Source organism: Hyperoodon ampullatus, assembly GCF_949752795.1.
Source record: "Hyperoodon ampullatus genome assembly, chromosome: 3".
Lineage (NCBI taxonomy): Eukaryota > Metazoa > Chordata > Mammalia > Artiodactyla > Ziphiidae > Hyperoodon > Hyperoodon ampullatus.
In genome coordinates this window covers 147,378,236-147,450,324 of record NC_136916.1, presented here as the reverse complement: position 1 = coordinate 147,450,324, position 72,089 = coordinate 147,378,236, and the positions used below count along the sequence as shown (strand labels likewise).

Here is a 72,089-nt window from a genome sequence, read left to right as displayed (position 1 = left end):
GGCTTAAAGCCTAAGAACAACGAGGGAGCTGGCTATGCCAGGAGTGGCCAGAGAAGGCTCGCGGCTCACTCCCAGGAACTTCCACTCTCCCTCTCTTCCTGCACCTCCATTCCTGGCTCCCCGATACTCCTTCACACTTTAAACTCGGCTTCCAGTTCACAGCCCTCTTCTAATCTGCAGCAAGTCAAACCCCATGGGAACAGGGAGAGGGCCGAGAGGATGTTTACTGCAGCCCCCATGACCTGCCATTGCCACTCCTCAAAACGAGTGCCGCCCACCTCCAGCAATGCCCCAAGCCCCCAGCACCATTCCCAGGCTCTCAGTCTGAGTGGCTTTCCCGGATCCTGAAACAGAGACACCTGTGTTGAGAACAGCCTCAGGCTTTGAGCAGCTGTTAGTATCTCTGTGCTCCTCCCTTCCATTCCCCCTCCTCTCTCCCCTCCTCCTCCTCTTCCAGCTCAGACCCTCCTTCCATCACGTCACCACAGAGAAGGACAGAACATCTGGGCAGCCTGCCTCTCCCCTGCCACTCCAGGCCCGCCTACCCTGGACCAGAGCTGGCCCTCTCAGAGCGTAAGAACAGGACAGCTTGGATGAGTCCCTGCTGTGCGAGCTCCCTGGGGGTATGGGGCCACTCCTTGTTTGCCCACTTCCGACTTGAATCTGTTCACCCAGGTCCCAACATTCTGGGATCTTTAACACAGGAGGCTTTCCCTCATCAGCCTTTCCGTCCAAACATCCACAAGTGCTTTGGAAACAGTGTCTTAGTGGCAGGGACCCTCAGCCCAGAAGGGAACATGCCACCTAATCAGGCTCACCCCCAGAGAGCTCAACCAGATGGGGATCTGGGAATGGGGGAGTGGGGCTGGGGAAAACCCACAAACCCCAAGGTCTCCTCAGGCAAAGCCTGGAAATATGGTTCTTTTGCAGGGGATTTTCACTTCTTTCTGGGTAGGTAACAAGAAAGGGAATCTGGGGCAGGATGGAACTATGAGAGCACTTCCACACATACAACCGCCACTACAAACAACACACCGTATTCCTGGGGCTCAGCTGACTTGGCACAAAGATCTCAGAGTCTACTCCACACAAGCCGTTGCCCTCCTGACCCATGCGCCTGTCCAGGAGCTCCTCAACCCTGCCTCCCCAGACCCAGATCTTTCAGAATGGTCACCCTGCTCCACTCCCCCACCCTCAGCCCCTCACTCTGCTCTCCTTTCCGGCCCCCGCCGGCCAGGCTGCCCCCGGCCCAGCAGTCTGTCCTGCGAGTCGGGTCGCCCAAGAGTCTCGCCCACCATCCGCCCCCATAGGAAGACTGCGGCCCGCCTGAGCGCGCCTCTCGCGGGTTCCAGAGCCTCCCGTCTCAACAGGTGCCCCTGCCACACAGAGCCGGCTCCCGGGGCCCGGGCGGAGGCGGCGACAGGCGCGCCCCAGCCCAGGTCCCCGGAGTGCCTGGGGGGCTCCGCCGCACCTCCGCCGAGGCCCCAGCCGTGCCCCGCCGCCTTGGTTTCCCCGCTCGCATTGAGATCGCGGGGCTGACCTCGTGAGAGGCAATCTCCGAGCCTGGGCGCAGACACTGCTCGTTCGCGCGTCGTGATGGACTGGTGTTGGGGTGTGGGCCGCCTTCAGGACGAGACCTTTCCCCGACCCGGAGAACCCCGGGGGTGATAGTGGAGAGTCCTCCGTGCCCCCCCAAAAAGCAGGTTCAAGTTGACCCGGGCTGAGAAGGGAGCTCAAAGTCCAGCAAGTCCCTAGCGACCCTGCCTCACCCAGCGCACCCACTCCACGTCCTTTGCCCCCGAGGGGCTGAAGGGGGGTGCGCACGACCACCTACGCGCTTAGCAGCGAGTGGTTCCCACTGCCGGCTCGCCGCGCGCAAGGTCCAGCCGCCTTCGGGGGCGGGTGAGGCACGGACAACCCCTAGCCCTCGGCCCCCCGGCCCTCGGCCCTCGGCCCCCGGCCCAGGCTGCGCAGCGCCCAGAGAGCCGCCACGTTCCCAGTCGCGCGTGCACGCTGGGCCCACCAAACTTGCAGTACTTTCTCCCAACCCCCACCCGCTGTCACCCTCCCTCCATCCGTGCGCCCTGGCCCCTCTAGTCCGACAGAGGTTGCCATAACAACGGACAGGAATGCTCCAACGTATACAAAGCCGGCGGGGCGCGGCGGGCACGCAGCCCCCGGCCCGGCCTCTCGCCCTCTGCTGCCGCGCGGGGCTAGGACGCGCGCCGCGGCTCCCCGGCCGGCCGCCCGACTCGCAACGCGTACTCACAATGAGCGGGATGGTGCGGTCCTCCCGGAGCTGTTCCGGCCTCCCGCCGGCCCTCTGCGCGCCCCGGCCGCCGGAGGATGCTGCGTGGGCTCGGTTGTCCTGCCATAAGTAGTAGAAAGTGCCCAGGATCCAGGCTACGGTCAGAATGGCGATGGCATTGGCGCGTATCTTCCTCATGGTGGGCGGCTGGGCGCCCGGAGTAGGGGCCCGGGCCGGCGTGCTCTCGGAGCCGGAGCGGGGGCACTCGCAGCCCCAGCTGTTTGTTTTCGCTCGCGCCGGGCTCCTCAGTCCCGCAGAGCAGAAAAAGGAGAGAGGTGGGGGGTGGGGGGGTGATAGGGAGACACAGGAGCACGGAGCGATCCTCACGGTCCTAATGCCCTTCAGCCCGAGGCGCGCGCCTCCCGCGGGCGCCCATTCATTCGCGCGCAGAGCCCGCCCCCCGCTCCAGCCCCGGCCGGCTGCGGGGCCGCTGCGCCTCGGGAGAGGAGGTAGCGGGTGCAAAGCGGCGCCGGAGGAAGGCCCGGCGAGGCAGACGCCCGCGGCGGAATGGCGACGGGCCAGAGCCAGTCTCGGCTCCAACGGCTCGGCGACCGAGCTCCTGGCGGCTGCCCGCGCGCGGCCCTGATCTGTCCCGCCTACCTCCACCCACCCCCGGACCGAGCGGCTCTGAGTCACCGGTTGGAGATGCGCGACCCCGGCCCGGGCCCGCGCTGCGTAGCTGCCTTTCTGGACTGCGCTCTGAACTGCGCTCTGGAACAGGGTTTAAGGTGTGTTCGGCGAGTCTTTGGAAAGGGGCGGCTGGGCGGGAGGAGAGTCTGGAGTTTGCACCGGAATCCTCCGCAGCCTAGGATTCCGAGCCGCCGGAGGTCCCGCCCCGAGGAGGGATTAGAAGCTGGTGCACTTGACATTCGAAGAGAGCGAAGGGGAAGAGACGCTGCTTCATAGCCAGTGAAAGGAGAATGGGGGTACAACCACCCCACCTCTTCCGTTGGCCTGGGGCTCCCAGCTTTCATGATGCTTCCTTCCACTCCGCCTCGTTGTCCCCTGGACAACCCTGGGGTATTATCATCACCATTTCATCAGGAAGAAGGGAGGCGGCCAGAGAGGCTGGAAGACCAGGCGGCCGTAGACCACACGACTAATTAGTGGGCAGAGCCCAATCTAGAAACCACCTCTCCGTCTGACGCTCTAAACAAAGTGCAAAACACGGTGTTGAGAGACACGGACACAGAAATCATTGAGATTGTGCCCCAGCCCTGGTGGCATTGAGAATCTGATGTGAACTACTCTCACTCCGGGCAGAAGGCAAGGTGGGCTAAATTAGTTCTAGGAGATCAGCACAGTATCAGGGACAGAACAGACACTCAGATGTTAAATAAACAAACCAAGCAGGGATCACAGAGGAAAAATATTGTATTGCAAGGTGGTCTTAGGGGAAGACTTCTCACAGAAGGTAGATAAATCCTTTGAATAAATTCTTAAGAGGCAGGAAAGGGAGGACAGGGCAAGATGTGCTGCATGAACAGCATGAGCAAAGGTCCAGAGGATGAAAGTACTTGATGTTTTCAAGGAAGAGATCTACCTGGCGGTGCCACGGCCCGGGATACTGGGAAGTTATTGGTGGGAGTTGAAATTGGCCAGGCTGGGCGAGTCTGGACTCAGGAGGCCCTTTTATGTGAGAGACAGGGTTGTCAGGGAGTTTGCATCCTGCTGGTGCTCCTGGGCACTGGCTCATCTGAAGGACCACGTTAGGTCCTGGCCTCTGAATGAAGCTACCTCAGGAATCAGGCAGATGGTGAGGTCACAGTTCATGCTTTCCCCCAACCACCCCCATCAGCATTTCCCTGTTTCTCCAGCACTCAGGACTGAAGCACTTTTGTAATAGATGCTCAGTATACTTCGGTTGCAGTGAAGTGATTTGAAGGAAGAAAACCTGAATGGGTTTTTTTGCTGCAGAAAAGTCATTGTTTTAACTGCAATACCCTTTCCTCACTCAGAAGACTAACAACGAGGACAAGTCCAAAAATGGCCCTACCAAGAAAGTGACCCTAGAAAGAAGGGGACACGTAAAAGAGGGCCTCACAAAGAGATCTATAAGAATAGCGGGGCAGCTTCCCTGGTGGTGCAGTGGTTGAGAGTCCACCTGCCGATGCAGGGGACACGGGTTCGTGCCCCGGTCCGGGAAGATCCCACACGCCGCGGAGCGGCTGGGCCCGTGAGCCATGGCCTCTGAGCCTGCGCGTCTGGAGCCTGTGCTCCGCAACGGGAGAGGCCACAACAGTGAGAGGCCCGCTTGCCACAAAAAAAAAAAAAAAAAAAAAAAAAAGAATAGCAGGGAATCTGAGGCGTGAGCTGTGTGGCAGTCAGGAGCAGTAGGAGATGGCGTGGAGATGCAGGCCAGCCTTGCTCTCCCAGGTCTCCCTTGCCTGGGGAGTTTAATTAGACTGCAGTAGGGACCAGGATTCATTTCCATAGACCAAGATAACCACTGTCAAGCCACTGCCTTGTTTCTGCAGCTATCATGGGGCAGGCCCAGTGGTCATGTCCTCGGTGGGAAGCTAGGGAGACTTGCTCCTTAGGAATCAGGCCCCACAGCCATCTCCAGATGACGAGGAAATGTAAGGGCACTGCCCTTCTGGTGTCCCTACCCCCATACAGGCTCTCAGGTCAGCCGGGTGGGGAGACCTGGGGAATGACCCTTTGTTGATATAGGCTGCTCCTGTCATCCCAACCTGGTCTATTATGTCTAGCTGCCTTTTGTTTTGAAAGAACCAGGTGATAGGATGTGGGATCCAAAGACATCACATCAACCCATAGTGAGAGGCTCCAAAGTCACCCCTAGGCGTGGAGGATGAAGCTGGACCATGCCAAACCGAAATCAGGCTGATGGGTTACTGATGGCTCCAGAAGGAGGGCTCCATGAGGAGAGGGAGGGAAGGAGGAGCTGGAACTTGGCAGGTTTCTACAAGTCTTACCCCTTATTCCTCAGGGCTCAGTGGTGAGGATGCTCTACATCTGCACCAAATTGTCACTGCCTGGTAGCTCTGTCTCAAAGAGAAGGCTTCTCCACTCACCCCCCACCACCAAGAAAAAACCCAAAAAAACCCCTAGGAGTGTAGCCTTTCTGGGAGGTGTTAGACTTCATAGCTAGGCCTTCCTTAAATAAGCACAATAAACTTCCCTGGGGGTGGGTGGTGGAGGTAAGGTGGCAGGTGATTACCTCGCTCACTGGACTCACAGAAATTTGATATAGACAGAGGCTGAGTGATGGGTCTCAAGCCACAGGCACACTGGAAGAGCTGGGAACTTGCAGCTGCCACCTCGGCTAGAGCCCACGGTCATTCTTCCAGATTCTAATCCCAAGGAGGCACAGAGCTGAGCCTTAGCCCTCCCTGAGATGGATTTCAGCGTTCAGAGGCGGCTGTGAACACTGTTCCCTCTCTGGGCCTAGCTAGCAGAACCACAGAATCAAAGCAACACCTAAGAGACGTAGAGTTGCCTAACATCATTGAACTTCGAAACCAACAAGAGTGATAATAATAGCTACAGTTCACTGAGTACCTAGCAGGTGCCAGCTGCTGTGCTGGCATCTCACACACATTATCTCTAAAGCCCCCGCAACCTGCAGGAGAGGACGCTGAGGCTCAGTGAGGCCCTCGATGCTGAGAGTCATACAACAGGTGGGTGGAGGGACTGGGTTCGAATCCATTTTCCATGCCAGTGTTTGGGCACCAGTGCCGGGCTTCTGAGGCCACTGGTCAGTCTGCAGGGTGGTAGAAGTTCTGCATGTAGGGACCTCACTTCCCTCTCTGGACCTCCGTTTTCTTTTCAGTAAAAGAAGGGTTGCCGAGAGATGACCTCCAAGGTCCCTCCAGCTGTGCCATTTTGGACTTCCAGTTGTCTCCCTTGTCACAGTGCTCTTAGGCACGGTCCCCTTCTCTTTAAAGCTGCTGAAGCCAGCACTCAGGTAAGCTGGGCAAAGTGCCATGTGGCCCTGGCACTCCCAGAGGTCCCAGGGAACTGTCTGCCCCTGTGAATTTGATGTGCGGATTTGGGGATTGGGGTTGGTAACAGGGCAGAAAGGGTATAGGTCAGTGTGAAGCCCGAGCTCTGGAGCTGGACAGCCTGAATTCAAATGCTGATTCCATCACATATTAGAGTGGCTTGAGCAAATTCTTACTCCCTCTCTTAGCCTCGGTTTCCTCAACTGTAAAATGGGGCAGTGACAGCCCTTAACTTGCAGCATTGTTGGGAAAGGTAGGATGAAATGAAGCAAATAAAATCCAGTGCTTGGTAACCACCGGCGTCCCCTGGAGGCCCACTCTCACAGGCAGTGCTGCTGGCTGCTGGGGTGACGGGGACTCCCGAAGGGCCCGCCAGGGCACATGCGGGGGACTGCTCACCTGGGCCGCGAAGGAGAACAGACCCCAGACAGGCCTCTTCAGCCACACCCAAGTTCCGACAGGGATGACTGTCCTGCCCCACAGGCATGTGGCTGCCTCTTCCAGAGCCTCTGCTCAGTGGGGCTGGGTGGGAGGGGAGAGGCAGAATGTATGGCCCCAGCCTCTGCTGGGTGTCCATTCTCGCCGGCATACCCATTACCCTTGAGACTCTGGGTCACCTCAGGAGCCTCTTGTCCTGTCTGCATCTGCAGCAGGGGTCCAGAAGGAGGGTGAAGGGAACTGATTAGACTCCCATGTCTGCTCAAAGCAGGAAAGAGGAGCCAGGGATGGTGAACAGAATGTACGTTACCATGAAATAGACACTGTGCCAATAAACGACCTGAGAATACTCACGATGACCCTGTGAGGAAGGCTTGACCCTCTCCATCTCACAGATGAAGAGACTGATGCCTGCAGAGGTCACCCAGCCATCAGGTGGCAGGTACGCTACCCACTGCCAGCTGTCCCCACTTAATGCACCAGCGTATCTAAGGAAAAGTTTTTTATAAGTTAAGTTTCTACAAATCATTAAAGATCAAGTTGAAGACCTGGCTCTTTGAAAGGAACTCAGTTCTTTAGTAGTCATCATTCTCTTTGTCTGAGAACCGTGACTTTTTATATCAGTTTCTGCCACTGGAGTGTAAGCTCCATGAGGGCAGGGGTTCTTGTATGTTTTGTTCATCTGTCTCCCCAGTGCTTAGAACACTGCTTGGTGTATATAGTCCATGCTCATTGAGTATTTTTTTTAATGTAAGTTTATTGTTATTTTAATTTATTTATTTTTGGCTGCATTGGGTCTTTGTTGCTGCTCGTGGGCTTTCTCCAGTTGCAGCAAGCAGGGGTTACTCTTCGTTGTGGTGTGTGAGCTTCTCATTGCAGTGGCTTCTCTTGTTGCGGAGCATGGGCTCTAGGTGCATGGGCTTCAATAGTTGTGGCACATGGGCTCAGTCGTTGTGGCTCGCGGGCTCTAGAGCGCAGGCTCAGTAGTTGTGGCGCACGGGCTTAGTTGCTCTGCGGCATGTGGGATCTTCCCGGACGAGGGCTCGAACCCGTGTCGCCTGCATTGGCAGGCGGATTCTAAACCACTGCGCCACCAGGGAAGTCCCTCATTGAGTATTTGTTGGTGGAAGGAAGGAGGGAAGAAGATGGGCAGGGTACTCAGTGCAGCGTGCATTTCTGTCTTAAGTCAAGCACCTGAGAGATGGTGCAGGACTAGAACCCAGAGAAAGGGCGCAACTCATCTGGGTCAGTGTGGGCCGGTGTAGTGAGTAACCCAGGTTCCCTCTCAGCGCTTCCGCAGGAGCAGCTGGCTGCCCCCCCCCCAACCATGGGGCCAGGAGCCAAACCCCGCTGCCCCAGATGAGGGGGTGAGAAAATCCTCTGTGGTTCCACCAGAAGTCAGGGAAGGAATGACCCCGATTTGGTGAATAATTGCAGGAACTACAAAAGTTATTACTGATCGTGAGATGACCCAGCTGCTACATTTGGGAATAATAGGATTGCAGAGTTTGAGGGCTAATTAGAAATGTGTCACCTGCTTTTTCTTAACAGCAAGGAATTCCTACAAAGGAGAAATGCATAAATAAAGCCTGCTGGTCAGCAGAGCTGGTCCCGGAGGCAGAGCCCTTTGCAAGGCCTGCCTGACCTCCCTATCTCACTGCCTGTCTCCTTCGCCCCTTCCCCTTCTCCACAGCCTCTGTGGAGCTGAGTGGCAAAGATCCTCAGAGCAGACCAGCTGGCCCCAAATGTCAGGCCACTGCCTGTTACATGCCTGTCTCTCGCCCTCGAATGGGAGTTCCTCTGGGCCTGGCGGCCTTCTTTTGTGTATCGCCAGATTCTAGCACAGCATGGGCCGTCATGGCAGCTCTCACTAAGTATCTGTGCGATGAGTAAATGAATGAATAAGTATCTAGGGCAGCAGGCTGCTGCTACTCCCCATTCTGTCCCACTGAAATGCCACCTAGCCCACTCAGATGGTAAGCCAATGCCTGTTTGCCCATTAGGGTGGTATTTCCAGCCCCTTTCTTCCCTTTCCTTCTCGAATGCCTACCATGCCAGGCACTTCTAGTTTCCAGGAATACAAAAACGAGCAAAACCTGATTCCACCGCCTGAGGAGCCCAGTAACTGATAATGGGGAAATAGGCACAAACGGTCACGAAAGGGTATAAAAGAGCTCTAGTCAAACACAAAGGGGACTTCATCACAAGGAAGAAGTCATCTGAGAGCTGAGTATTAAGGATAAGCAGGTGGACAAATGTGGAAGGGCATTCTGCACAGAGGAAGAGCAAACAAAGGAACTAATGTGTGGAAGTGTATGGGAGAGAGCCCAGGAAATGGTCAGCGGTTTGGTGTGTACTGGGTAGGGAGTGGTGATGGTAAAGAGATTAGAGAGGTAGATGGGCCAGTTAACAGATGTCTTGTATGCTTTTTTTTTTTTTTTTTTTTTTGCGGTACGCGGGCCTCTCACTGTTATGGCCTCTCCCGTTGCTGAGCACAGGCTCTGGACGCACAGGCTCAGCGGCCACGACTCACGGGCCCAGCCGCTCCGCGGCATGTGGGATCCTCCCGGACTGGGGCACGAGCCCGTGTCCCCTGCATCGGCAGGCGGACTCTCAACCACTGCGCCACCAGGGAAGCCCTCTTGTATGCTTTTGTAAGAAGTTTGGACTTATTCTGGTAAGCCATGGAGAGCCACCCAAGATTTTGTAATAGGGAATGACATGATCAGTTATAAATTTTAGTGAAGAGGCTGGAGACTAGTGGTGGGGGATTACAGTGACTTTGCAACAGTCCCAGCAAGCAATGCTGTGGGCCTGGGTTAGGGCAGAAACACTGGAGCAGAAGAGAAAGAGGGTTAGACTCAAAGGATTTGGGGGATCAGTTGGAGGCGGAGGCGAGAGAAAGGATTTGAGAAGAACATGTACATTTCTCACGTAGGAGACAAGTGCTTTGGTGTAAGGTAACCACTAAGTGAAATGGGGACACAGGACGAGGAGCAGATTCGGGAGACTTGTTCAGTTGAACTTGAGTTCTCTGTGGTCTGCCAAGGAAGGGAGCTGTAAATCCAGGTCTGGTCCTCAGGTGAAGAGCAGAAGAGGCCAGTCAGGTCGAGAAGAGAAAACCAGAACACGGCTGGGGCGAAGACGCAGCTGGGAGGTGGCCCCTGTACCCAGCACCTAAGCATGGGGGAGAGGCCGTGTGCACCAGAGATCAGGACTTTTGGATCCCTCGTGTGAAGATGAAGAGACAGAATTGGCTTTTTTTTCTCCCCCTGCCTGTCAGATGCCCTGATTCAAGCCCTGGACCCAGGCTGTTAGACATACTCGTCTTTTTATCAAGGACCTCATCATCTCGTACATGTTAGGATGGACCTCTACACCTAGGGCCGGAACAAAATTTGGCTTAAAAATAGGTCAGGTGATAAGACCAGAGAGCATTTGAATTGAAAAGAGACCCGTGGTCCTGGTCCTGCCTTTCCTTCCATCTAATGGCGCCTCTAATCGAAACCTCCATTTTCCTTGAGAAACTGGGAAGTGGAAACTAAGGGAATGTTCCCAGGATTGGTATATAATTTGAAGCTCTCAGCAAGGCTGAAAATACCCATCGATATATTCTGAAGTGTAATTTCCACTCCCTTACCAGCCAAAATAATTGAAGAGGAAGAAAAAGCTGTTAATGCAGGAGGCGTGTGATATCAGATCCACTTTGCCTGGAAATTTACCATTTCAAAGCAATTGAGGGTTTGTACAGCCAATGTTTATAGTCATACATGTCCCCTCTCACTGGAGCCACCCTCTGAAGCGATCAAAAGGCCCATCAGTCTGGCTTGGACACTGAAATTTTACACAGTGTCTGGAGCTGATGTGAAAGCAGAGAGAATTTTAAAAATTATGCTGCCGTTTTGTCAGCACATAAATCTTGGGGTGTTTCATCCTGGTAGGTGGTAGAAACAGTTGGGGCTGCCAGTGCTCATGGGGCCAGTGGTGGCAGGGCTCCGTGGTGGCCTGGCCACACACAACTTCTGCTCTCCCTTGGCATCCCTGTCCCCGTATCCCTGCACAGACTGTTCTCTTCCTCTAGTCTAGGTTGGCATTTCTTTCTCTTGCCCAACCAAAGATGCCTGTAGAGGCAAAGATGTCTCTACCTGCATCCCAGTGACAGTGAGTCCAAGGGCCGTAGGTTCTTCAGCAGAGCCGGGGCTCGTGCCACCTCTCACAGCCTCTGCTGGACTCAGCAGGAGAGACAGACAATAGACTTTATGGACGTCCGTCTTCTGTCTTCTGCCAGTGCCAGTGTCTGTGTGTGTGTGTGTGTGTGTGTGCGCGCACATGCTATTTTTCACTTGGAATTGGACTTCAGGTTTTTCCTGGAATTACTGATTTCTTTCCCTATATTTGTGTCCGGTGGAGGAAATTTCTAAATCCGTGTCCAAGCATTTGTCTTTCCTTCCATTTCTGAATCACATACCTTTACAAAGGCCACACCTAAAGACAGAGCATTTAGTATGTTCTTGGGCAACTGGGATGACTAGGAGGTAGGGAACCTGGGTTTTAGTCCTAGGTGTGCCATAGGCTAGCTTGGTGACCCTGGAAAAGTCACCTATCTGGACCCCTTACTTATGTTTCAAATGAGATCTTTGGTACAAAAGAATTTGGAAGGTCCTTTCTAGTGCTGGTATTTTAGGATTCTGTTTACTTATTTTAATTTTTTAAACCATTCCCTGCCCCAGCAAGAATTATTGGCAATAAACCGAAATACAATTTTCTTTATTATCATTGGGTCCCCCGGCCCATATTACATACATACATATACACCCAGACAATTTAAAATGTTCCACTGCATGAAGAATCTGAAAATTTCCAGAATACAGCAAACTAAAAAGGAGAAATTGGAAGAATGTTCAAGAAATTGTTACATCCAGGCACACCTCTGAGGAGGGGAACCCGAGGTGAACGGGAGTGGGAGATTTCACTGCATATATTCTTTTATACCTTTTGAATTTTTTGCCACATGCATTTATTACCTCTTCAATTAAAAACCTTTTTAAGCAAGAGTTTTCCTTTCTCTTTGTTCGACCACAGGGCCCTCTGCAGCTTAGTTCCTAGCGGGGGAGGAGCCCATGATGGGGCTGGCATCATTCTCTGGAAGCCACCCCTCAGCCCAAGCCCTCTGGCTGGGCTAGCCAACATCCCTGCTCCCCTGGCTGCCCTGTGTGCCTGGAGGGGGTCTGTGGGTGCACACTACTGCTGGCTGCCCTTGCTGGGGAGTGCCACCACTCCTACTGTTGGTGGCACTCCAGCTGGACTGTCAAGCTGGTACAGGACCTCTATTCAAGGTGCTCCATTAAGGGGCTGGCCTTCATGGCCCCAGCAGCCAGACAGGCAAAGGGCCTAAGAGTTCAGCATAGGCGGAAGTGCATCAAGCCTTAAATCCTCCAGATCTCGCCATTCCCTTTCAAAGACAGACTGCCTTTTTCCCCCCCTTTTTAATGTTTATTTATTTAGTTAGCTGCAATGGGTCTTAGGTTGCAGCAGGCAGCCTCCTTAGTTGCGGGACATGGGCTCCTTAGTTGCGGCAGGTGGGCTCCTTAGTTGCAGCTCGTGGGCTACTTAGTTGAGGCTCGCCAGCTCCTTAGTTGGGGCATGCGAACTCTTAGGTGCAGCATGCATGTGGGATCTAGTTCCCTGGCCAGGGATCGAACTCAGGCCCCCTGCATTGGAAGCGCAGAGTCTTATCCACTGCGCCACCAGGGAAGTCCCCAGACTGCCTTTTGTTTTGTGTTGTTTTCTGCTGCTAATATAACATGAAGACAGAAACATGAAAGAGAAAGAACAAAAGGGCCAGAGAAGAGTGGGGAGAAAGGGTCTCTAAGGTGCTCTCTTCTCCTGGCCCCAACCCCACTCTGCCTGCTTCTGCTCAGCAGAGCTGGGCTGCAGCATCTCTGGCAGGGTCCCACATCCCTGGTTTTCTCCCCCGGTGCCAGCTTCTCCTCAGCTTTCCCTCACGACATCCAGCTTCCACCTGGCCTTCCTCTTCCACCTCCTTTTCTGATTGTCACCTGCGATGGGTGCTGGGCCACTCCACCCCTCCTGTCATCTCTGATTCCTCCTCCTTTGGCTTGCCTACTGCACTGCCACCCTGCCCAGAAACAGCGGCCATCTTTAAGGTCCACTTCCCAGACTGGAGCCACTACCTGTCCTACAACTGGGATTGCTCAAGGTGGATTCCTCCACCCTCCATTCTTTCTTTCCAGGGTTAATAAAGCCCAGGTTGGGGCAAGAGGACAATTGAGAAGCCGTGAGAGCATCAGACAAGGAGCAGAAGATGCGGTGAGATGTGCTCTTGAGAGAGTGGACAGAAACAAGACTCCAAGAGATGAAAAGATACAGCGCGTGAGGAAAAACAGCTTCAGGGAAAGAAAAAGCAGAGAGCGAAAACCAATAAAAGTGTAATAAATACTAAAACCAGAAAGGCCTGAACAGAAACCATCCAGAGAGCAAGGGAGTTAGGTCAGAGGGAAGGAGCAGCAAGGAAGGGGGTGGTCGGCACTTGCGGGGCTGGAGGCCGGAGAAATGGTGCAACAGAAATCTCTCAGGAAGGGTCACTCACCTCCCAAGCTGTTGGGCTTATTGGCTGCAGCAAGCAGAATCTATTTAAAACACACCAGGCATTTTGCCTCATTCTGTTTCCCTGCCCAGAAAGAGCTGGAGCCAAAGGCTTAGGGAACCATTCCAGCGTTAGGACCCTGCATGGACCAGAGGGCTGAGACCATGAAGATCCACTGCCCCATCTAGGAATCACCCACCTCTCCCTGCACACGTGAGCTGCCAGGCCACTCAACTCACAGCATCCTGATCGCAGTCCCAAAGGTTACTTGTGTCATGCACTTCCACTGGGAAAGACTCAGTGACTTCCTTCATTGTCTTCAAGTTTGTCAGAAAACAGATGCTGCTCAAATGTGACAGCTGCTCTCAAGGGGTGCTCAAAGGGAGCTCCCTGACCAGTGGGAATATACTTAATAACTGGAGAGACCCTGGGTGATTAGATTACAGCAAGACAAAGTAGAGAGCATGAAAGGACATCAAGGATAAAATGGCCCTAGGGAAACCATATGGGATTTGAATTGGAAAACTTTTCCCCGGGCTGTGTATCTTTTGGGAATCTCTGATCTGGAGAAGACCTGACCCCTCATCCACCTGTCACAGAGGAGTACAAAATAAGGTGGCCACTAGGAGATGCGGCCAAACCATGCAAGCTGAGAGGGTGGGTCTGAGAGGTTCTTCCTTCCCTGGCTCTTCAGCCCATATGTTGTATAAAATACTTTTCAAGGCTGAATATAAGTCCTCTGCTTTGCATGAGATTTACATTCTTGAGAAACTTAGTGTACAAATCAAATGAAATTTTGCCTGCCAGAGAAGTTGGCTTTTCAACATAAATTTGAGGTCAACCTTATGTTTAAAAAGAAGGATGGGGGCTTCCCTGGTGGCGCAGTGGTTGAAAGGCCGCCTGCCGATGCAGGGGACACGGGTTCGTGCCCCGGTCCGGGAGGATCCCGCATGCCGCGGAGCGGCTGGGCCCGTGAGCCGTGGCCGCTGAGCCTGCGCATACGGAGCCTGTGCTCCGCAACGGGAGAGGCCACAACAGTGAGAGGTCCACGTACCGCAAAAAAAAAGAAGGATGGCTTTTGAAGGTGAATAATCATCCTGGTTCATGTTTGTAACTTTGGAATTTTGAATGACTGATTTGGATGGATGTAGGGGGTGGAGGATGGGACTATCTAGAGATCCATCTATGGTTTGCTGTTAGGTTGCAATTTAAACCTTACTTTAAAACAAACACAAAACTTAAGCAGATAGGTGTGTTTAAGGAGCTACTGCTAAAGAAATAAGAATTAAAAAACTTTTATTACAGAAAATTTCAAATATATATTAAAAGAAGTAGAAAGCCTAATGTAAAAAACCCCAGCCTACTTCTTTTCGGCCAGAACAGCCATCTTCCAGTAATTCGCCAAAATGATCAACACAAAGAGAAAGCGGAGGGGCACCCGCTACATGTTCTCTAGGCCTTTTGGAAAACATGAAGTTGCTCTTTTGGCCACATGCATGCGAATCTACAAAAAAGGTGATATTGTAGACATCAAGGGAATGGGCACTGTTCAAAAAGGAATGCCCCACAAATGTTACCATGGCAAAACTGAGAGAGTCTAAAATGTTACCCAGCATGCTGTTGGCATCATTGTAAACAAACAGGTTAAGGGCAAGATTCTTGCCAAGAGAATTAATGTGCATATCGAGCATATTAAGCACTCTAAGAGCCGAGATAGCTTCCTGAAACGGGTGAAGGAAAATGATCAGAAAAAGGAGAAAGCCAAAGAGAAAGGTACTTGGATTCAACTGAAGCACCAGCCTGCTCCACCCAGAGAAGCACACTTCGTGAGAACCAATGGAAAGGAGCCTGAACTGTTGGAGCCCATTCCCTATGAATTCATGGCATGATGGGTGTAAAGAAAATAAAAGACCTGGACTGTGAAAAAAAACCAAAAAGCCCAGCCTAGACAATTATCAACTCATGGCCAATCCTGTGAGAACCATGGACTTTGGAGCCAGATGACAGATTCAGAGTATGAACTTTACAGTACAAGACAAATAGGATTAATCCTACTGAGGCTGCAGGATCCAAGTTTCTGCACAAATGACCTAGACGAGAGCCTAGAGTATGGGGAGAAGGGCAGAGAAATTCTTATTTAGCAATCAAAGAAGAAACCTGAGACTTAAAAAAAACCCACACACATTCACATTCTGTCTCTGCCTCTCTCTGAAGGACGCACAATGCACAAGTAATAGTGACAGTGGTTATTGTCCGGAAGGGAAAGGACTGGGGAGGAGATTCCTTTCTCATTATACATTTAAAAAGAAATTTTGTACTATGTGCACATATTACCTATTCTTAAAAGTAACTTGTTAAAAACAAACATCACGAAGCTTTGCAGCACCCAAGTCCCCTAGGTGTGACAAAAGGGCAAACTGCCTGGACTCGGAAGCACCAAATGTTATCACATTTTGACCTGGATTTGCTGTGTTACAGTAATCTTCTCAGTTAGATGAATGGACAACCTCCCAACCCCAAGCTGTACATCATCAGGATGTATGTTTCATGTAATATAAAAAACTCCAGCCCTTAATAATTACACGGGTGTATACATTTGTAAAAATTCACTGAGCTGTACTTTTAAAATTTGTACACTTTATTATATGTTCATTATATTGTACTCCAATAAAGTGTTATTAACAGCAACAAAAATCCCAGCCTTTGTGTACAAATAAACCAAAGCATCACCATTTGGGGGTTTATTGGGTTGGCGGTTCGGAGAAAACTGTTGTTTTGAGAAAACACGCTGCGGACTTTCTGCAAAAACTTGCTCTTTGGAAACTACCACTACAGCATGTGCTTTTGGTTAAGCATTCCATGGCTGAAACACAACTCGATGCTAAAATGCCGAGAGGATGAGGCAAAATCTTGGCCAAGGTCAAGCTCTGCTGATGGTTTGAGAGGGGGATGGCAGCCAACTCTCTGCACTTGTATAACATTTAAAAAAGGAAAAACTAACCCCAAGTCATCTTCTGTTCCTTTTCTGAGCCAACTTTAGTCTTGCTCATTGTATCCGAGAACTCAGAGGGAGCCATATGTGCTACGGCTCAGGCTGACCAAACCTCCAGGGCCAAACATACAGATCTTGATTAGAAAGGAACTAAGCCAGCTGACTGGGGCTCCAGTTGGCTCTATGAGATTTAACAAAAGATGTCAACATTTTAGATAAAGTTAGGGTCCATCTAGGAGAGGGCAGAGAAATATACTTTAGCCTCTCTTTTGGCTATCTGGTCATTTTTTCTGGAACATCAACAAAATGTCCCCAATTTGGTAGAAAATGGGGGCTCATATCTACATCAAAGTGATTAGTGTGAAAAGAGCCTCAAGTTTAGCATACTTGGTACAAGTAAATCTGTGCTACACAAAGAAAAGCCAATACACTATACACCTTTGGGACTGAAACTAAGCACAAGGATGGAATGGAAAATGTATTTCCTTCCAGGTCACAGGGAATGGATATATCGGAAATGGGAAAAATGTCTCTCAGCAATTTATAAAGTACAAACTTTAGGGCTTCCCTGGTGGCGCAGTGGTTGAGAGTCCGCCTGCCGATGCAGGGGACATGGGTTCGTGCCCCGGTCCGGGAAGATACCACATGCCACGGAGCGGCTGGGCCAGTGAGCCATGGCCGTTGAGCCTGTGCATCCGGAGCCTGTGCTCCGCAACGGGAGAGGCCACAACAGTGAGAGGCCCGCATACCGCAAAAAAAAAAAAAAGAAAAAGAAAAATACAAGCTTTACATTTTGCACATGTCCCGTCTCACTGGTGGCCACGCAAAGGTAAGCAGGACAAAGTCCCAGGCAGGTCAGGGTTATACAAAGGCAGGCCCCTGAGACTTCTCAAGTCTCCCTGGGAGTTAATCTTGTCTTAGGACTCATAGATGGAGAACAATGTGTTAACACAGTGGACCCCTCAAATTTTCTTAGGCAGTCCTGATAACATAAAAAGAGAGATTTTTTTTTTTAATTAATTAATTTATGGCTGTGCTGGCTCTTCGTTTCTGTGCGAGAGCTTTCTCTAGTTGCGGCAAGTGGGGGCCACTCCTCATCGCAGTGCGCAGGCCTCTGACTATCGCGGCCTTTCTTGTTGCGGAGCACAGGCTCCAGACGCGCAGGCTCAGTAATTGTGGCTCACGGGCCTAGTTGCTCCGCGGCATGTGGGATCCTCCCAGACCAGGGCTCGAACCCGTGTCCCCTTCATTGGCAGGCAGATTCTCAACCACTGCGCCACCAGGGAAGCCCCGAGAGAATATTTTTAACTTATTGGTTTAATGTTTTCCTTTTCAAGTATCCAATTCTATTCAATTCTCTCTCTATGGCACAGCCTTAATTTCTCCTATCTTTAAACTGAGAAACATTCTTCCCCTCCTCACCCCCCGCCAACATCCTCCCATTTACAACACTTGGCAAAAGTTGCCTCATTTCTACTCTGTGCTTTTCCCTTATGAAGCCTTACAGCACTGGCGATGTGGGTGAAGATAAAGATTTTTCTTCTTTCTTTACTGTTAAATAGTGAACTGAATAGAAATGTGAGTTCCCTAAGGCCACACACAGTACAACTCTGGTGAGAAGAGTATTTTGACCTCCAGTGGAGCTCCAGATGGAGGGAGCAGGCTTCTCCCTAGTCAACGAGGCCAGGAGGACACCGTGTGTCATCCTGCTTCCCTCGCCCCCTTCCTTTCACGCACAGCCTCCATTCCCAGGGCTGGGGGTGGGATGAGAGTGTGCGATGAAGCAGAAGGTACACAGCACCCAAGGGAAAGTACCACATAAAGAAACGGTGGGATGTATTACAGAATGCTACACTAGTAGGGCCCCTACAGCACATCTAATTCAAACTCCTAATTTTGCAGGTACAGAAAGGAGTCCAGAAAAGTGTCCAGAAAAGTCAAGTGATTGGTCTAAAGACACACAGCTGATGACCACAACCAGAACCCAGGTCATCAACCCACTCCTCTGATCCTCCAACACACTATACAACTGAGTTTAGGAAAAAGCAAAATATAAAGTCCATAGACTACACTCCCATCACCCCCACTAACCAAATAAATGTACCTTCTTTAAAACTACCTGTGTCTCAATCTCCTATTTCTTTTCAGCCCTGTTAGTTTACTAAGCTCAAATTTTGGATTCTTATCCAGGACTTAATAGATACGCTGGTGGTCTGAGTAGTCAGAACCCCAACTCTGCCCTAGCATGTTTCAGCCTGAGAAGGGAGATCTCTGGGAAACAGGGGTAGAATATAAGTAGCCTCTCCAACTCAGGAATATCTGAACCACACATCACGCTTATAATAATGCTGACTGTAAACTCAGCAGCTCTGGAAGCTTATGCTGGCAGAAAGGCAACAGGCTACCTATCGAGCGAGAGAAAAATTCAAGAATTAAAAACAAGGAAGTTGGGTTTCCCTGGTGGCGCAGTGGCTGAGAGTCCACTTGTGCCCCGGTCAGGGAAGATCCCACATGCCTCGGAGCGGCTGGGCCCGTGAGCCATTGCCGCTGAGCCTGCGCGTCTGGAGCCTGTGCTCTGCAACGGGAGAGGCCACAACAGTGAGACGCCCGCGCACCACAAAAAAAAAAAAAAAAAAAAAAACCAACAAGTAAGTTGCAAGGAGGGCAAATGCTTTGAGTTCAGTCTGGAGGGTATGAGATTAACTATCTATCTCCAGTCAGTCAGATCACAGAATGACCTTTTAAGGCAGCAAGTACCACTGCCTTGGAGGAGGGAACAGCCCAGCATGTGTGAACTAGGTCCTTTGGCATTCCCTATTCCTATGCACAGCAAGTCAGCTCTTGGTTATCTCCCACGTGATGAACCATTTGGTCCAGTACCCACAGCGTCTAGGGACTGCCAATAACCAGAGTTGGCCACAGACAAAGCTGGTTAGAAGGAAACCATGGTCTAATGTACTTCCCACCTTCCCAAATAACACGTTGCCAATTAAGTAAGGACCTTGGTGCCGCAGGCAAAGACATCTCCCCGGTAGGGTAGGTGGAACAGGTACTTTTGAACAAGTGGAACGAACATTTGGCTGCATGTCAGTCCTGCTCCATCACCTGATGCAAAACTGTGCCAGGACTGGGGAAAGACAGAAGGTATTTGGCTCCAGCATGAGAGGGCAACTTGGTGAATACCTAAAAAGAATAACTGAATTCCAAAATAAGAGTATTCTGAGGATTATGTATTATTTTTATTTTACTCAGATCAAGAGTTAACTATACAAGAATCATTCTTATACCCTCTTACAGCTTGTTTCATCCAAGAAAAACTGATTCTCACTGTATTCCTGAGGGATGAAGTACTCTAAAAAAATGACCAGGTAAACCACAGAAAAGACAAGAGACCAGAAAGAAGGATCCTTTTAAAATATGTAACAATTAGCAAACTAGAAAACTGAGAAACTCTGAGACCTCTCAGAGGATGAGACACAATGAAGAAAAAAACAAAAAAAAGGAAGAAAAGGTAAATGAATGAATGAAAAACTCAGAGAGGCAAGGTAACAAAGAATTTAAATTATAGTCAAATGTTAGGGTCCCAAACATTAGAAAGCTGAACAAAAGCTCTTTCTGCTTGCTGGGTCCCTAAGAGTCTAAAATGAGGGATTAAAATGGCTTTATTTCAACAGAACACATTTTGTCATCTGATCTCTGTCTGTGACATGGATAAGAATAAGGAACTTATGGCTGCACTCTTAAGAGGCAACCAATCCCTGAAAATTGTGCCTTGTTCACTTAAGGAGGGCAAATCACTAATTGCTTGTCAATCAGGAAAAAAAAAGTCTATAGCTTTTATTTTAAAATAAATTTTTTTATTTTTAATTAAATTTTTTTACATTTTTATTTTAAAACAAACGGTATTTCCAAAAAACACTGCTGCAAGGGGGAATGGGGCAATAAAGGATGGGAGACAGAAGGGAAGCAGAGAAAAGACTCTGAGCCTGCGATCGTAACGATCAGGCACCTTCAGAGAGGCCTTTGCTGTGACACTGTCCGCTCACCTCTACTCACAGGGGAGGAAGCTCAGCAAATGCATTGGGACGTGAGTTAAAGGGTCAAAGGGAAGCATCCCCTTCACAGAAATTCCTAAAAGGTGATATCAATTTGTACTCACTCCCCCTCCTCACAACCCAATTTCTAGGGTTCTAACCTAAAAAAGTTAGCAAAGATATAGTCAAAGATTTATACACAAAAAAGTTCATCACAACATCATTGATATTAACAAAGGATCTGAAACAACCAAAATTTAACAGTGTGGGAATGGATAATAAAGTAAGGTAGAGTTACTGCAAATCTACTTTCCAAGATTTAAAGACACAAGAAATTACTTGTGGTACCATGATAAATGAGGGAAGAAAATTGTATACCGAGCTGTACATATGACTCACAAGTTTGTTTCAACACCTTACATGTTATATGCATTTTTCAATACTGAAAGGAAATTCATAAACATACCAGCAGAGGTTAGCTCTGTGCTACATGGAGGGAAGATGGATTTTCATTCTTTCTTTAGATTCGTCTCTAACAAGCATACACATTACTTTTGTATCAGAAAAAAATTTTATGTTAAAACATGCCCGCCCTAAAATAACTCACTAGAGATAGCAATTGTCAGTCTTAGAGAAAGGCGTCCAAGGCTGACTCAGAAAACAAAAAGATTCAAACCTACACAGTAACTGCTCTGAAAAGGATGAGAAATCGAGGGTGCCACAGTCTAGATGTTTCCTCTACCATGGCTGCTGGCTCTACATTACCAAGCTTTGCAGGGAGCTCTACTGGAGAAACCATTCCTGCTTCCGCAGCAACCACAGCGCCTTAAACGACCTCTTAAAGTGGTTCTCACCTCTCAGTATGAGGATCACAGGGAAAGAGAAAGGAAGAGCCCTACTCTCTTGTTTCGGAGGAAGACGTTTTTCTTATAAAGCTGTCAAAATGACTCAAAGTGAGATAGACACGATCTGAAACATAAGTCATGAGTTATGTTTAGGAACCGTGTTATCAAAACCCCTTATTTCTCAAGAATGAATATAAAGCAAGATCTACGGCGCCCCCTTGTGGCAAGCCTGACTACGACAACCACTTGTCCATCTCCACGGTTTCTCTGCCCCGGGCTGTGGGCAGTAACAGCCCCTGAAGAACCTGCCCCATAATAACCTTAGTATGTTGAACAAACGGTCCCCAAGGCAGCTGGTACTATTTGTCTTCAAGACTTTCTAGTTTAGATCCCAGAGACACCTTTTCGAGGATGAGTGGGGATGAAAGGGCAGAGGAACAAACTGCAGGGTGTGCATGAGTTGTGGGCTGCTGTCGACAGGCCAAAGCTGTTGGCGGAGGCACATGACGACACCTGCACACATATCATGGGCTGCCACACGGCAGGGACCTATAGCATAAAGATCTCCTTCCCCAAGAGTATCTGCCGATTTTATAAAATTATGAAGAAAAAGGTTTTACATTTACAATCAATGAACTTTGTGCTTAGAAGTTGTTTTATTTACCAGTGTTAGAGCAACCATCACCAACTCGGGCAGAATTCCGAAACAGAGCTCTTGTTGAATTCTGGCCATAAAGCTCTTTTTTAAGCTTGTTAAGATCTTGTAAGGTAAGAAAGTTTTCCTAATACTTTATAAAAATACTAACCACTAATAAGTTGATTCCGTACTCCAAGTGGTGGCCTCACGTTTGGAAAGATGAAACACCACCGTTTTGAACATCGAAACGTATTAATTAGTCTTGGCATCCCAGGCATGACGGGAGATGGAGAAATCCTCTCAACCTAACGAAATGACTCTGGGAGAGAACTAAGAGCTTAAAAGAGGTCAGTATTGCAAACCTGATGGAACACTGAAGGGACCAGATACTGATTCTGAGAAAAGACAACCTTCCTCTCAGAAAGGGATTAAGCTAAAAACCTTGCCGTTCTGGGCAGGAGGCTTGCAAGAAACAGCGAAAGGGAAAGTGGGGCAAATTATCCAAGTTCTCTTGGGAGATGGTTCTTGTGCTTCTCTGTGCCCCACCCAGGCTGAAGGCCTCTTTCCAGAAAAGAATTCCCTCCAGCGTTAGGGTGAAAACATATGGCAGGAAGTTGCTGCTTTGGTCCTGAATGTGTAAACGGGAGTATTTTCAAGCGTGTGAAATAAACCGAAGCAACCCAGATGGGCTGGATCCCCACCAGGTGAGTTACCACAGAGCACTAAGCCAAAGAATTTCTAATTATGAGGTTGAACTGGGAATATGAATCCGACCCCTTTTCCAACCTCTAGAACGTTTTTTCCCCTCCTAACCTGATGGGCTTGAAATACTTGACAGCTCCTGTTTGAGATGAACCAACATGCTGGACAGGGAGGAAAGGCATTAAAAACCTGAGTGTCTTGACAAGACACTTCAGGGAGAATCCTTCATTTGTCGCCTGTACAGGGAAAGCAGAAGAGGGAGAGTAAAATGAAGGCCAAGCCTCCCATTTTTCCAGAAAAATATAATAAGAGGGTGGAGTAAAGAACTCTCACCCTGCCCAACTAAAATTCAAGACCATAAGCTCCCCCTGAAAACAACAGCCTTGCTCCACCAGAAGCATCCTGGGATCAGTACAGGTTAGTATTGTGAGTTGTGTCACCAGGCTTTGACAATGACATTAAAACAGGAAGAGGTGAATTTTCACCCCTGGCTCCAGCTTCCCAGCTGTCCCAACGTGGAAGGGAGGCAGCTATCACGACAGCTTGATGGGAAGGTCCTCCCCGTATTTCCGGAGCAGCTTCTGGTGGTTGTGGTCCACCGACCACTGCTGGGGCAGGTGCTTGGGCTGCATGGAGTCCAGGAAGTGCTGCCGCCAGCGGCTCTCCAGCTGCATGAGGGAGCGCAGCCCGCCCTGGGTGTGGCGCTGAACCACCTTCAGCCCGTGAGGAATGTAGTTTTCATTGGAGATCCTGTCAAGACACAAAGTACGTGGGTCTGAGGGGAACAAGCTCAGGACAGTATCACAGTGGCTCCAAATGCTATGGGCCAAGACGCTTCGACAGAGGTTTAATGGAGAGGTTGCTGGACTCCTAAAGGGTTGGTTATTTTGATGCTTTTAAAAACATCCTCTTTCCCATATCTGCCTTTTAAAAAATAGTTTGGACATATAACACACAATCCAGCAGAAGGCATTTGGGGATTCTGATCTATACTTATGGGAAGGCCACTGCATAATGCTCAGCCCCCACTAGAGAGGCCCCGCTGTCTGGCTGATGATGGGTGAAGAATGTTGGTCTTTCATTTACTCCAGGGTTCCCCAGTTACTTATTTTAAGTTACTCATTCTGAACCATACTCAGTCTTTATATTAGCTGTTCAATCAGCCCACGTGTTCCAGGTTTTCATCACAGTGTAACACCTGAATGTAAAATGAAGGTGGTAATATTTCTTCGGTGTCTTCCTTCTTATACAAAGAATGCCAAACCACATCCACAAGATGTGCTTCTGTTGCGATGAAATTCTACTGTGGTTGCTCGGTTGCACAGCTAGTGCTGTTTAATGAGAAGATGTATCCCTGCCTCCTTTCTAACTAAGATACCTTGTGGACAGTACTGTCAGCTCCTACGAATAAAGGAAGCTCCCTGCCCGGGGCTCAGTTCCTCTCCCTACAATCCATACCCCACTCTCAACCCTCGCTAACTAGCAGTGTTCGTGCCCCCTGGGTATTTGCAGGGCATTTTCTGATTTAGCTCACAAGCATCCCACTAACTTGCCTAACTTTCCCCAAACAGCTGTTCTTCTCGGTCCTAGATATCCACGCCCAGCACCCTTCCATCCAAGTCAGCAAGATGAATTTGTTAGAAAGGTCTGTCACTGAAAGGGCAAGTTTAGCTGTTTTAGGAAATACATTTGGGAATTGGTTAAAGGAGCCAGTCTCATTAATTTGTAATATGACCTTGGTAAGTTACTTAACTTTAACCTTGGGGCATCTTAATATAAAACTTGGAAAATAGTTTTAAGTATAAAATTTAAGAATAATTTTTTAAATTTTTAAAAGATTTTAAAGATACAGGATATGTTAGCAGTTACCAGTAAGAAACTCCTACCTCATAGGGTTGTTATAAGAAATAATTAAGGCAATTTATATAAAGTTTATTAACTTGGTGGAATAGGTTAGGATATCTATAAAAAATTTGTTCAATAAATATTTTTTGCTATAATTAAGTTCGTGGGGGAGGGTTGTTTTGTTTTTATAACAAAACACTAAGGCAACCAGCATAACTACCAGGATTTGCAACCTTACCAGTTCAATTATTTCAATTCCTGTTACCACTGAAAGAAGTGGCAAGTTGGGAAGCAAAACTATAGCAGGTAGCCCAGAGTTTTTATCATCTGGGCCATGTGCCCATTTATTTCTCAGGACCAAAAAATGCTTCTCATTTAGGGACACTGAATTAAATGATATGAATTCAACTATGTACTGACGGGGAAAGAGAGAGAAAGCAAGCAAGGAAGGAAAAAGGTAAAAAGTAATTTAAATAGTAACAGCAATTCTGGCCAACATCCCATTCAGTAGGCCAACACCCCGGAGTACAGGTGAGACAAGAAACATGAATCCATTTGTCTCAATTCCCACAGACCTAGATAAGGGAAGAGATGCAAAACCACACACATTGCACTTCACGGGCAACTCCAGAGACTGGAGGAGATATATATATATATATATATATATATATATATATATATATATATATTTTTTTTTAATCTATCTATCTATCTATTTATTTATTTATTTATGGCTGTGTTGGGTCTTCGTTTCTGTGCGAGGGCTTTATCTAGTTGTGGCGAGCAGGGGCCACTCTTCATCGCGGTGCGCGGGCCTCTCACTGCCACGGCCTCTCCCGTTGTGGAGCACAAGCTCCAGATGCGCAGGCTCAGTAGATGTGGCTCACAGGCCCAGTTGCTCCGCGGCATGTGGGATCCTCCCAGACCAGGGCTCGAACCCGTGTCCCCTGCACTGGTGGGCAGATTCCCAACCACTGCGCCACCAGGGAAGCCCTGGAGGATATTTTTTGACTCTTATTTTCCTCTTATGAGCTGACCTAAGGATTTACTTCTGCAGAGAATGTATAAGGTACAACTCCAGTGCCTCTGACCTCTCCTGCTAAGCATGAAAATGGCTGGACATAAGTATATGACCTCGAAGGGTCAAGGATAGAAGGCAAGTCTCCTGTGGAAAGTAAATTAGCAAATAGATTGCTCTATCCCACCCACATGGTATGTTAAGCCACAGAGACTCAGTGGGGTAAGCACGAGGCTGCGCACTGCACCTGGACGACCGCTGCTCCCTCCCCGGCAAGCGTTCTCACTGAGGAGTCGGGGTTAAGTCACTGGACTAGTCCTCAATGCCCTCTGAGCAGGACTGTAGATCGTACCTGGTCTCCAGGCTGGCAGCCTCCTGAAGCATCTCCTCCGTGACCGTGTCTGTGTGATAAAACTCTCTGAGCGCCTGCAGCAGCTCCTCCTTCCGGTGCGCAGGCAGGCCCTCGGCGTTGAGCAGGGCCCTGGCCCCAGAACGCACCTGCCGGCGCTCAGGATCTTCCAGCAGGCGCAAGCCCTCCTCGGAGCCAGTGGGGGCCTGGAACTCCCTGGCCAGCTGCTGCTTCAAGTGGTTGTCATAGTAGTTGGAGATGGCGTGGCAGGAGGTGCACAGCAGCAGCACGTCGTGGGAGTTGTGGTCCTTCATCTCGATGGGAAAGTGCTTCCGGTACTCATGCGGAATCACGTTCTTCCTAAAGAGGCCAGACAGAAGGCAACGCTCATTAGCACACGACACAGAACATACATGGAGTCGGCAGGCAGGCTACTAGGGTTCTGATCTGGGCCTAAACACAACTGAGGAGCTTGGGTCCCACAGCCCAGCAGAGGTGACATAAAGGCCATACCACCTATTCCACTCTTGGCCCACCTACCTACGGGCCTTGGGTTCTCCTCTCCTTGAAGTGAGTGCAGGCCACCGGCGGTCAGACTCCTCTGGCAGGCCAGGGGGCAGGGAGAGGCTAATAACAACCTTTGGGAAGGCTGTGCTCCCAGAAGGACAAGTATCATCCGAGAAATGAAAAGAAATTCGAATGGCCTTCAACATCTGGAAAACAACTCTCTCAAAGCACACAGCGGGTAACTGCTACTCCTGAAACTTTGGAAGCCTGGTGACCTGGAAAAGCCCATTTCCTTCCATTCCTGAAGAATCCCTTACTCTAAAATTGTCTCCCTGGTTCATAAAGTCCATCATTATTGTCTGAGGAGAACTAAGCTCTCAGGGAAACCTCTTGGCAGCAACAACCATTCGTCACACTTTGCAAGCGGAGAAAGGAGGCAAGCGAGTTGCTACACAGAAGCCAGGGAGAAAGCCAGGGTTCTGGGCACCCAGGACCAGTGGTAACTTCACCTTCACGGCCTGGGGACCTTGACGCAGCATAATCTTCTCCAACTATTCTGGAGTGTACCTTCGGCTCATCTGGATACCCATATATCAAGGGTCACAAAGCTTGCGAGCCTCTCAAGGGAGGATCATGAGGACACAGAGAGAAAGGCAGCTTCCTAAGGAAGGAAGGTCTCCGTTCCTTCATGAGCAAAGGGAATGACTCTCTTCATGGCAAACTGCTATCGAGAAGAGTGTTTTATTCCGGAAACTAAGAACTGGCTCAGGAGGGGCAGAAGCCACTACAGCAAGGCCAGGCAGAGGGCTGAAGCTCTTGAGGACACTGGGATGCCCCCTGGGGACAAGTCTCCCAGCCAAAGTAGGCAGACTCAGTCAAGCCCGCCAAGGGCTCTGCGTGTGGCTTGAAGGGCAATTTCCATCAGAGGCAGACAGCAGGGCAGCCCAGCCCACACTCACCGAATGTATGAGTCTTTCTTGCCACACACTACACACAGGTTTTCTTTAACCATCAAGTAGTAGTCTCCCGGGGATTCAGGTCTCCCCGCAGGTTCAAACTGTAGCTTGACCACAAAAGGCTCTTCACTCACCAGCTCTTAGGGGAAAGAAGCAGTGTTAGTGTATGACTGCCCACCTCTCCCACAAGGACGAAGCACCACCTCAGTTGTTCTCTGCCGTATCCTGGCAGAGATCACTATTTCTGGGTTCTGAACAGCCCCATCCCACGTGTCTCTAGGTCTCTCTGCCTTCTATCCATCCCATCCCTCTGCCTTATCTCATGCCCACTCCAGTCAGTGCCTGCATGCACCTAATTATACATCTAATATGACAGTTGAATCTCAAACCTCCAATGCCTTTGTCCAGGTACCACTGAGCTTTTCTTCGATCACAAGTGCAGAGGGGCTGTCCGTCAGGAGCGTGGAGAAAGCAGTTATCATAGAGGGGTGATTTTCTGTGGGGAAGGGAGAGAGAAATCTAAAACTGGGAGCTAACTATTGATCAAGGTACCAGTTGCCTTCCTATATTGAGTGACCCAAACTATTCAACACTAGGGTCAAACATTACACTTTTGGAAAAAAAAAAAAATGGCAAGAAATCATGTTTATTCCTCCATCTGCACTGGGCTAGGAAAGAGAAATTAAAATGAATCAGTTTATACTATTAGTTTTTATATTTATAGATTGGAACATTAGAGAGTGAGTTGGGTAGTGTTTACATCGTTCTATCATGAAAGCAAGCAGGGACAGAACACCAGGAAAACTCCCCTGTAATCACTGGATTAACAAAGTAAATTAAAATGAAAGAACTTCAAGCTAAAGTAATGGGTGCCACGTGGATTTATTTCTGGCTCATATGCAATAGTTGCTTCAATTTAATCACACAATTCCTAAAGGCACTTTACTATAGGGACCAAACTTCCACTCCGAAGTACTTATTAGTCATCTTCCTGCAGTAGAGGCATAAGCTGTACAGGAAAATTCCCATTGGCTAGAGAATAACATCGGCTTAGGACTGGATGCCATTCTAAATAATCAAATACCAAATGAACAAGAATCAGATGATGCATTTCTCCTGAAAAGTATGAGGCACTTCATTTTCTTTTTTTTTTTTTTTTTTTTTTTTTGTGGTACGCGGGCCTCTCACTGTTGTGGCCTCTCCCGTTGCAGAGCACAGGCTCCGGACGCACAGGCTCAGCAGCCATGGCTCACAGGCCCAGCTGCTCCACGGCATGTGGGATCTTCCCGGACCAGGGCACGAACCCGTGTCCCCTGCATCGGCAGGCGGACTCTCAACCACTGCGCCACCAGGGAAGCCCTGAGGCACTTCATTTTACCTTCACAGCTATCCTGAAGCAAGCAAGGAATAATAATTATGCCCTCACTTATAATTGGAAAAGTACAGGTCTAAGGTCACATCTAGGTCAGTGACAAAGCTAGGTTAAGCTCTCCTCCGTTTCACTCCAACTGCCCACAAATAAAAAAGTAGAAGGGCAAAAGGAAAAAAATATACAAATAAATCAAAGGATAGCTCCAAATGTCCTTGAAGGAAAGGAAAAATAGAATTAATCCTTGGAGAGCCTCTGCCACTTTACCACACTAGCCTTCTCCCCAGATCCAAGGTAAGGCATCATGCCTTTTGCTGGAAGCTGGGCCTTGGACTCTACTAGACATGGAACAACTCAGTTACCTGGCAGAATAGCCCACTCCAAGGGGCTTTCTTTTATGTTTTCTGGGGTCTCTCCCTTGGTGGTTGCCTGGCATCATTCCATCGGTCTTCGACTTCTTATTTCTTGGCTTCTGCTGAGATTCTGTTCCTTCCCCATTAACCTCCTCTCCCAATCTGCTAATTCCTTTGCTTCGGAATGGGATATCTACCACATCCTGACATTTCTCCAAGACTTTTCTCCAGCCAGTGAAGTCATCATTTTCTTCTAGAGTTGAATTCCTAGAGAAAGGGTATCCAAGAAGATGGAGAAAGAGAGCCACTGAAATCTGGGCATCCCTGGCAGCATAAATTACCTGAAGAGAAAAGTCAGAGATCAGTGGAATCCGGAAGGCAAACCAGAGAGAGAAACTTCAAAATCAATCGCAAAGACAGAGACAACTTTTAGGTTCCAATTCAAGATGTACAGTAACCCAGGCACCATGTACTCCTTAAAACCTTTTAATTACAAAAAAATTCAAATGAGGGCTTCCCTGGTGGCGCAGTGGTTGAGAGTCCGCCTGCCGATGCAGGGGACATGGGTTCGTGCCCCGGTCTGGGAAGATCCCACATGCCGCGGAGCGGCTGGGCCCGTGAGCCATGGCCGCTGAGCCTGCGCGTCCGGAGCCTGTGCTCCGCAATGGGAGAGGCCACAGCAGTGAGAGGCCCGCATACCGCACACACACACACACACACACACACACTAAAACAAAAAACATAGGTGTAAAAAGGTTATATCTCAAGTAATTAGCAATCTATAAAAATATTAGCCACTATTAGGTGGGATTTAATTTAAAAAAAAATTCAAATGATACAAAAACAAATCAAATAGTATAATGAATCCTCATGTTCTCTATGTTTTTAACTAACATAGCTAAAATAATGACCTACTCTACGTGCTCAAAATTCCTAATCTATATAAATCAGTGAAGTTTCTTTCTATCTGCTACCAAACATGCTGGACAGATTTTTCTCAAGTTTGGGGTAGGGTAGTTACCACAGGTCTGACAGCTTCACTTTGGAAACTGTCATCATCTAGAAAACTGAAACCAAGATTCATTAAGAGGCCTGTGTGACTATTGATCAGAAATAAACTGCTGTACGTATTAATACAATGTGTAAAAAACAAGGAAAACAGTTTCAAACATGGACCTCAAATCAAAAGTCACAAGGGCCCACTTCTGGAATTTACGTATTTATTAATAGTAAGTCATTCTCCCAAGCAACTAGGCACAGGCAAGCTGGTCATAAATAAAAGTAGTCACAACTACAATTAATAAGTCTTCCCAACAAAGCATGTGAGGACTTTAACATTCCTTTAATTCACCATTAATAATCAAGCCTGGTAAATAACACTATTAGTATGGATTTTTTGTGTGCTTTTAGAATAATAGAAAAAAAGAATAGAGTAATAGAAAAATAAGGTTTGGGTAAAATTCTCCACCTAGACCCAAGCATCTACATCTCTGTCAGCAAGTTGTCTCCCACAGGAAAAAGAGGGTGCTTGAACGTGAAGAGTTCAGAACGATTTTTAACAAATTATTTCCAAATGATAAGGAATCCAAGGCACTTTTCAACAAATGGTGCTGGAACAACAGGATGTCCACATGCAAAAAGATAAAGTTGGACTCCTACTTCACACCACACACAAAAATTAACTCAAAATGGACTATGAACCTAAGTGTAAGAGCCAAAACATAAGACTCTTAGAAGAAAACATAGGAGGGACTTCCCTGGTGGCACAGTGGTTAAGAATCTGCCTGCCAATGCAGGGGACACGGGTTCGAGCCCTGGTCCGGGAAGATACCACATGCCGCGGAGCAACTAAGCAACTAACCGTACTGAGCCTGCGCTCTAGAGCCTGCAAGCCACAACTACTGAAGGCTGCGTGCCACAACTACTGAAGCCTGCGTGCCACAACTACTGAAGCCCGCACGCCTAGAGTCAGTGCTCTGCACAAGAGAAGCCACCGCAATGAGAAGCCCGCACACCACAACGAAGAGTAGCCCCCGCTCGCCACAGCTAGAAAAAGCCCACGCACAGCAACAAAGACCCAACACAGCCAAAAATAAATAAGTAAATAAATTTATTTAAAAAAAAAAAGAAGGGCTTCCCTGGTGGCGCAGTGGTTGAGAGTCCGCCTGCCGATGCAGGGGACACGGGTTCGTGCCCCGGTCCGGGAAGGTCCCACATGCCAAGGAGCGGCTGGGCCCGTGAGCCATGGCCTCTGAGCCTGCGCGTCCGGAGCCTGTGCTCCGCAACACGAGAGGCCACAGCAGTGAGAGGCCCGCATACCGCAAAAAAAAAAGAAAAAGAAAAAGAAAACAGAGGAGTACATATTCATGACCTTGGGTTAGGCAATGATTTCTTAGATATGACACCAAAAGCATGAGAAATAAAAGAAAAAATAGATAACTGGACCTCATCAAAATTAAAAGCTTTCGTGCTTTAAATGATCCCATCAAGTAAGTGAAAAGACAATCTGCAGAAAATGGGAGAAAATATTTATAAATTATATATCTGATAAGGGATTAGTATCCAGAATATATAAGAATACACACACAAACACACACACACACACACGTCTCTTAAAACTCAACAATTTAAAGACAAATAACACAATTAAAATGTGAGCAAAGGATCTGAAAAGACATTTCTCCAAAGAAGATATACCAATAGCCAACAAGCACATGAAAGATGCTCAGTATCATTGGTCACTAGGGAAATATAAATCAAAACCACAACGAAATACCACTTCACACCTACTAGGATTGCTCTAATCAAAAAGATGAATAATAATAAGTGTTGGTAAGGTTATGGAAAATTGGAACCTTCATACATTGCTGCTGGGACTATAAAATGGTATGGTTACTTTGGAAAATAGTTGGGCAGTTCCTCAAAGAGTTAAATATAAAGTTACCATATGACTCAGCAATTCCATCCTAGGTATTTACCCAAGAGAACTGAAAATGTATGTCCACATAAAAACTTATACACAGATATTCATAGTGGCTTATTCATAACAGCTAAAAAAATGAAAGCAACCCAAACCTCTACCAATTGATAAACGAATAAACAAAGTGTGGTCTATCCATACAGTGAAGCATTATTTAGCACTAAAAAAGAAATGAAGTACCAATAGATGCTACAACATGGATGAACCACAAAAACATGGTGAGAAGCCATCCAAAGAACCACATACTGTATGATTCCATTTATATGAAATGTCCAGAACAGGCAAATTTATAGAGACAGAAAGTAGATTAGCGGTTGCCTAAGGCTGGGGTGTTGGGGAGGTGAGATGGGAAGTGACTGCTAATGGGTATGGGGTTTCTTTTGGGGTGATGAAAATGTTCTAAAACTAGATTGTGCTGATGGTTACACAACTCTGTAAATATACTAAAATCCATTGACTTGTATACTTTTTTTTTTTTTTTTGGCCTCATTGCACGGCTTGCAGGATCTTAGTTCCCCAACCAGGGATCGAACCCGGGCCCCCAGCAATGGAAGGGCAGAGTCCTAACCACTGGACCGCCAGGGAAGTCCCTGACTTGTATACTTTAAATGGGTGCATTTTATTGTATGTAAATTATATTTCAATATAACTATTAAAAGAAAGGAAGGAATGAACCAACCAAGGCACAAAGAAGTAACTTACTCAGGGTCGCAGCAAATCTGAAATAGCTTTAGAAAACAAAATCAGATACCTTGATTCCCAGAACTCTCTCACAGGATAATATTAATCCTAAAATACTAACTATTGCTAACTCTTTCCATTAACAATGTTTTGGGGGATTTCCCTGGTGGTCTGGTGGTTAAGACTGTGCTTCCACTGCAGGGTGTGTGGGTTCCCCTTGGTCAGGAACTAGGATTGCTGCATGCCATGCGGTGCAGTCCAAAAAAAAAAAAAAAAAAAAAACACAATGTTTTAGAAGGATGAACAAACAAATGGTAACAAACTAAGCAAACAAGAGAAGGTTGAAACCTGGGCCTGTAGGGGGTAGTAAGCAAAAAATCCAAAAATCAAATTAATCTGAGCCACAAAGAATGGCAAAGTATAAAGAATGCGAGGCACCAGGTATCTATAAAAGCAATGATACAAGCAGGGGTGAAAACAGGAGGATCAGGTGACAGTCTCTGTAAATAACTCAGATCTCCAGATCTCCTCTCTTACAGCATAGGGACAGGCAATTACTCCCTCCCTGACCCCAAAGAGTAAAAGTTTGTAGAACCAAAACTAAAATGGAGTCACTTATGTCAGAGACAAAATGGAGGTGGCCAATGCAGGCGCATTAAAGAAAATGAAACTTTATTTAACATAACTTGCAGGAATTTACAGCTCTCCTCAGAAATCAGCAGAGGATGTCAGTCAATCTCCAAACACTGAGTCTGTTCATGCCATCTTTGGACTTCCTTATTCCCCTGTCTCAGCTATCCTGATCCAAATAAGGAAGAAGACCACTAGGCAAACAATCAGCTAAAAAAGCCAAAAATCTTCCACATTTACCCAATGAAAACCCTTTAGTCTGTGAGCAACTTGAAACTCATTGCTCCCATGGCCTTGAGTTTCCCACCTTGCAGGTCAAAACTGTTGCAATAAACTCATATTTCTGCTTTGTTTTACTCGGTGTGCAGAGTTTGGGTTTTGACAAGTTTAAGTCATATAGTGGCTAAATCACAGAGGATCTGGACCTAGTAATACCAGGCATGGCAGAGGTTGGGGGCAAGTGTCACCAGGAAAAAGGGGGATTATGGGAAAATCTACATATTAAATGATGAGACTACCAGCACCTTCTCTCCCACTCAGCTACCAGAATATAGGCTGTGGGGCTGATACCTCTTGGGCAGAAGAGTAGGAGATTCATGTCTAGAGGAACTGAGTGGCCTGAGAGAAAAGACTTACAGTTACTGACATTTGACTTTAATTTATATTAATAGTTACTGATAATAAAACTCGCTAGTCAAAAATACCTGGCCATATGCTCTGTGCTCTCATTCCATTTTTTTTAAATGTCAAATTTAAATATTATTTTCTGTATTTTACAAAATCTCATTAAGCATTATGTTTATAATTAGAAAAACAATAAAATTTTTTAAATGAAGAATGAATAAGAGTCTTTGGAAATTCTGAATTCTCACAATAATATGGATCACAAATTTGGTTTCAAATTTGGTAGCAATTAACTTTTTCTTCCCAATGTTTTATTTGAAAGTTTTCAAACCTAAGGAAAAGTTAAAAGAATGATAATTGACATTCACAATTGTCAACATTTGCTTTATCTCTTTATAATACAATACATACACCATACAAATACTTTTTTTTTGGGGGGGGGGCTGAACACTTTTCAAAATTAAGTTGCAGCTATTATGATATTTACTTCATCCCTAAATACTTTAGTGTGTATCTTCTAAGAACAAGGACACTCTCCTACATAATCACAACACCATTATCACACCCAAGAACTTTAACATTGACAAAATACAATAATACACAGTTGTATTCTAATGTCTCCAACAGTCCCAAAGATGTCTTTTACAGATGTTGCAGGATTCAGAAATTTCAGAATTTTATTTAGAATTTTTAGAATTATTTACAGAATTATGCAACCTTTATCACAGTCAATTTTAGAACATTTTCAGCAGCCCAGTAAGAAAACTTATATCCTTTACCAGTCATCCCCCACTTCTTCCAGTCCTAGGCAGCCACAAATTTATTTTTTGTCTCTATAGATTTGCCTGTTCTGAATATTTCATATAAATGGAATCATACAATATGTGATCTTCTCTGACTAGCTTCTTTCACTTAGCATAATGTTTTCAAGACTCATCCATGTTGTAGCTTTTTATTGCTGAATAATATTCCATTGTATGGCTATACCATATTTTATTTACTCATTCATTAATTGATAGATTCAACTGGCACTTTCATGTCTCCTTTGTAAACAAAAATGGATAGCTAAGGATCTAAACATTTTAGAAAAATCTTTAATGTGGAAGACAAAGACCAAATCAAGCATTTAAATTAGAAATTCAGAGTAAAAAGAGGCAATGCAGGAAAGAGAAGAAAAGTTCAGAAATCTTCAATACTCTAAGATAACAGAAGATATGATATCCATTAAACAAAAATACAAAGTTATTTTAAAAGCGAGTATTGAGAAAAGACCAGGAGCTCTTATGACTTAATATGATAGGAAATTAAAAGTTGATTGGAATACTGAAAGATAAACTTGAGGACATTTCCCAGAAGGTAAAACAAAAAATATAGAGATGGAAAATCAAAGAGAAAATATTTTTCTAAGAAAATTAGAGGATCAATTCAAGGGATTTGATATACAAATCATATGAGTTCTAGAAACAAAAAAGAGGGAAAATTTCCAAGAAATAGTATGAGAATAATTCCCTGAACTGAAAGACATGAGCTTACAGACCAAAAGGGTCCACTGAATTCCAAAACTATAATGAAAAATGGTCCACACTATCATCATGAATTTTAAAAACTAAGAATAAAGAGATTTTCAAGAAAGAAAAACAAGCCACATACTCAACATCAACACTGGAAGCTACAAGGAGCATTGCCTTCAAAGTTCTGAAGGAATATGATTTCCACCCTAAAATGCTATCCTTCAGCCGAACTATCAGTTAATAGGGAAACTAATATCTTTGCAGACATGCATGGTGTCATAAATTAACTCCCCATGCTCCTTTTCTCAAGAAGCTATTTTGAATGTACTCCACCAAGATAAGAAAGTAAAAAGACGCGATATTTTTAAAACAGAGGATCTACTATAGAAGAGAGGTGAAGGGAATTCCCAGGTTGACGGTAAATGCAAATTTCAGGATGAGAGTTGGGCAGCAGGGCTGGAGTGCAACCAGTCCTGAAAGGAGCAGGATGACAGAGCACTAGCAGGGCTAGCTCCAAGGGAAAATGAAATGAGTAAGTTACCTGACTGTGTCTGAAGCAGCAGAAAGGAGATCTCTACATAGTTCCGTTAAAGAGTCTGGGGTTGAAACAGTTAACAGGTATACAGAAAACTAAGCAAACAAAAATATAAATTACACTCCTGGGAAAACGAAAAGTTGTACAAGGAAAAAACATTTACTTTAGTCAGTTTGCTATGTGGAGCAGCTATAAATAATATCAATATAAGTAGATATTAACCTGATAAAAGTGATGATTTACCTCGATTAGGAGCATGGGGAAGGGAATAAATATCTGTCTGGGGATACAGGAATTGCAAGAGTACTATACTAAATCATGTCTTCCACAGCAAGAAGTCAAAAGATAATATGTAAAATAAGAAAGAGTAATATATGCATGTAAATTTAAAATATAATGGTAATTACCAGAAAGAAATGAAATCAGTTGCCTCTGAAAAGAAGGAAGAGTAATTAGGAATGGGAGAGGAAGGCAGGGAACTACTGGCTGTTTCTTATAAGTCTTATAACACTTTGGGTTTTTAAATTATGCATTTGTATTCATGACAAAAAAAATTACATTTTCTGAAATGCCTGGCATATAGTAAATGCTCCAAAAAAATAGAATGGGGACTCTTACCCTTTTATTTAAGTAGCATCTACATTATTATAGAGCATTTTTCTTGGGTATCATCAATGAGGCTATTTTAAGGCATTTCTGCCCAACACATATCATCTTTGAGGATTAGAATTTTTTTTTTTTTTTTGCTGTATGCGGGCCTCTCACTGTTGTGGCCTCTCCCGCTGTGGAGCACAGGCTCCGGACACGCAGGCTCAGCGGCCATGGCCCACGGGCCCAGCCGCTCCACGGCATGTGGGATCTTCCCGGACCGGGGCACGAACCTGTGTCTCCTGCATCAGCAGGCAGACTCTCAACCACTGCGCCACCAGGGAAGCCCTAGAATTTTTTAAATAATTATATTTCACAAGCAATGACTCTTCCACTCTTCAACTACTCTGATAAGAAGTACCTGATCCTTAGTAAGAGTCTCAGCATCCCAGTTGCTGCAACGAAGCAGAAGGGACTTGTCAAGGGGAAAGTTCAAAACAGTCTCAGCGAGTGATTTCAGGCTAAGCCCATTAGAGAGCAAATTGTTTCTACAAGAAATAAATAAAAGCATGTGTCAAAAATGGGAAAGGACAAGAACAGGCAAATCAAAAAAGGTATACAAATGGCCAATAAACAAATGACACATAATCTCACTACATCAAACCAAATAAAAAGTATATACAATTTAAAAATCTATCAGATTACAAAGATTTTAAAAAAATAACTATATCTAGTATTGGTGGAACATGAAGAATCACCATCTAATCTAAAATTTGTGCACTGAACATTTGTATAACCTTTATGAAAAACAGTTTGTCAGTAAATAGCTATCAAAATTTTGAACATGAAAATTCTGTGATTCAATAATTCCACTTTTAGTAATTTGTCCTAAGACAAATGTACATAAAACAATCTTCAGTATAGCACTATTTATAGTAGCAAAGAACTGGAAACAACCTAACATCCTCAATAGAAGACTGGTTAAATATCCATGCAATCTCTGGGTGTGGGGTTTGGGGTGATCATAAATCTTTACATTTTATATATATGTATATATATATATATATTTTTGGCTGTGTTGGGTCTTCATTGCTGCGTGCGGGCTTTCTCTAGTTGCAGCGAGTGGTGGTTACTCTTCGTTGCGGTGCGCAGGCTTCTTATTGCGGTGCTTTCTCTTGTTGCGGACCACGGGCTCTAGGTGTGCGGGCTCAGTAGTTGTGGCACATGGGCTCAGTAGTTGTGGCTCGCAGGCTCTAGAGCGCAGGCTCAGTAGTTATGGTGCATGGGCTTAGTTGTTAGTTGCATGTGGGATCTTCCTGGACCAGGGCTCGAACCCATGTCCCCTGCATTGGCAGGTGGGTCCTTAACCACTGCACCACCAGGGAAGTCCTACATTTTTTATATTTGAATTGGCTAGTGTTTGTGTATTACTTTTCAAATTTGAAAAATGTGATAAGGCTACTTTCATGGAGGGCACGAAGGTACAATAAAATCAAATAATCTTCTGCTCTTCAAACACTTTCTGATTCAAATAGCTGCAGAGTGGTGAAAAAAATTAATTTACCCAAGGATTGGAGAGTCCAAACAAGGGCTAATGTAAAATTAAGAACACACCAGTCTACAAAAGTGGAGCTGACTTGCTGGTTACCAAGTGAGAGATGAGAGGTTTTAGAGGAGGAAGCTTGGAGGTGGAGGTTCACATCAGTGTTACTGTTACAACATGCACGATTCCCTCAGGTACTGTGGAAAATGAAATTATTATAATGATGAAGAAAAGGAAGTCCCTCCTTACAAAAACAAGCAGTAACTTGATGGATTTCATCACCCCCAAAAGGCAGCACTGACTAAAAAGTTAAAAAAAAAGGCCCAGACCCACTCAGGTAAAATATGTAAGGTCGTGGTTCAATTAATGGAAATTAAGAATTTGGGGGAGACAAACTTCTTTCCTTTTTTTAAAAATTTTAAAAATCTTTTTATGCTTTCCTTTATATTAGTAATTACAATAGCAATGAGTGTTTATTGTTAAAAATTCAGACAACAGAGAAGAGTAATGGGTGAAAAGTGAAAGCCCTCCACCCCCCACTTCCACTCTTCAGGAAGAATGACCCTTATGAGTATACTGTGGCCCCTTCAGACGTTTTTTACAGACAAACAAAAAAACAGATGGTTAGACGGAGGAGCAGATATAGTTTCTTGGTATTTGTTTTTTATTCTGCAACTTGCTCTATCACTTAATGTATCAGGGACCTCCTTCCCTGACAGTAAGCACAAATGTACTTATTACATTCTTTCTAACAGCTGTGCAATTTATCAAGCCTGGGTATTCCATAATCCTTGAAATCATTACCCTCATTGAAAGACAGCACTTAGTTTTTCGTTACTTAATTCCATTTAGGTCATTAGTCTTTTTTTTTTTTTTTAATTATTTATTTATTTATTTTTGGCTGCGTTGGGTCTTCGTTGCTGCACGTGGGCTTTCTCTAGTTGCAGGGAGTGGGGGCTACTCTTCGTTGTGGTGCACGGGCTTCTCATTGCAGTGGCTTCTCCTGTTGCGGAGCATGGACGCTAGGCGCGTGGGCTTCATTGGTTGTGGTGCATGGACTCAGTTGCTCCGCGGCATGTGAGATCTTCCCAGACCAGGGCTCGAACCTGTGTCCCCTGCATTGGCAGGGGGATTCATGACCACTGCACCACCAGGGAAGCCCCATTAGTCTTTTTTTAAACGTCCTATCTGGGAAGGTTTCACATTTTTCGAGAATGGATTAAAAACAAGATGCCACCTTTGCTACTTCAAAGTTTCACTAGGAAAAGTTCCAAAATCATATACAACAATCTCCATAATAAATTATCTTCTGCTAACACATAATAAAAATATAGAGAGTATGAAGAAAAGAGGACAGCATTACCAAGAAAATCTGTGCTCCTCTCCAAAGTCCAATGAAAGTAACTACTTACAGCAAACACCAGGAGCAGCCTATGGCTAAAAGCTGAGTATAATTCTTGCACTATAATGTCAAATTTCTTCTACTATATGTCAAAAAATTTTAATTTTACTTCTAAAGTATTCAATAATAAAATAAGAATGTTTAAAATTTTAATAAGATTTCATTAAAAATGAAGAAACCTGGGCTTCCCTGGTGGTGCAGTGGTTGAGAGTCTGTCTGCCTGCCGATGCAGAGGACACGGGTTCGTGCCCCGGTCCAGGAAGATCCCACATGTCATGGAGCGGCTGGGCCCGTGAGCCATGGCCACTGAGCCTGCGCGTCCGGAGCCTGTGCTCCGCAGTGGGAGAGGCCCCAACAGTGAGAGGCCCGCGTACCGCAAAAAAAAAAAAAAGAAGAAGCCTGATAAATGCTTCATTCTTATTTCTAGAGAAGTTCATGGTCACAGTCAGCTTTGGCCAAATTTTGTTTTTTGACACTTGGCCATTCTGCATTTAGCCAGATAAGTAAGGGCACTTCTAATTTCTATATACTCATAGAGAGGACTGTAAATGGATAGAAAGAGATCTGGAAGGACAAACCAGTCAGATCATGGTGGTGCTATAGGTGGTAGTGATGATGATGATGATGATGGACAGTAATAGTTGAAATTTACACAGCACTCTCTATATGTCAAACACCATTTCTAAGTTCTTTACATAGTTTAACTCGTTTAATCCTCACACCAGTCCTATGAGATGGGAACATTATTATTTCTACTTTTCAGATGAGGGAACTGAGGAACAGTGAGGCTTAGTAACCTGACAAAGGTCACGCTGCTGGTAAGAGGAAGACTGGGACTCCCACCCTCACAGCCTGCTCTGGAGTCAGCTCCTGGCCACGATACACATGGCCTCTAATAGCAGAGTAACAGCAGGCAGCTCTGGGGAGGCGGCACCAAAGGAAGGAGGGCCTGACGAAAGGCGGCTTTGGCTGCTACACTCCAAATACTTTTACAGAGCTAAAAGAATGTTACAGTAAATATTTCAATGTATTACTTGGAAAAAAATGGATCCTTCATTTATAAGAGTTTCTTTTTTTTTTTTTTGTATAAGAGTTTCATTTACACAAGCCAAACTACTAAACTAAACTAAAATTTCATTTACTACCAAAAAATTATGATAAGCATAGATTTTAATCAGGCCTTCTCTTAGTTTATCAAATCCTCCAGCCCTTCAATATCAGTGGCAGGGAGAAAGGCAGGGAGAGAGGCTGTTTCAGTCCACACTATTAAAATGAGGACCTGTATATATACATGAGAAGGTAACTGCAGTTTCCTTAAAAAGGGTAGAATTTCCACAGGAATAGAATTCCAAAGGAAAGGGAAATCTCTTCCTCTCAGTAAAGCATTAGGTCTACCACCATTCTGGGCCAAAAGCAGGGTCTGCACATTCAAATGTTGATCAGGATGAGCTGGGTGTGACAGCTGGGAGGGGTGGGGATTCTGGCAAATTGAACAAAGCATGCTCATCTAAGAGGATGATGCTTCCAACCAACTGCTGCCATCTAGAACTACTGACCTAGTGTAGTCAAATCACCTAATTTTTCAAGAGAAGCCAGGAATAGAGATTTTTACATTAAATCTTCTGAATGTAAACTAAAATCTCCCCCAAATATCATGCAGGACAAAAACAAAAACAAAAAATCTGCAACTCTAATTTGCCCAAGGAGCCCATCAGTTTACAACCTGTAGCTTATAGAGACACCTTATTAATGCTTCATCTAAAAAGACCAATTCTAGGTAACTAAAGTTTTCCCAGAAGTTGGACTATTTCCTCACAAATTCAATATGCATCTCAGAAGCCTCTAAGCTTCTAAAGAATTTTAGAGGCTTCATTACTGAGTCTCAGTAATCTACAACTCTTGCTAAAATATTTACCCCACAGCTACAGGAGTTCCAGTATTCATACAAACCATACCTCTGCCTCATGGCTAGGTATCTGAGGTCCAGGCACCCCTTAACGACGAGGCCATAATCTTGCAGAAGCTTGTTGGCATCTTCTGAACATCCTACTCCAACTTTTAAAATTGTGCCATCTGCCAAAATGTCCAGTAACGTTTTTGGTAGTGTCCTTCCTCCACAGATCAGCTTGGGCAAGCGAACCAAGGCACAGAAGCCACTTGGAGAGGCCATTTGAAGGAGTGACAGAGGACTGGCTCTGCCTTCCCAATTCACCTGTAACAGAGGAAAACAGGGCCACAGTTCACACCCCAGTGTAGGACCACGTACAACATGAAAGTCTGGCAAAAAAGTCTAAGAGGTACAGTCTTAACTTCCCAGAGGGAACAAGTGACCAGAGTTTGCCTCAAACCTAAGGATGAGCCTTTGCTAACAAATGCAGTGGACTCTAAGAAGCAGCGGCCTAAACAGAGGTTACTGGGGGCCCAAACATGAGCCTAAAATGAGCAGGCCATAAATAGTGACCAGCTGACACAGAGCAGCACTGGGACACACACTGGCAGAGTCATGTGAGACACACTGGTTTTAAAAAGCTAAGGAAATAAAAGGCTAAGGAACAGACTGCCAAATGATGATGCACTCTTTTCATTTTCTAGACTCTTTAACATACATGTTAGTAACTTGACTCATTTACTTGTCATCACTGCTTCAAGATCCGATTTTTAAAAAGAGGTAGGAAATACAGTACCGTCAGTAAGTGGTATCTGCCAATATAATAAATCATAGGAGCACAGAGTGCTTTCTCAGCATTTTTATGGTCACAAATGCTGTTCATAAAAAAAAATGTAGGGCTTCCCTGGTGGCGCAGTGGTTGAGAGTCCGCTTGCCGATGCAGGGGACACGGGTTCGTGCCCCGGTCCAGGAGGATCCCACATGCCGCGGAGTGGCTGGGCCCGTGAGCCATGGCTGCTGAGCCTGCGCGTCCGGAGCCTGTGCTCCGCAACGGGAGAGGCCACAACAGTGAGAGGCCGGTGTAACGCAAAAAAAAAAAAAAAAAAAAAAAAAAAAAATTAGGAGGGACTTCCTCCTCGACTTCTACTTCAGTGCTAAGTAAAACCACGGTTTAACTCAGAAAAGCTTTAGGATTCCCCTTCTCAGGCATTGCTTTATCATATCCTCAAATGGAAACATGCCAGTTTGATTTCCAAAGTGTCTATTTCTTGGAAGGTCAACAAGACCCAGAAGAAACTTGACTACTGGTTCCTATTCTATAACAATTCATCTGGATGTGGCCAAATCACTTTTTTTTAATTAAAGCATAATTCCCTCCCTCTATAATACTGGCTCTCTCCAAGAAAAAGCAGAAAATCTCTACTTCTAATATTTAGCACTGCTAATTTGACATAATACTCACTGATAATTCCTAAGGTCAGATATTTGAAAATCTTTTCAGTCAAGTTCCGTTGTCTAAAATACATTAAATAAATAGTTAGCTAGCTAGATAAGTTGTCCTTTTAATACTGTTTCTGGATTGTGCTTAAGATCCACTGTATTATAATTAAGGTTTTTCCACTAGGAATCCAAATGTTTATGATTCCAATAGGTACCCAATTTATACTGAATGTATGATTGGAAGAATATTGCTTCTAGCAGACTCAATTTGGCTTAAAGAATAAGGTATCTAGTCTTTGTTTTGTGGCGGGGGGCTGTGTCAGGTCTTAGTTGCAGCACATGGGATCTTCGTTGCGGCATGCGGGATCTTTAGTTGCAGCATGTAGACTTCTTAGTTGCGGCATGAAGACTCTTAGTTGTGGCATGCAAACTCTTAGTTGTGGCATGCATGCGGGATCTAGTTCTCCCACCAGGGATTGAACCCGGGCTCCCTGCATTGGGAGCATAGAGCCTTACCCACTGGACCACCAGGGAAGTCCCAATAATAAGATATCTAGTCTTAATTTCTTATATTTCCCCCTTTTGCCAACATCTTTTTGCCTTGACATCACTTACCACCCATGGAAAATAATGAAACCCTTGGCTTACCAACATTGTATTTAATAGGAAAAAAACCCACATTTTAATTTCATTAGCATTATGTAATCCAGGGGTCACTGGGTTTTTTGTTTGTTTTTTGATTAGTCGACTCCTAAGAAATGTTTGGGACATACACAATATATGTACATATGCATTTATAAATCATATAAACGTAGTACTATACTAACGTGTTAAGACATTATGAAATACACACGAAAGTAAAAATTTTAAATGAATGATGCCATCAATCATTGTAGACAAAATTTCTAACACTTTTTTCTGTATTTCAGTGATTCACTCACAGAGGACTGGTTTAGGGATCCTCCTTCCTGAGGGCCAGTGATCATCCATTTTAGCTTCAGGGATCTTACAAATCCAGAGCAAATAAAACAGTATGGAAAAGTCCGTGATTCTTTAAATGACCCCACAATGGCAGCAGGGAGCAAAAAATAATCTGAGACCATATTCTGGGCTGGAACAAGGTTAACTAATAAACAGCTCTATCGGTGGAGTTTATGTGTCAGTTAAATTAGACCATGGCTTTGAGACAGGAATGAGCTTGTCCTGTTCAAGTGACAGAATGAAGGCTCAATGAAGCTGGAAAGTAGTAAGAGGAAGAGAAAAGGAGACTAAATCAGAGATACTGAGAGAGGCAAGAGCATGTGAGTCCTTAAGAACACATAAGTAATTAAGACATCTTGGTTTTATAAGAAGCAAGGGAGGCTTTTCAAGCAGGGGACTAATATGATCAGATTAGCATTTTTAAAAGAGCACTTTGCTTACTCTATGGAGAAGGGATCATAGGTATATGAGTCCAAGTAGGGAGGCCAGTCAGGAGGCTACTGCAAAGGTCCAAATAAGAGACTCTTGAGGGTTGGACTAGGAAGGAAGTAGAGGAGATGTAGAGAAGTATATGGATGCAAAATCTATTTTGGAAATAACAAGGGTAATACTTCCTAAATGGAAATGAAGGGTTAATAGTAAGGACAAAGGAGGGGACTTCAGGCAAACCTGAAGCCTGGGCCTGCAGAAGGATGCTCTTGGGAAAATGACCTTCACTTCATTCAGTCTTTATTACACCAATTACTTTGCACCTGTTAAGCAAGGCAGTCTACAGCCAGAGACTCCAGGAAAAATCAGGCAGGAGTCAGGGGCCAGAAATCTATTTAACATCTCCCTCTCCCCAGGAGAAAGGCAATAATAGCTTCTAAAACATGGCAGAATCCTCATTTTATACAGGTGCTTTATCCGTTGTTACACAGCACCATGGGTAACCCGGGGGAATCTGGAAACACATACCTCTATCTGGTAGAATACTGTGTTATTTCCTGCTTTCTATAACCACTTCTTTGAATTTCCACATATTTTGCCATTAAAGAAACTTAACATATTATAACTGCCTTTTTGTGTCTGACTTTCAATCATATCACTTCTGTTAGACAAACCTTAGCAGGGAGGATGTCTCTCTTGATTTTTATCTTAAAGGTGGAGAAGACTAGGGATAATACAGGTTTGGGAAGAAAAACCGAGAGGTCTGTTAGGAACATGTTAAGTCTGAGATGACTATTAGACATTCAAGGGAGATGTCAAGTAGACAGGTGGATGTAAAGGGCTGGAGTTCTAATTTTGAGAGTCTTCAGCCTATCAACGACATTTAAAGCTACAAAATTAGATGAGGTCACTTAGAAAAAGAATATAAATCAGAGGACATAAATTAGCAGTCCTTGGACCTGTCTACTGACCCACAGATGTTTAATATTATATATTTCTTTGATCTCCACATTTAAAAAACTTGTGCCAGAACTTTTAAATTGCAGTGGAGTTCACATTTTTAAAAAATCTATATATCGAGTTTCTTTTTAAAGAACTGGACAATCTGGCAACACTTGGCTTGAACTGTATAGCAGCTTCCTCGTTTATATAAGGCATGAATTCTCTAATTCACCATAATGTCTTCTCAACACTGAAGCCAACTGTCATTTCCCATTTATCATTGTATTTGTAAACCACTGTTTTTCAAGCAAAGAAATATTTCTCAGGATCCATGTCTCTATAAAACTAGGAAAATGGAAGATAGATCACAGAGGCCTTGTGTTTAAAGGATAAAGGGAGGGGGCATACTTCTTGATGAAATTGAAGAATACTCCTATGCATTCGAAAATGCAAACAATCACTCTACATTGTTCATTTACATTTCCTGTCTGGACCTTGTAGGCATCTGAGTTTGCAGTCCCTGGGGTGGATACAGAAGAGACCAAGCCTAAGTCAACTCAATATTTGGATGTGAGGTAGAAGGGGGATCAGAAAAGGAAAAAGAGGAAAGAACAGTAAGACAGGAGATAGGAGAGTATGATGGCATGAAAGCCAAAGAGAATGTCTCGTGCAGGAATTATGCAGATGCTTTTGAGAGCTAGAATAACATGAGTCCAAATAAGTGTCCACTGGACTGGAAAACAAGAAAGCCATCAACTTCATCCATTTCAGTGGAGTAGTACGGTAGGATGTCAGATTAGAGTAGGTCGAAGAATAAATGGAGAATAGCAAATTATACCCAAACAAGTAGATGAAAAGAAATAATAAAGAGCAGAAATCAGTGTAATGGAACATAAACAAAAAATAAAGATCAACAAAGCCAGAAGTGGGTTCTCTGAAAAGACTAATAACACTGATAAACCCATGGAAGGAGTAATCAAGAAAAAAAAAGAGAAGCAAATAAGCATTGTCAAAAATGTCCTTACAGGGCCTCCCTGGTGGCGCAGTGGTTGAGAGTCCGCCTGCCGATGCAGGGGATGCGGGTTCGTGCCCCGGTCTGGGAGGATCCCATATGCCGCGGAGCGGCTGGGCCCGTGAGCCATGGCTGCTGAGCCTGCGCATCCGGAGCCTGTGCTCCGCAACGGGAGAGGCCACAGCAGTGAGAGGCCCGCATACCACAAAAAAAAAAAAAAAAAAAAAAAATGTCCTTACAAGGGCTTCCCTGGTGGCGCAGTGGTTGAGAGTCTGCCTGCCGATGCAGGGAACACGGGTTCGTGCCCTGGTCCGGGAAGATCCCACATGCCACGGAGCGGCTGGGCCCGTGAGCCATGGCTGCTGAGCCTGCTCATCCGGAGCCTGTGCTCCACAACGGGAGAGGCCACAACAGTGAGAGGCCCACATACCACAAAAAAAAAAAAAGAAAAAAAAAGAAAAAAATGTCCTTACATATCCATCAGATAGGAAAAAAAAAATGTCACTGGATATTATAAACAAGTATAAGCCTGTAATTTAAAAATTTGAAAGAAGACATATTTAGATGAAAAATAAAATTTATCAAAACAGACATGAAGAAATAGAAAATATGAATAGCCCCAAAACTATTTTAAAAATTGTATTCATAATTCAAAAACTTCCCTCAGAAGAAAACTCCAGATGGCTTCACCAGTAGATTCTAATCAAACATTTAAGGAAAAAAGAATGACAGTCTTACACAAACTCTTCCAGAGAACACAAAAACAAGGAACAGCCCTAACTTGTATGAGGCCAGCATAACATTTTTATCAAAATCTGACAAGGTCATTTCTAGAAAGGAAAATTATAAGCCAATATCACTCATGAATATAGATTATTTTTAAAACACTAGTAAAGTGAATCAGCAATGTATAAGGAGAATAAGACATCATGACCAAGTTGGATTTATTCCAGGCATTCAAAAATCAATGTATTTTCACCACAAGAACAGAATAAAGGAGAAAAACTACATACTCATCTCAAGAAATTCAGAAAAGGCACCTAATAAAATTCAACAACTATTCATAATTAAAAAAAAACTTTTTTAAAATTGAAGTATAATTGATTTACAATATTGTGTTAGTTTCAGGTGTACAGCAAAGTGATTCAGTTTTATATATATATATGTATATATATATATATATTTCAAATTATTTTCCATTATAGGTTATTATAAGATATTAAATCTAGTCCCAAGGATACACTAAATCCTTGTTGCTTATCTATTTTATGTATAATAGTTTATATCTGTTAATCTCATACTCCTAGTTTATCCCTCCTCCACCCCCTGTCCCCTTTGTTAATCATAAGTTTGTTTTCTATGTCTGTGAGTCTATTTCTGTCTTGTATATAGATTCAGTTAGCATTTTTAGATTCCACATATAAGTGATATCCTATTAATATTTGTACTTCTCTGTCTGACTTACTTTACTTAGTATGATATTCTCTAGGTCCATTCTTGCTGCTGCAAATAATATCTCATTCTTTAAAGAAAAAAAAAAAAAACTCTTGGGAATTCCCTGGCGGTCCAGTGGTTAGGACTCCACACTTTCACTGCCAAGGGCCCGGGTTCAGTGCCTGATCAGGGAACTAAGATTCCACAAGCTGTGTGGTGCAGCCAAAACAAAACCAAACCAAAAAAACTCTTAAGAAACCAAGAATAGAATTGAATGTATTTAATCTGTAAACAAACCTACTGCAGATATCGTACTCAATATGAAAACGCTGAAAGCTGTCATTCTGAGACAGAGAATAAGTCAAGGATGCCTACTGTCACCACTCATACTGAGCACTATATTGAGATCCTCGCCAGTTCAGCAAGGCAGGAAAAGAAATACAAAGTGTAAGGACTGGAAAAAAAATTGTCACTTCACAGATAATATAATAGTTTATATAGAAACCCAAAAGAATCTACAAGTAATTAGAATTAATAAGTGAGTTTAGTAAGTTCCTTAATATAAGAGAAATACATATAAAGTTACATTTCTATATACCAGAAAAAAACACAACTTTAAAAAATTTTTTTATTTATTTATTTTTGGCTGCGTTGGGTCTTCGTTGCTGTGTGTGGGCTTTCCCTAGTTGTGGTGAGTGGGGGCTACTCTTCATTGTGGTTCGCAGGCGTCCCATTGTGGTGGCTTCTCTTGTTGCGGGGTACGGGCTCCAGATGCGCAGCCTTCAGTAGTTGTGGCGCACGGGCTTAGTTGCTCCGCGGCATGTGGGATCTTCCCGGACCAGGGCTCAAACCCGTGTCCCCTACATTGGCAGGCGGATTCTTAACCACTGCACCACCAGGGAAGTCCCACAACATTTTTTTTTTTTTTTTTTTTTTTTTTTTTTGCGGTACACGGGCCTCTCACTGTTGTGGCCTCTCCCGTTGCGGAGCACAGGCTCTGGACGTGCAGGCTCAGCGGCCATAGCTCACAGGCCCAGCCGCTCCGCGGCATGTGGGATCTTCCCGGACCGGGGCACGAACCCGTGTCCCCTGCATTGGCAGGCGGACTCTCAACCACTGCGCCACCAGGGAAGTCCCCACAACATTTTTTAAGATTTCATTTATAACAGAATCTTTTTTAATCACAGAAATCTACAAATATATTATTAAGAGAAGTTAAAGATCTAAATAAATATTCTTAGACTATAAAACTCAGTACTGGAAAGAAGTCAATTCCCCACAAACTGATCTATTGATCCAATGCAATCTTAATCAAAATATCAAGAAATTTTTTTTGGTAAAACCTGAAAAGCTGATTCTAAAATGTATAACGAAATGCAAAGGACCAAGACTATCCAAGACCCTCCGGGAAAAAAACAAGATAGAAAGTCTTGTTGTGGCAGATAGCAAGAGTCATTATAAAGCAACAGTAACTAAGACAGTTTGAGATCACTGGTGGAAGAATAGAAAAATGGACTACTAGAGTATCCAGAAATAGATCTAGTCATATAGAGATACGTGTTTTGGGACTTCCCTGGTGGTGCAGTGGTTAAGAATCCACCTGCCAATGCAAGGGACAAGGGTTCGAGCCCTGCTCCGGGAAGATCCCACATGCCGCGGAGTAACTAAGCCCGTGAACCCCAACTACTGAGCCTGCACTCTAGAGCCCATGAGCCACAACTACTGAGCCCACATGCCACAACTACTGAAGCCCGCGTGCCTACAGCCCGTGCTCCGCAACAAGAGAAGCCACTGCAACGAGAAGCCCGCGCACCACAACGAAGCGTAGCCCCGGCTCGCTGCAACTAGAGAAAGCCCGCACCCAGCAACAAAAACCCAACGCAGCCAAAAAATAAATAAATAAATAATTTATTTTAAAAAAGAAAATGAAAAAAAGAAATACCTGTTTTATAGTAAAGTGGCGTTGCACAGCAGTGAGATTTATCTTTTCAATCAGTGGTGCTAGGGGGCCTCCCTGGTGGCGCAGTGGTTGAGAGTCCGCCTGCCGATGCAGGGGATACGGGTTCGTGCCCCGGTCTGGGAGGATCCCATATGCCGCGGAGCGGCTGGGCCCGTGAGCCATGGCTGCTGAGCCTGTGCATCCGGAGCCTGTGCTCCGCAACGGGAGAGGCCACAACAGTGAGAGGCCCGCGTACCACAAAAAAAAAAAAAAAAAAAAAAAAAAAAAAAAAAAAAAAAAAAAAAAAAAATCAGTGGTGCTAGGACAATTGGATATCCATAAGAAGAAAAAATGAAACTCAACCCTACCTCACATCATACACACACACACACACAAAAATCAATTCCAGATAGATTATAAATCTAAATATGCAATGTTAAAACCACAAAACTCCGGCTTCCCTGGTGGCGCAGTGGTTAAGATTCCACCTGCCAATGCAGGGGACACAGGTTCGAGCCCTGGTCCGGGAAGATCCCACATGCCATGGAGCAACTAAGCCCGTGTACCACAACTACGGAAGCCTGCACACCTAGAGCCCATGCTCCGCAACAAGAGAAGCCACCGCAGTGAGAAGCCCACACACTATAACGAAGAGTAGCCCCCGCTCACTGCAACTAGAGAAAGCCTATGCACAGCAACAAAGACCCAACGCAGCCAAAAATAAATTAAAAAAAAAAAAAGACTGGTAAGAATCTGAAAAAGAATTTATTGATGTCTCTCTGTAAGTGAATCAAGTGGATGTATAGCAGCAAGAAACACAGCATTGAAAATCAGCTATACACCATTATAAAAATAAATTCAAAAAAAAAAAAGACAGTGAGAGAGAGAGAGAAATTCTTACAGAATTCGTTCAGGGGCTGTGGTGCAACCTGGACAGACCACATCTAGACCCACAGCTGGATGGGACCTAAGGCTGGACACTCGTGGGGCTGAGAGGCTTGGTGAGGATGGGCCAGCAAATGCAGCCCCTTTAGAGTAATACTGCCTGGTCCCCATTCCATGGGTCCCAAACCTCCAGGTGCTGGGGACCCTTCCTACAGCTAAAACATGCATGGGACACCCAGAGGATAGTACACCAGCTGATTGGGAAGAGTTTGGAAAAGGCACCTCATCTCCTCATCTCCTGGTGGTCGGTTCCCCCCTCCAGCCTCTTTCCTAACAATCTCCCCACTTGGGGAAGTCAGTACTTTCAACATCCTGTTTCACACAGTTTGGAATTTGTCCAGAGGATGAAGTGGAAGCGGGGGGAACCAATAAGAGACAAGCCCTAGTTGTTTGGACAGGCACATGCCACTCTAATTTCCAATCAGGAAGAGGAACTGACCAAAGGCTCAGCCTGCCCCCGGAACAAGAATAGGGCCTGAAGCAATCCTGCTGTTTTGTGGCCAGTTCCCAAAACAACAAGTTGAAAAATGGAGCTCAGGGGCACTGCAATTCAGAAAACTGCAGGGTTGTAAATGATACCTATTGTCGAAAAATGTCTTGAGGTAAGTCATCGAAAAGGACTTGTAAGCAAGGAAGAATTGCAGGAAAGGGATTTCAAGAGGTAGATTGGACCTGCCATTAAAGCACATGAAAAGCAGCTGAACTTCACCAATGATGCAGTTGGCCAAAAAGGGCATATGCGTTTTTCCTGATATTCAGGAAAAAAGCATACGTCCTTTTTGGCCAACCAAACAGGTGGACAATGCAAATCAACACTACAAAGAGGTATCACTTCGCATCAGTCGGAAGGGCCATCCTCACAAAGTGTAAAAACCAGAAATGCAGGACAGCGCCCACTCTGGAGGAGTGTATTGTGTTTAATAAAAAATCTAAAAAACAGAGCTACAGAGCATACGGCACTTCCACTCATGGGCGTATATCTTGGGAAAACCAAAAATCGACAGGACACAGACATCCCAACGTTTAGTGCTGCTCTGTTTACAAGAGCCTTGACCTGGATACAATCTCAATGTCCTTGTAAGGAAAAAATGGATAACGAAGATGTGGTACTTATGTACTATGGACTATTACTCAGCCATGAAATCAATGAAATAAGGCCAGTTGCAGCAACTTGGGTGGACTCAGGTATGATCATTCTAAGTGACATAAGTCAGACAGAAAAAGAGACTTATCATAAGTTATCACTTATAGGTAGAATCTAAAAATGGCTACACGTGAACTAAATTACAAAACAGAAACAGAGTCACACATTTAGGGTTTCCCTGTTGGTGCAGTGGTTAAGAATCCACCAGGGGGGCTTCCCTGATGGAGCAGTGGTTGAGAGTCCGCCTGCTGATGCAGGGGACATGAGTTCATGCCCTGGTCCGGGAAGATCCCACATGCCGCGGAGCGGCTGGGCCCGTGAGCCATGGCCACCGAGCCTGCACATCCAGAGCCTGTGCTCTGCCACGGGAGAGGCCACAACAGTGAGAGGCCCGCATACCGCTAAAAAAAAAAAAAAAAAAAGAATCCGCCAGCCAATGCAGGGGACATGGGTTCGAGCCCTGGTCCGGGAAGATCCCACATGCCACGGAGCAACTAAGCCTGTGCGCCACAAATACTGAGCCTGTGCTCTAGAGCTCGCGGGCCACAACTACTGAGCCCGCGTGCCACAACTACTGAAGCCTGCATGCCTAGAGCCCGTGCTCTGCAACAAGAGAAGCCACTGCAAGCCCGCACGCTGCAACAAAGAGTAGCCCCCACTTGCCACAATTAGAGAAAACCTGCATGCAGTAACGAAGACCAAACGTAGGCAAAAATAAATAAATAAAATAAGCAAATTTATATATTAAAAAAAAACCCCAAAAACTCAAAGAAAATAACATAGGAGAGTATATTCATGACTAGGGATAAGGTAAGATTTGTTACACAGCACTATATAGATCTTCTGCTCATCAAGCTTTAACAATAAAAGCATGTAAAGGCAATCCACAGAATGGGGGAAGACATTTACTGTATATTTAACTCACAAAGCGTTCATAACCAAAATATATAAAGAACTATAAATCAGTAAGAAAAAGACAACTCAATAGAAAAAGAGGCAAGAGACATGAACAAGTACTCCATAAAAGAAGATATCAAAATGATCAATAAAATATAGAAAGATGCTCAATCTCAGTACTGGTCAGGGACATGCAAATTAAAACCACAATGAAATATTACTACACACCCATTAGGATGGCTAAAATTTTAAAATCTGACAGTACCAAATGTGGACAAGGACATAAGACAAAGCGAATTTTCATATAGTCTTGGTGAGAGATTAAACTAGTAGAACCACTTCTGAAAACAGCTAGAAACAATGGGTACACTCATTACTACTGATGAGGGTAAACTAGTTAAAACAACCTTGGAAAACAATTTGGCATTATGTATAAAAGTTAAAGATATATATACAAACTCTATGACCTAGAACTCCACTCATAGATACATATGCCCAATAATAATAAGTGCATTTGTTCATTGCAGCATTCTTTGTAAGAGCCCCGAACTGTAAACCACCCAAAAGTCCATCAGTATTAGAATGGATGAATAAATCATGATATATTTACACAATGGACATATGGCAATGAATCACAGTCACACACAACATGGGTAAATCTCACCAACGTAATGTTGAACAAAAGAAGCCAGACACAAAATACACACTTGATGGTTTCATTTACATTAAATTTAAAAAGCAGACAAAATTCAATTATCGTGCCTAGGCATGCATGTTTAAGTAGTAAAAGTATAAAGAAAAACACAAAAGTAAATACAATAAAATCAGGATAATATAATAGTAACCCTTGGTGGGAGGACAGTGATTCCTAGGGGAGCTTGTGATCTTCAAAGAGAATTTAAAAATTGATATATGATACCAATCCTTACATCCAGGATATCTCTCTGAATCCCAAACAGGAAATACAGAAAGATAACAACATTAGTCTCATGACAGCAAATCTTCAGAACCAGCAACTCAAAAAGATCTTAAAAGGAGCTACCAAAAATTAGATTACCTATAAAGAATCAACGTTTACACTCACAGTTATTTTCAACAGCAACAATGTAAGCCAGAAGAAAGTGGAATGAGATCTTGAAAATGATAAGTTGCTAAACTAGAATTTCATATCCAGTGAAAATATCTTCAAAGATCAAAAGCAAAATAAAGACATTTTCAAAACAATAATAATTAAGTTTACTATCAATGACCCCTCAAGAAATGAACTTCTAAAGGACAACCTTAAAGAGAATGATGCCAGAAAGTTCTGAGATATAAGGAAGGATGAGCAAAGAAAAAGGTAAACACTTTGGTAAACTGAAACAAATACTGACTGTGTAAAACAAGAACAAAAACAATAACTAAGAAAATACTTACACAAAAGTGAATGAAAGAGAAAACGAATCAGAAATGGAAGAATGAAAAGAAGGAGGATGGATGGAAGTTCTTCTGTGGCAGCAATCAGAGAAATGCAATCACACCTGAAGGGAACGTGGCATCAGAAGAAGTTCAATACATTCCAAAGTCATAAGGAACTGGGTTTTGGATTATTTGCCACTTTAACTTACTCTGCTACAGTGATTAAACATATTATTATTAAATCGATTGCATTACTATTCACTTCAGACTACCCTGTTGTTGCTGCAGTTATACTTCACTTGGTAGGATAATCACGGTGTTTGGCAAATGTGAATTTTCCTAATCTACTAAAGCTCACTGTTTACTAATGTTTTCTTCTATGGTTGTTGGTGTAAATATGTCTAAAATGATATAGAAATATGTTTATTTCTAAAATGATATAATTCTTATACACAATGAACAAAAGGTGCCCAATCCTTTCCTGATGGCCCAAAGTCACTGGTATAAACTACTACTGCTATTGCTGATATAAAGAAATACCCTCGAGAACTCCCTGGCGGTCCAGTGGCTAAGACTCCACACTTTCAAGCAGAGGGCACAGGTTCAATCCCTGGTCAGAGAACTAAGATTCTGCAAGCCGTGCAGCGCACGGCCAAAAAAGAAAAAAAAAGAAATACCCTCAGTAGCTCCATAAGGCCTTATGTGACTACTAAACTTTTCCCACACTGTCAGGTGTTCTCTTCTTGGTCATCACTGTATTGGCATCTTTAGTTCCTCCTACCAACCTATGATCTGATTTTGTGGCAGCAATTCTGCTTAGGGCCTCTTTCGATTACATTTCCTGGCTCTTGACTGTATTCCAGATACCCAGAAGACATAGATCACAGAATTTTGGCAAGGTATTATGCTGAATTAATAAGAGATGATAACTGTGACTTATTTATATTTTATAGTACCTTCTGTTGCAAGGAGATTAAAGTTCACTCTGTGAATCAGAATGACAGAAGAGTAGGTGTACCATATTATCCTCATCACAACTATGTAACAACTCCCCCAAAGTAATAGCTATTAGAAAGATTAACCATGGTTAAGGAAGACCAGCTCAAATGCTGGTTACTAGTTTCATAGCCTTGGGCAAGTAACTAAACCGTTTAACACTTCCTATCTGTAAAGAAATAATAACAGTATCTTCCTACAGAGGATTATTGTCAAAATTAAATGAGATAATGAAAAAAAACCAACATAATACCTGGCTTAGAATAAATAGTGTCTAGCATTTAAACTATTATCTTTTTAAATCCCAATTTGTGTAATAAACACATATTTAACTAGACCTCCTTAACTATCTTCTCCATGGCATCCTATGAAAATACTATTAAAAATATTAACAGTAGCTAATATATAATGAACAATTACTCTCTGTTAAAACTGTGCTGAAGTCTATATAGGGATTATCTATTTGAATCCTTTAAAAAGCCCTGGGCGGTAGATACCATTACACCCCCGCTACAGGTAAGTACACTGAGGCTCAAAGAGGTTAAGTACTTGTTCAAGTTCACAGAATAAGTGGTGAAAATGGACTCATGTAGCTCAGACTCCAGAATCCATGATTATAAGCACTTCCCTATCCTGAGAACAGAAGCCGCTTCTCCTTCTGCTAAAATCTATTTACAAATAAGTTGAGAACAAGCTAATTCTCCTTTAATCGTATCCTCTATTTGACTATTCAAGGTCCCTAGCTGGAAAAGCAGAAAAGATACGTTTCATTTTTGCTTTTTAACTTACCCACTCACAGTCGATTCCAAGCACTGGAAAATCTTCTAACTCACTCCTAAGCAAGGGCTCAATTTGATCCCACTCCGCCTCCTGAGACACAGTTGCCACCTTTGCTCCAAGGATCCTCTCTTCCCATGAGGCTCTGGGGGCACTGGAGTGCTGCTGCTGGTCCTCTGCTGGAGCAGGCCACTCTCTCCTGCCTGGCACTTTCGGCTGCTGATGTGACACCTGCTGCTGGGTCACACGACTTGCTTTGCTCCTCCGGCGCTGGATGCCTTTCCACAGGACAAACCCCCCGACAGCCATACCAAGAAGGGTGGTCACTGTCAAAGCCACTAAGTGTTTAGACATCTTCAGCTTTTCTGTTGTTTAGGAAAGCATATCACTAATCCCACAATCTGCAAAACAAATGGCAACAACATATTCACATACAGAATTTAAAGCTCCATGGACACAAGTCCCCCACCACCACCCCACAAAAATTGTTGCGTTCACAATCCATGTGCTCACAAACTAAAAAAATTGCTACAAATTTCCACATGAAACAGTGATATTTTAAAATATTTTCCCCCTTTTGTATGTCCTGTACTCCACCTCTATTTCCATCCAAGAAAAACCTCCTGCCCTCTACCAGTTGCCCAGGGCTCTCTTAATCCTATAAAATCACATCAATCAAAACAGAATAAACTAGACTCTTACTTCCACTTGCTGATTTATTGTGAGTAAATTTTAGTTAGTGGATCTTCCTCAGGGTGTTTGTGTTTGAACCTTCAATCTCTAAGAGTTGAATGGAAACGTCTGCTTTGCAATTTTAAAAAAATCTAGGGCTTCCCTGGTGGTGCAGTGATTAAGAGTCTGCCTGCCAGTGCAGGGACATGGGTTCGAGCCCTGGTCGAGGAAGATCCCACATGCCGCGGAGCAACTGGGCCCGTGTGCCACAACTACTGAGCCTGCGCTCTAGAGCCCGCGCACCCCAACTACTGAGCCCACGTGCCACAACTACCGAGCCTGTGAACCTAGAGCCCGTGCTCCACAACAAAGAGAAGCCACCACAATGAGAAGCCCTCGCACCGCAACAAACAGTAGCCCCTGCTCGCCACAACTAGAGAAAGCCCATGCGCAGCAATGAAGACCCAATGCAGCCAAAAATAAATAAATAAATAAATTTAAAAAATCTAATCATCAGCAAGTGGTAGGGGGACTTTTACTTTTCTAGGAGGCGTGGCTGGTGAGGGATGGAGCAAACAGGCTTGAGTACACATGGATTTTCCGTTGCTCCAGAGGTCTCGGTAGTTCTCCATGGAAACACACTCAGTTATTGAGGGTAAGCTAGGACAGTACAAAAGGGAAGACAGGACTAGAAAAGTAAAAGAAAAGAACAGAACTTAGAGAGCCAGCATGTTCAGGAGGAGGCTGCAAATTGAAATGTCCACAGGGTCCAAACAGGATAACACAAATAAGTGAAGCAAGCCAAGTGCAAGAGAAAACTGACACAGACATCCTATTAAATATGTAGGAACTGTCTTCCTTTCTATCACAAAATAGCCTCTTTTCCATATTTTGTACGTGAAATAAAACTCATATTTTATGGCAAGACAAGAAAAATTTAAACAAAAAATTTTTTTCTATCTTTTGGTCTCCTCTCTCCTCCCACTGTGCACTGTGTATCTACATTATGCATTAACCTAACCTTCCCCACTGACAGAAATACCTGCTCAACCACAAAGAGCAATATTCTAGCATCAATAAAACAACTCCTTACAGATGCCATTCTTTCTTGATCTCATAAGGGGTCATATGGCACTTAGATCTGGATTATGTAAACTGCCAATAATACAGCATTTGATGTACAGCCTCTGTCTCAAAAAACTTATATAACTGCGCCTTGACTTCTAAGGGGTGGAACAGGTCTCAGAGCTTTCTGAGATGCTCTTCCTGGGTTATAATCCTCAAATTTGGCTCAAATAAAATCTTCCATTTCTTTCTTAGACCCACTGATTAATTTTTTCATCAATGCTTACAATGTGGTTTTTCTCCATCTATCTCTTGTTTTCCTATTTTTGACAGAAAAATAGGCATATACAACTATTTCTGTACTATTTTAAAAAAACAACTGTAAATGTGTAACAATAAATGGTAAGTGGCCTTTGGCCTCAATAATGGAGAGAAAATATGGGAGAGCAACCATTCAGCACAAGCTGTTGATCCTGTTTGTGAAGAAGGCCCAGTGTGGTCAGATTATCCTGCATATCCTGATTACTCAAGAAAAGTTAGATATCTGAATTTTATGTGAAATATCACCATTTTTAAGTGTTAGCAACAAATTTAGAGATTTTGAAACATTGTGCCAGCCAAATAAAAACATTTTGGGCTATGGGTTACCCATCTGTAGGCTCTGACCTAAAATCTATACTGCCCAAAAACACAGTGACCTATTAGACCCTGCCTACACTTCGCTATGGCTGAGGGTTTCCCATTCAATGGGAATTCCATTTTTTTTTTTTTTTTTTTGGATATGCTGTGGGGCATGTGGGATCTTAGTTCCCTGACCAGGTATTGAAGCCGGGTCACAGTGGTGAAAGCCTGGGATCTTAACCACTAGACTACCAGGGAACTCCCAATGTGTACTACTTTTATCAATTTTTAAAAGCATCAACAACAAATTTTTAAAAATAATTTAATATTTACAACAACCCTGGGCTATAATTATGCCTACAGAGATATTCAGCAATGGAGAGGAAAAATGGAATCACAACAATTATTACAGTACTAATGAAAACAATAAAATGGCTATGTTGTTTTTAAAATATTTACTTTTTTGCAGAAACTATGCTTAAGTATTCAAATGTACTTTCTCCAGCACTTTTATTGAAGAGGAAACTGAGACTTAATGAGATTAAAGAACTTGCATAGAGAGATTTCTAGTTAAAATACTCTGAGAAGACATAAAAACCCTTCCCTTTCTAACTCTAAACAATACAAATGTTGGAGAAAACATTAAAAAGATAATAAGGGGCTTGTCTGGTGGCACAGTGGTTAAGACTCCATGCTCCCAATGCAGGGGGTCCAGGCTCGATCCCTGGTCAGGGAACTAGATTCCACCTGCTTGCTGCAACTGAGTTCACATGCCACAACTAAGGAGCCGGCAGGCTGCAAGTAAGGAGCCCACCTGCCATAACTAAAGAGCCCACAGGACGCAACTAAGACCAAACACAACCAAATAAATAAATAAATAAACAAATATTTTAAAAGTTTAATACACAGTTAAACTTAAAAAGAAGAAAGGGAAATCATCAAGTGTCAGAAATGGAAGAAGGGAACCCACAGCGGGTAGGAGATAAAGCTGGGCAGAGACCAGAACTCATACCAGCCCCAGTGCTGGAGAATATCACCAGCCCAGGGACAGAAGTCTAGGCCACAGGCCCAGGGCACAGTGGAGATGCAGGAGAGTGTTGCCTTGTCCATGAACAAGAACCTGTAAGTGTTCACCTACTATGGCCCACTCAAGACACCTGCCCGAGGCTGAGAATATGAACACAGTCCCTTGAAGATCGGCCAAAGTGGTGAAGTAGAAAGACCCTGAGCTCACTTCCTCTCACAAGCACACCAAAACCACAACTATTTGCAGAACAACCATCTATGAAAAAGACCAAAACCTCCCGGAAAAGATCGTCTACAACTAAAGACACAAAGAAGGAACCACAAGATGAGTAGGAGGGGACATGATATAATCAAGTCCCATACTCCCAGGTGGGCAACACACAAACTGGAGAATAATTATTAGTGCAGACGTGGGAATTCCCTGGTGGTCCAGTGGTTAGGACTCCGTGCTTTCACTGCTAAGGGTGTGGGTTCGATCCCTGGTCACAGAACTAAGATTCTACAAGCCACGTGGTCAAAAAAAAAAAAGTTATAGTGTAGAAGTTCTCCCACAGAAATGAGAGTTCTGAGCCCCACGTTAGGCTCCCCAGCCTAGGGGTTCTGCACCAGGAAGACTAGGCCCCAGATCATTTGGCTTTGAAGGCCAGCCAGGCTTAATTTCAGGAAGGACTGTGGGAAATACAACTTCATTCTTAAAGGGCACACACAAGCTCTTACATGCACCGGGACTCAGGGCAAAAGCAGTAACTTGATAGGAGTCTGAGTCAAACTTACCTGCTAGCCTTGGAGAGGTGGGGAGCCGGCTGCAGCTGACAACAGCTACATTGGCAGCTCAGTCACATTTGGAAGCCAGTGCTGGTGGGCGTGGTCTTGGGCTCCTCCTTCTAGCCATTAGAGCCAAGACCTAGCCCCATCCAGTAGTCTGTAGGCACCAGTGCTGGGATGCCGCAGGCCAAACAACTAACTGAGTGGGGACACAGCCCCACTCATAAGCAGACAGGCTTCCTAAAGTCCACCTGAGCCCACAGCCTCCTCTAGACACTCCTCTAGACAGGGCCTTGCCCACCAGAGGGCCAAAACCCAGCTCCACCCACCAGTGGGCAGACATTGGCCCTGCCCTCCAGGAAGCCTGCACTAGCCTCTAGACCAGCCTCAGCCACCAGGGGACAGACACCAGACACAAGAAAACCACAATCCCACAGCCTGTGGACCTAGCCTGCCCACAGCAGGCTAGACCCTACCCTGGGGCCAGCTGGGCCCTGGCCCTGTGCACTAGCAGGCCAACGCAAGCTTCGGGACACCTCAGACCCCATACCAACTGTGTCAGGAATCGCCACCTCCCCCCCAACCAATGATCTAAAACAAGCTCTGGGATCCCTGGACCCTGCAGCCAGACTCCAGGAACTGGCTCTGCCTGCCAGTAGTCCAACAGTAACCTCAGGGCCTGGCTTCACTCGCCAGTGGGCAGGCAACAGCCCCAAAGTCCTCTGGACCCTGACTCTACCCACCAGTGGAGCCAGCACTAGCCCCAGGACTCCCTAGGGTTCTGAAGCCAGTCACCTTGTTACCAGGCCCTCTTAACAGCACCCAGCAGCATCCATACAAGGCAGGACCTGGCAACCAACCAGACTGGGGACCAACCAGGCTTACCAGACCACCCACACAGTCAGCCCACCACAACAGAAGGACCCACCCAGCCCTCTTAAGGGGAACCCCTAGAGCATATAGCTTGGGTGATGAGACAGGAGCGCACTGCTGGGACACATAGGACATCTCCTACAGAAGGACACTTCTTCAAGGTCAAGAAATGTAACTAATCTACCACATACATAAAAATAAAAATAGCAACTTAGACAAAATGAGGCAGCAGAGGAACATGTTCCAGATGAAGGAGCAAGACAAACCCCAGAAGAACTAAGTGAAGATAGGCTATCTACCAGAGAAAGAGTTCAGAGTAATGATTGCAAAGATGATCAAAGAACTCAGGAGGAAAATGGATGCACAAAGTGAGAAGTTAGAAGTTTTTAACTGAGAATTAGAAATTATAAAGAACAACCAAACAGAGATGAAGAATACAATGACTGAAATGAAAAATACACTAGAAGGAATAAATAGTAGGCTAAATGATACAGAGGAATGGATCAGTGACCTGGAGAACAAAGTAGTGGAAATCACTGCCACTGAACAGAAAAAAAAAGAATGAAAAGAAATGAGAACTGTTTAAGAGACTTCTGGGATAACATCGAGCCCACTAATATTCACATTATAGGGGTCCCAGAAGAATAACAGAAAGAGAAAGAGCCTGAGAAAATATTTGAAGACATAATAGCTGAAAACTTTCCTAACCTGGGAAAGGAAACAGACATATAAGTCCAGGAAGCACAGAGTTCCATACAGGATTAACCCAAAAGGAACACACCAAGACACATTGTAATCAAAATGACAAAAACTAAAGATAGAGAATATTAAAAGCAGCAAGGGAAAAGCAACAAATAATATACAAGGCTATCAGCTTATTTTCTACAGAAACTCTGCAGGCCAGAAGGGAGTGGCACTAGTCCCACTCATGAGGGCTCCACCCTCATGATCTAATCACTTCTCAAAGCCCCCCCAATTGGGGTTAATTTTCAACATATGAATTTTGAGGGGACACAAAACATTCAGCCTATAGCACTCTTAAATATGAAAAGACATCCAAGAATCACCAGTTATTGCAGGCGTGTCTCCAACATCATTAATTAGCATTTTCTAAGGAACATGTATAGAATTCTGAACCCAGGGCTTCCCTGGTGGCGCAGTGGTTGAGAGTCCGCCTGCCGATGCAGTGGACACGGGTTCGTGCCCCGGTCCGGGAAGATCCCACATGCCGTGGAGCGGCTGGGCCCGTGAGCCATGGCTGCTGAGCCTGCACGTCCAGAGCCTGTGTGCCACAACGGGAGAGGCCACAACAGTGACAGACCCGTGTACCGCCAAAAAAAAAAAAAAAAAAAAAAAGAATTCTACACCCAGCATTTTGAGAGTATACATTCTTTAAAAACATACAGAGAAATAGACGGAACATGCCTCAACATAACAAAGGCCATAAATGACAAACCTACAGCTAACATCATACTCAGTGGTGGAGGCTGAAAACATTTCCTCTAAGACCAGGAACAAGACAAGGATGCCCATTCTCACCACTTTTATTCAACATAGTTTTGGAAGTCCTAGCCACAGCAATCAGAGAAGTAAAAAAAATAAAAGGAATCCAGATTGGAAAGGAAAAAGAAAACAGTCACTGTTTGCAGATGACATGATACTATCCTAAAGATGCCACCAGAAAACTACTAGAACCCATCAAGGAACTGGGTAAAGTTGCAGGATACAAAATTAATATAAAGAAAACTGATGCATTTCTATACAATGACAACAAACTATCAGAAAGAGAAATTAAGGAAACAATCCCATTTACCATCACATCAAAAAGAATAAATTCCCTAGGAATAAACCTACCTAAGGAGGTAAAAGACTTGTACTTGGAAAACTATAAGATGCTGATGAAAGAAATTGAAGATGATACAAACATATGGAAAGATACATAGTGTTCTTGGATTGGAAGAATTAATGTGAAAATGACCTTACTACCCAAGGCAATCTACAGATTCAATGCAATCCCTACGAAAATACCAATGGTATTTCTTCACAGAATTAGAACAAAAAATTTTACAATTTGTAAACACAAAAGACCCTGACTAGCCAAAGCAATCTTGAGAAAGAAAAATGGAGCTGGAGGAATCAGGCTCCCTAACTTCAGGCTATACTACAAAGCTAGAGTAATCATAACAGTATGGTACTGGCACAAAAAACAGAAATATAAATCTATGGAACAGGAAAGAAAGTCCAGAGATAAACCCATGCACCTCTGATTACATAATCTATGACAAAGGAGGCAAGAATATACAATGGAGAAAAGACAGTCTCTTCAATAGGTGGTGCTAGGAAAACTGGACAGCTACATGTAAAAGAATGAAATTAGAACACTCTCTAATATCACATACAAAAATAAACTCAAAATGGATTAAAGACCTAAATGTAAGACTGGATACTATAAAACTCCCGGAAGAAAACATAAGCAGAACACTCTTTGACATAAATTGCAATATTTTTTTGGATCCATCTCCTAAAGCAAATAAAAGAAGAAATAAACTAATAGGATTTAGTTAAATGTAAAAGCTTTTGCACAGAAAAAAAAAAGAAAACATTTTTGTTTAAAAATATATTTTTTAAAATTTTTTTAAAAAAGAAAAAAAAGGGACTTCCCTGGTGGTGCAGTGGTTAAGAATCTGCCTGCCAATGCAGGGGACACGGGTTCGGTCCGGGAAGATCCCACATGCTGCAGAGCAACTAAGCCCGTGCGCCACAACTACTGAGCCTGCACTCTAGAGCCCGTGAGCCATAACTACTGAGCCCGCACGCCACAACTACTGAAGCCCAGGTGCCCTAGAGCCCACATGCTGCAACTACTGAAGCCCGCGTGCTCTAGGTCCTGTGTGTCGCAACTACTGAGCTCGTGTGCTGCAATTACTGAACCCTGCGCACATAGAGCCCATGCCCCTCAACAAGAGAAGCCACTGCAATGAGAAGCCTGTGCACCACAACAAAGAGTAGCCCCCGCTCGCCACAACTAGAGAAAGCTTGTGCGCAGCAACAAAGATCCAACACAGCCAAAAACAAAAAGCTTTTGCACAGCAAAGGAAACCACTGACAAAATGAAAAGACAATCTATTGAATGGGAGAAAATATTTGCAAATGATATGACCAATAAGGGATTAATATCCAATATATATAAACAGCTCATACAACTCAACATCAAAAAACAAAACAAAACAAACAACCCAATTAAAAAGTGGGCAGAAGAACTGAATAGCCATTTTTCCAAAGGGGAGATGCAGATGGCCAGCAGGCACGTGAATGATGCTCAACATCGTTAATCATCAGGGAAGTGCAAATCAAAACCACATTCTCACACCTGTCAGAATGACTATCATCAAAAAACCCCACAAACAACAAATGTTGGCAAGGATGTGGAGAAAAGGGAACCCTTGTACACTGTTGGTGGGAAGGTACATTGGTGCAGCCACTGTGGAAAACATTATGGAGGTTTCTCAAAAAACTGAAAATAGAACTACCATATGACCCAGCAATTCCACTCCTTGGTATATACCCCCCAAAAACAAAAACACTAATTTGAAAAGATACATGCACCCCAATGTTCATTGCAGCACTATTTACAATAGCCAAGACATGGAAGCAACCTAAATGTCCATCAACAGATGAATGGATAAAGAAGATGTGGTACATATACACAATGGAGTATTACTTAGCCATAAAAAAGAATGAAATAATGCCATTTGCAGCAACATGGATGGACCTAGAGATTCATACTAAGTGAAGTAAGTCAGACAAAGACAAATATCATATGATATCCCTTAAATGTGATATCTTAAAAAAATGACACAAATGAACTTATTTACAAAACAAAAACAGACCCACAGACATAGAAAACAAACTTATGATTACCAAAGGGGAAGGGGGGAGGAATAAAATAGGAGTTTGGGATTAACATATACACATTACTATGTATAAAATAGATAACCAACAAGGACCTACTGTATAGCCCAGTACTCAAAATATACACAATATTTTGTAATAACCTATAAGGGAAAAGAATCTGAAAAAGGATGTATATATTTGAATTACTTTGCTGTACCCCTGAAACTAACACAACATTGTAAATCAACTATACTTCAATAATTTTCTTAAAAAGAAGATACAGTATATACAAAGGAATACTACTCAGCCACAAAAAAAGAATGAAAATTTACCATTGCAGCAACATGGATGAACTTAGAGGGCATTACACAAAATGAAATAAGTCAGACAGAGAAAGACAAATACTGTATAATATCACCAACATGTGGAATCTAAAAAATACAACAAACTAGTGAATATAACAGAAAGAAGCAGACTCACAGAGAACAAACTAGTGGTTACCAGTGGGGAGAGGGAAGGGGGAAGGGCAATGTAGGGGTAGGAGGAAAAAAGGGGGTTATTTTGGGATTATATGAAATCATGTGTGTGAAACTTTTGAAAACTGTAAAGTATTATAGAATATAAAGAATCTTTCATTCAATTAAAAAAAAGAATATGAACAGAGTCCCTCATGAAAGGACAGCCCCTCAAACCTGCACTCTGGACAGATAAAGGACCCAAGTTCACATTATCCTTGAAAAAGGAAACCCTCAGCCAAGAAACTAAAACTAAAATGCTTAGAATTGGTCAGTTCTGTTGGAACCAGGCAGAGCTGATCATAGGACTGTTTTACCATGAAATAGTAAAACTGTTTTATCATGCAGGAAACATGCAGGACTCCCACAGAAGATCACTCCCTAGAAGGGTGCTCACAAACGAATGAAAACAAAACAAAACCCAAAACCCTAAAATCAATAATAATAGCTCACAGAGCCAGCCAAAAAATATCTATAACTGAGATCTGAAAGAGACTTCAAAGTAACCACCAGGGAATTCAGGAAAATAGAATCCCAAACATGAACAGGAGGCAACAAAAAGTAGAATTTCTAGATATGAAAAATATCTGTTAAAAATTTTAAAAAACTCAATAGACAGGTTAAACAGCAGATCAGACATACAGAGAGAGAGAAAAAGTTACCGAATTGAGGATAAATCTGAGGAAGTCACCCAGAACGCACCACAGAGATAAAGAGGTAGAAAATATAAGAACAGAGACGCAGAGGATGGATTGCGAAACTCAATATCCACATAATGAAGATTTGGAAGATGAAGGAGGTCAGATTTGGTACAGTTCTCTGAGTCCCAAGTTGGAGAAATTAAATATATCCATAAAAAGACTTGTATAAGAATATTCATTACAGCTGTATTCATAACAGCCCCAAACTGGAAACAGCCCTAGTGGTATATCTACATGGAATGCTAACCAGCAATAAAAAGGAATTTATTACTGATACATGCAATCTGGATGAATCTCAAATAACATTAGACTGAGTGAAAGAAGCCAGATATAAAAGAGATACTGTATAATTCTATTTATATAAAGTTCTAGAACAGCTAAAACTAATCTATAGTAGAAAAAAATATGAACAATAGTTGCCTCTGGGAGAGGTGGGTACAGGGAATAGACATTTAAGCTGAGCACCAAATGACAAAAAAAGCCAGATATGACAAATTCTAAGGAAGAGCATTTCAGGCATGAAGGAACTTTCTGGAACTGTGGTAAAGTTTCATGTCTTGATGGAGGCTTGGGTTACACAAGTGTATGCAATTGTCAAAATTCAGGGATATTTCTGATTTTTCTCCTGTTGGCCCAACTAAAGAATTAATGACTGCTGGTTCATTCATTGTCTATCTTTCCCACTAGAATGTAAACCTCATGAAAATAGGGACCTTAACTGCTTCTTCATTTATATATAAATATCTCTAGCATGTATAGGGACCTTAACTGGTTTCTTCATTTATATATAAATATCTCCAGCAAGTAGCACAGAACTGATAGCAATAAATATTTATTGAATGAATAAAACTCAATTCAAGGTATTATATGTTAACATTTTATGATAAATATTTCTTTTTTTAAATAAATGAATGAATGAATTTATTTATTTATTTTTGGCTGCATTGGGTCTTCGTTGCTGCGTGCGGGCCTTCTCTAGTTGTGGTGAGTGGGGGCTACTCTTCATTGTGGTTCACAGGTTTCTCATTGCAGTGGCTTCTCTTGTTGCAGAGCACAGGCTCTAGGCACGTGGGCTTCAGTAGTTGTGGCTTGCAGGCTCAACAATTGTGGCTCGCAGGCTCTAGAGCACAGGCTCAATAGTTGTGGCACATGGGCTTAGTTGCTCTGTGGCATGTGAGATCTTCCTGGACCAGGGCTCAAACCCGTATCCCCTGCACTGGCAGGCGGATTCTTAACCACTGCACCACCAGGGAAGTCCTATGGTAAATATTTCTAATTCAATTATCAAAATTACAAAAATCCATTTATTCATGTGAAACAAAATTTTTTTCCCCTTATTGAACCTTTATACTATAAAGAAGCAGTATGGTTCAATACTGGGTTAGGAGTGAGAAAAATCAAATCTTGTGTTATAGACTGAATGTTTGTGTCCCTCTGAAATTCATGTGGAAATCTCAACCCCCAATTTTGGGTATTAGAAAGTGGGGCCTTTGGAAGGTAATTAGGATCAGATGAGGTCAAAAGGGTGGCACCCTCGTGAATGGGATTAGTGCCCTTAAAAAGTCACAAGAGACCTTGCTTCTCTCTGACCTCTGCCATAAAAGGATACAATAAGATGTTGTTGGCAGTCTGCAGCCCAGAAGAGAACTCTCATCAGGACTCAACCATGCTGGCAATCTGATCTCAGACTTCTAGCCTCCAGAGCTGTGAGAACTGCTGTCTATAAACCACCCAGTCTGTGGTATTCTATTACAGCAGCCCAAACGGACTAAAACACCTTGCTAAGGACTTGCTTGGGGATCCAAAGCTTTCAGTGCTTCACTATCTTCAGTGACTGAAAGGATCTGCCATTCTTTTAAAAAAAATTGTATAAAACAACAACATCAAACCGATAACAATGGTTACCTAAGGGTAGTAGGGTTATAAATAGTTTTGATTTTTCAAATTCTATACAAGTATGTATATATTCATAATTAGAAAAAAATAAGTTTTTTTCATGGTGCTTTTTAGAGACAGGCAAAGTAAATATCCCACTTAACATTTAAGACATATGATTATATTCCTGAAATAAATCTCATTTTAATGAATTAAACAAATATGTTAAAATGTTTAGAGCGTAGCATCAAGTAGAGGATAACAACATGAGACTTAGAGTCAAATATCCTGAGTTCAAATCCAGCCTCTGCCAATTGCTAGCTATACAAACTTGGGCAAATTACTGAACTTCTCTAAGCCTCAGTTTGCTCCTCAGTAAAATGGGAAGGATAGTACCTACCATGTAGGATTATTGTGAGACTTAAGTAAGATGATCAAAACACTCAGCATATTGGCTAGCACATTAGGGTTCAATAAATGTTAGCTATGACTACTACTGAGGTTCTATAAACCACAGAACTATTAAAGGAAAACAAAGAATCATAGAGTTAAAATTTAGAAGCCAAATTCAGCTCCCACACAATTCAAGATTTCTTTCCATGTTAATCCTGACAGATCATGACCTTATCTCTACCTGAATACGTCCAGGAATAGAGTTCATTACCTTAAGAGGCAGTTTTTGTTGAAAAGTCCTTGCATTCTGTGAAAGTTCCCTACATAGAAACTGCTCTCTTTGATGTTCAGTCTGGCCTCTGAAATGACAAGTGTTTACTCCCTCCTTAGAGCTTGTGAAATATGTGAAGATAGCTCTTATGACTCCCCTTAGTACATTCTACTTAACCCAATCAGCTTCCCGTGACCTAGTTTATAGACCACTTGCCATTATGGCTAGATCTTTCTGAATGGCTCCAAGCTTGTCAAGGTATCTCTTAAATATGGCACCCAGGTCTGTATTCAAAACTTGAGACATGTTCTAATTGATGTGGACTACATTGGTACTATTACTTCCCAGGGTCTGGACCCTATATTTTATTAATGATGGATGAAATGATAGGTTTTTGAATAGCAGAATCACACTGACGACCCTCATAGAGTTTGTGGTAAATTAAAATTCACTGAAACCATACTGAGTTCCCCATTTTATATACTTGTAATTTATACTTTGCACTTAAATCCAAAATTTTACATTTCTTTCTTCTAAATTTCCTCTTGTCTGTTTCAGCCAAACATTTTTTTTTTCCAGGGTTTTTCTTTTTTTAAATACTTTTTATTTTATTTATTTATTTTGCAGTACGTGGGCCTCTCACTGTTGTGGCCTCTCCCGCTGCAGAGCACAGGCTCCGGACGCTCAGGCCCACCGGCCATGGCTCACGGGCCCAGCCGCTCCGTGGCATGTGGGATCTTCCCAGACCGGGGCACGAACCCGCGTCCCCTGCATCAGCAGGCGGACTCTCAACCACTGCGCCACCAGGGAAGTCCTCAGCCAAACATTTTACCCGTTGAGATCAATTTTCATCTTTTTTTTTTTTTTTTTTTTTTTTTTTTTTTTTTTTTTTTTTTTTGCTGTATGCGGGCCTCTCACCGCTGTGGCCTCTCCCGTTGCGGAGCACAGGCTCCGGATGCGCAGTCTCAGCGGCCATGGCCCACGGGCCCAGCCTCTCCGCGGCATGCGGGATCTTCCCAGACCGGGGCACGAACCCGCGTCCCCCGCACCGGCAGGCGGACTCCCAACCACTGCGCCACCAGGGAAGCCCTCAATTTTCATCTTGATTGTGCCTTCCCTCCCAACTTAAACATGTTTTTGTATAGAAAAGTGAATTTCTGTTTTCAAAGAAAATAACAGCATCTAACATGTTTTTATTAATTCATTTTTCAAATTTATTTTTGTATTTCAAACTATCTCCATGTTTAATAACACTAAAATGAGGTTATGTTACAGTAGAAAAGTTGAAAAAACAGAGTATTATTGATTTGCTTCCATTGAAAAGGGCTCCCTCAGATCTAGAATTTCCAGGCTATCAGGTTCCTACTTATTCTTTATCACGTGTGGCCTGAGAAAAAGAAAGACCTCACAGGGAAACTGAAGAAGCAAGTGGGGTACCTCCATATGAGGGAACTGTTGGCAACATTCAAAAAACTTACTAATTCATTTTTATATGGAGAGATTTTGTGTGGGTTTTTTCCCAGCCAAGGGATTCATTCAGCAAACATGTAAATAGCACTTTCAATAAACCAGACATTGTGCTAGACTTTGGGTAAAAAGAGTTAAATGGCACAAGCTGCTTTCAAAAAGGCAGGATTCAGAAAAGGAGAAATGCATGTATTGAACAAGCTGCAATTTGGTGAGGAAACACCAACAACAGAAGCACACACGAGTACAGGGATGGCAAAGAGGAAAGAGTAAGGGGATTATTAAGAGAAACACTCGCTGAGAGGGATGAACACTGAGACTGGTACTGGTGTTAAAAAATGAGCAAACAGGGCTTCCCTGGTGGCGCAGTGGTTGAGAGTCCGCCTGCCGATGCAGGGGACACGGGTTCGTGCCCCGGTCCGGGAAGATCCCACATGCCGCGGAGCGGCTGGGCCCGTGAGCCGTGGCTGCTGAGCCTGCGCGTCCGGAGCCTGTGCTCCGCAACGGGAGAGGCCACAACAGTGAGAGGCCTAGGTACCGCAAAAAAAAAAAAAAAAAAAAAAAAGAGCAAACATTCTCCAGGTGCACAAGGCAGAGGGAATAGCACGTGCAAGGATACAAAAGGCATGAAGCATCGTGGTACTGGTGAAAGAGTACAAGCAAATTTAACACATACTGTAAGTGTAAAATACCGAATTTTGAAGAATTACTCTTTAAAAAAGTAAAAAATATCTTACTGATAATTTCTATATTGATATTTTAAGGTGAACTTTTTTATTGTAGTAAAACATAACATAACACAAAATTTACCATTTTAATCACTTTTAAGTGTAACATTCAGTGGCATAACTGCATTCACAAGGTTGTGCAACCATCACCACTATCCATTTCTAGAACTACTTCATCATCCCAAACAAACTCTGTACCCATTAAACAATAACTTTCCATTCCTCCCTCCCCCAACTCTTGGTAACCTCTATTATACTTTCTATCTCTATTAATTCCATATTAATTTTTTATATCTTTTTTTTTTTTTTTTTTGCCATGCCACGTGGCTTGCAGGATCTTAATTCCCTGACCAGGGATCAAACTTGTGCCCCCTGCACTGGATGCGCAGAGTCCTAACCACTGGACTGCCAGGGAATTCCCGATTTTTTACATCTTATGTTGAAATAATATTTTGGATATACTAGGTTAAATAAAACCTGTTAAAATTAAATTCACCTGTTTCTTTGTATACTTTTAATGTGGCTACTAGAAAGCTTTAAATTATTTATGGGGCTCACATTATATTTCTACTGGATAGCACTGTGCTAGAGCACAATGTGCAAGTAAGGAAACTCAGAGGGATGATGCTAGAAGGAGTAGATACAGGTCAAGTTGTGAGGAGCCTTCTATTACCCTGAAAGATAAAACCTTATAGGTAACGGAGAGCCAATAACAGACTTATAAGGGAAGTGACAAGTTCAGGCTTCTATTTCAAAGAACACCATGGTGGCAGTGTGGGTGCTGGACTGCAGGAGGGCAAGGCTAGAGGCAGGGAGACCCGTTAGAAGACTCATAATAGCACAGCCAAGAGGGAAAGAAGATCCAAATCAGGGCAGAAGAAGGCAGAATGGAAAAGAACAGTTCCTAACAGAATGGCGGCATTGGAATCACCTGGATTAGTAAACAAGTCACAACTTTTACAACTTAAAATTTTGAAAGTTTGATGAATATAAAATCAATAGCTTTCCATACCCATTATAACAATAGGAAGAAAATCCCATAGCAATATAAGCTGTTTTAAAACTACAAGCCACATGTTTTTTGTTTTATTTATTTAGTTAGTTAGTTAGTTGCTCCAGGTCTTACTTGCGGCACGCAGGGTCCTTAGTTGCAGCTCAAGCACTACTTAGTTACAAACTCTTATTTGCAGCATGCATGTGGGATCTAGTTCCCTGACCAGGAATCAAATCCAGGCCCCCTGCGTTGGGAGCACAGAGTCGTAACCACTGTGCCACGAGGGAAGTCCCACAAGCCACATGTATTTAAACAACAACCACATGTACACACAAACAAACCTAGGTGTAAACTCAACAAGAAATGTGCAAGATCAATACGAAGAAAAACAGAAAGCTTTACTGAAGATATAGAAGAAGACCTGAAGAGCAGAGATATATTATAGCAGCTGTCACTTACAGAGCACATATCATGTGCCAGGCTCTTTACATGCATACTCATGTATACTCATATATACATTACTCATTTAATCTTTTCAACAACTCTCTACAGAAGGTACTATAATTACCCTATTTTTCTTTAATAAAC

At 44.0% G+C, this 72,089-nt stretch overlaps 2 protein-coding genes and 1 pseudogene across 3 annotated transcripts in view; 1 reads left to right on the top strand and 2 right to left on the bottom strand.

Annotated features, from left to right (window-relative positions):
- The window catches only part of GALNT16 (polypeptide N-acetylgalactosaminyltransferase 16), a gene marked incomplete at its 3' end in the record, with an annotated part of 98,794 nt that extends 96,240 nt beyond the window's left edge, over positions 1-2,554 (bottom strand). Inside the window, exon 1 of the mRNA XM_079700677.1 lies at positions 2,270-2,554. Coding sequence (XP_079556803.1) covers positions 2,270-2,446 — 177 coding nt within the window. The 5' untranslated portion in view covers positions 2,447-2,554. The remainder of the gene's footprint in view (positions 1-2,269) is intronic.
- A 12,170-nt stretch (positions 2,555-14,724) lies between these two features.
- LOC307050645 (large ribosomal subunit protein eL21-like) lies at positions 14,725-15,227 on the top strand (annotated as a pseudogene). Its single transcript has one exon. The product of its transcript is annotated as a large ribosomal subunit protein eL21-like (transcript).
- A 7,834-nt stretch (positions 15,228-23,061) lies between these two features.
- EXD2 (exonuclease 3'-5' domain containing 2) lies at positions 23,062-55,995 on the bottom strand (the record flags this gene model as incomplete). The annotated part of the gene is made up of 8 exons (XM_079699377.1): positions 23,062-23,278; positions 25,744-26,100; positions 27,207-27,342; positions 27,593-27,699; positions 28,935-29,266; positions 36,896-37,022; positions 41,375-41,631; positions 55,654-55,995. The coding sequence occupies 8 exons, from the start codon at positions 55,993-55,995 to the stop codon at positions 23,062-23,064; spliced, it is 1,875 nt and encodes a 624-aa protein (XP_079555503.1).
- Positions 55,996-72,089: the final 16,094 nt, after the last annotated feature.